At 45.1% G+C, this 68,829-nt stretch overlaps 4 protein-coding genes and 1 long non-coding RNA gene across 8 annotated transcripts; 4 read left to right on the top strand and 1 right to left on the bottom strand.

Moving 5' to 3' along the window:
* The first annotated feature begins 11,892 nt into the window (after positions 1-11,892).
* LOC146355982 (uncharacterized) lies at positions 11,893-22,814 on the top strand. The gene is made up of 6 exons (XM_084831333.1): positions 11,893-12,137; positions 14,391-15,153; positions 15,581-15,734; positions 17,029-17,126; positions 17,672-17,798; positions 20,003-22,814. Exons 2-6 carry the CDS (start codon positions 14,422-14,424, stop codon positions 21,379-21,381), a joined length of 2,490 nt encoding a protein of 829 aa, XP_084687459.1. The 5' UTR covers positions 11,893-12,137; positions 14,391-14,421; the 3' UTR covers positions 21,382-22,814.
* LOC146355980 (uncharacterized) lies at positions 15,063-53,282 on the top strand. The gene is made up of 6 exons (XM_084831473.1): positions 15,063-15,153; positions 43,612-44,374; positions 45,046-45,154; positions 46,153-46,250; positions 46,986-47,112; positions 50,092-53,282. The coding sequence occupies exons 2-6, from the start codon at positions 43,643-43,645 to the stop codon at positions 51,204-51,206; spliced, it is 2,181 nt and encodes a 726-aa protein (XP_084687599.1). The 5' UTR covers positions 15,063-15,153; positions 43,612-43,642; the 3' UTR covers positions 51,207-53,282.
* On the top strand, positions 24,017-43,568 carry LOC146355981 (uncharacterized). 3 transcript variants are annotated; one of them, XM_084831415.1, is made up of 6 exons: positions 24,017-24,278; positions 27,638-28,373; positions 29,560-29,680; positions 30,880-30,938; positions 31,723-31,849; positions 33,853-43,568. In XM_084831415.1, the coding sequence occupies exons 2-6, from the start codon at positions 27,660-27,662 to the stop codon at positions 35,106-35,108; spliced, it is 2,277 nt and encodes a 758-aa protein (XP_084687541.1). In that variant the 5' UTR covers positions 24,017-24,278; positions 27,638-27,659; the 3' UTR covers positions 35,109-43,568. The 3 variants fall into 3 exon arrangements, with proteins under 3 accessions (XP_084687541.1, XP_084687540.1, XP_084687539.1); XM_084831414.1 differs by having other exon boundaries at positions 24,043-24,376; XM_084831413.1 differs by having other exon boundaries at positions 24,043-24,454.
* A 1,120-nt stretch (positions 53,283-54,402) lies between the features above and the next one.
* On the bottom strand, positions 54,403-57,996 carry LOC146355979 (uncharacterized). The gene is made up of 2 exons (XR_014787308.1): positions 57,871-57,996; positions 54,403-55,785 (listed from the first exon to the last, which is right to left on the bottom strand). It is a non-coding gene; the product is annotated as an uncharacterized LOC146355979 (long non-coding RNA).
* Positions 57,343-68,511, top strand: LOC146355978 (uncharacterized). Of its 2 annotated transcripts, XM_084831500.1 has the most exons (6): positions 57,343-57,690; positions 60,012-60,774; positions 63,679-63,799; positions 64,903-64,985; positions 65,420-65,546; positions 67,363-68,511. In XM_084831500.1, exons 2-6 carry the CDS (start codon positions 60,043-60,045, stop codon positions 68,442-68,444), a joined length of 2,145 nt encoding a protein of 714 aa, XP_084687626.1. In that variant the 5' UTR covers positions 57,343-57,690; positions 60,012-60,042; the 3' UTR covers positions 68,445-68,511. The 2 variants fall into 2 exon arrangements, with proteins under 2 accessions (XP_084687626.1, XP_084687627.1); XM_084831501.1 differs by having other exon boundaries at positions 57,449-60,774.
* The last annotated feature ends 318 nt before the right edge of the window (positions 68,512-68,829 follow it).

Genomic DNA, 68,829 nt, shown 5'->3' with positions numbered 1-68,829 from the left:
GTGCAACCTTAACCAATACCAGTTGAAATCCCTCTATCCAGATTAGATTTCCCCAGGATTAAGCCCCCAGTTGTTTGCCCATTCATCCCAAAACTGCCTCCAAGCAGCTGTTCAAGAGTTCCACAGCTTCCCTGCAATCATTTCATGGAAAATAGAGGTAGAGCTGCATGTCATCTGGGTACTGGTGACACTGCAGCCCACAGATCCAATTTGAGAGTCTTACATTGCAATCCCATTTTACAAACGGGTCTCGCTCTCTTCAGCAGGATTCGCGCCTAGGTATATCCGCCTGGGGTTGCAGCCCAGCACTTCAGTCCTGTGCACATCTAATTGGAAGTAAGTTCCATTCAGGTCAATGGGACTTACTTCCAAGTAAGTTTGCATAGGATTGCAGCCTGAAATATAGTGTGGCAGAAGCTTCTGTGGATTACAGCCTGCTTCATCAGATGCATGAAGTTATAAGATAACGTATCTGGACATTTATATCCAGCCTCTTTCTGATAAATGCAAACCCAAGGCAGCTTACCCTGAGGAACCAAAACTTCTCTCCCTCCCCATCTTTCTAGAAATACGTTTGAACACAGGAAAAGATCAGCCTAAGTAACCAAATTTACGGCCTTCCAGGCTGACCTCCAGCTTCCCCTTCCCAGTAAGTCAGTTTATGCAAAAGAAGTCCAGCAGAGATCACCTGGAGGATGCATGACCAAGTCCTCCAAGGACAATGATTGGTCAGTTTGAATTGCCCCCCTGGGAACCGTTCAGTTCCCTAGAAGTTCTCTGGCCCTTTGAGATTTGTCTTTCCTTTGAGATTCTGTCTTTTCTTTGGAAAGATTTGTCTTTCCAAAACTCTTCCAAGAACTCTGGAGGCCCACGGGGACAACACCATGTAAGCTGCTCTGGTGAGTTACTCTTAAGATTCTAGTCTAGTGAGCTCATTTGAGGTTTCATTTTCATTTTTAGACCAACTTCTCTCTGCTTGGTTCTCTAATAAATATATGGGAGTTTATTTGATTCTCTGGTTTAGCCTGGACTCTGGCCTACCATGTGCTGAACTGCTTAGTAAACATGCTCACTTGGTTGTTAAAGAGTTCAAGGAAAGTTCTGAAAAGAGGCCCATCTTTCTCCCTATATAGAACAGCCATGAGCCTGACTTCCCCTATGGGTATATTAAAGGGGTATTAAAAAGATTCTGGAGGAACATCTACTTCTGGGGAACATAGTCAAAACCGTGTCTTGCAACCTGTCCTACCTTGCAGCATGGAGGTGATGACATACTGGTTTGTCACTTTTAAGATAAAAATGAGAGTGGGAAATCCCTAACACAAGAAAAAAAAGCTCTCTCACATCAACTCGAAGCACAGGTCCATCTAGATCGGCTTTTCTCACCATGATGCCCTCCAAATGTGTTGGATTACAACGCCCATCACCCCCAGCAGCACAGACATTTGGCAGGAACAAGGTTGATTAATAGATGGCCTTCAGTAATTTTTTAGTACATTCCCTCATCTGGAAAATGTATTAATACCATCCCACCTGGCAGAGTTCTTGAAAGATTATTGAAGCACTCAGAAGTAGGTCAAATGGAATCTGATATCTTACCATCTCTTCTATTACAAATTTGATTTTTGGCCAGTACCTTTTACCCACAGGACATCCTACACAGGTGAGAATTCTCTCTCGCACTTCTGACAGTAGGAGGGTAACTCTGAAAAAATCTTATCGCTTGAATAATCGTATTATTCAACCCATCATATTATTATCTTAAAGCAGTTTCCTTTCAGCATCTTGTTTGGAGTGAATGTGTGACTTCAGTTCCAAAGATTCTCCCAGATATCTACAGCATTATTGTTACCTATATTTTTACCCATTTCATCATGAATTCTTTCACTTATTCTGGCTCCATGTCAGATGCAGTGCCAGCACTTCAGGCAGTTCTGCTGCCAGTAGGTTGGGGACCCGCGAAGGCTTCACAGCCAGCTCCAGGAGCTTTGCTGCCAGTGGCTGAAGCCGGAGAGACACAGCAAGGAGCAGATCCTGGAGCTGCTGATCCTGGAGCAGTTCCTGGCCAGCCTGCCGCCCGACCTCCAGGGCTGGATCGGAGCAGAAGGGCCGGACACCTGCTCCCACGCTGTGGCCCTGGCGGAGGACTTCCTGATGAGCCAGCGAGAGGCCGAGGGAGGACAGTGGCCAAGGCCTGCTAGATCAAAACAGAATTCAGGAGAACAACTTAGCGGCAAACACACAGGGAAAAGGAAGCAGCGATAAACAAGGCTGAGCAAGGAATACTAAGAGAGTTCCTGACTAATGTCCTGTATGATGATTGGGAGGCAGGACTCCTGAGCCTTCAGCAGTTGAAAGGAAAAGGGAATTTCAGCAGAGTTCCCACAGATGAATTACAGGTTCTTTGTGCCAAAATTCCCTCTTGCCTAGAATGCTTAAAGGAACTCCCTCCCTAGGGAGATCAGATTGGTTCCCTCAGTTTTTAATTTTTGGTGGGCCATTAAATGCTTTTGTTCTGCTTGGCATTTCAATTATTGCTCTCTGTTTTTAAAGACAATTCATAAATAATGTTGTAAGTAAAATAAAAAATGTGCCCATCCTAAGCATGACGGGACAGGCTGCTTCCCCTAGTAAAATCCTCCTTCTGTCCATCACAGGCAGTGGAATCAAATCCCCAAACGTTGCCAATTCTTCACTTCTTCCTAAAGAATAGGAACCGGACCAAACTGGTGTGAAAGAGGCATGTGACAGTCTGGTGAGTCAAGTTTACACATATGCTTGAATGGATCCCCACACGGTTTGAGCTTCTGAGCATACCTAGAGCTTCACCACACCTGACCCTTTATCCTGCAAATTGTCAGGGCTTCTGCTTCCTGGTTCTTCCCGAGATCATGATTGGCTCTTCACACGGGCTGACACATACTGCTTGTCTCTGGTTGTTTTTCCTGATAAATTCTCAGGGAGATATAGGATTAATTTTACAGCCACTAGATGGCGGTGCTGATTTTAGCACCATTACTGACCTACACAGCAAGTGAAACACTTAAAAGTGCTTCCTGGAGAAAAGTCAGACTTTCTCCGTGCTTTTCAGTTGCGGGATAAATCTCATAAACTGCAGGAGGCGCTCTGGAAGTTGATGGCGTCGTTTAAAAGACTTGCAAACTTCCGTGAGTAACCAGTCTTGATCTCACAATATCAGCTCTGTGTGAAGAAGCCCTTAGCCCAGCGGTCCCAACCTTTTTGGTGCCAGGGACTGGTCTCGTGGAAGACAATTTTTCCACGGATTGGGGGGGTGGGGGGGTGTTTCCACTGGCAGATCTCCGGCCGCTGGGACGCAAATGGTGTCCACTATGCGGATGCCATTTGAGTCCCTATTCCTTGCAGTAATCGGCTACGTAAAGATTTACATAGCCTATTACTTGAAGAACAGGGATGCAAATGGTGTCTGCTACGCGGATGCCATTTGTGTCCCAGCAGCCAGAAGTCCGCCAGCGGCCAGAGCTGGCCAGCAGCCCTGCAGACTCGCCACGGAGCAGAGCCGGCCGGGGCTGGCAAGGATTCGGGGGGGGGGGCAGATTGCCCACTCCACTGTGGACCCCACGGACCCAAGGTGAGGGGGTTTCGCACACCCCTGCGGCCCAGTTGCTAACAGGCCACGGACCGGTACCAGTCCGCGGCCCAAGTGTTGGGGACCCCTGCCTTAGCCCCATGGGATGTTCTTATCTCAAAGCAGCTGGGAGGAGGTTTGAAGAGCAATAATCTCCCAAGTAAATATCAGATTGCAGCCAGAGGCAGAAACTGAATGTTGCAAGGAGCAAGCTCTTTTCTCAGGTATTCGAAAACAGTGTTTGTAGATGTTGGGATGGCACGGGGCAATTTTGTCCTTTTATTTGTTTTACTGAATATGTATCAGTAAATTCTGGAATTAATTGTTTTGGGTTTCTGTGTGTGAGATGTCTTGCCTTAATATTCTTTCTTCTGCAATGGCATTTGACAGGGAGGGGGTGTCTTTCTTTTTTCCTCCTTACAGGGACAAATGAAACTCGGTGAAAGTAGCCTGTGTTTGCGGATATCAGCCAGAGTTTGGCTCAGCCAGCCCAACAGCCCACCGTCTGACAAGTTCTGGAGGAGGATGGTGGGAATGTAGATTCTGTATGTAAGGAGCTCTTTTGCTCAAGTCCTATATAAGTAATAATTGATCTGATTTCTCGTTTTAGGAATCGAAAGGAGTTGATAGAAAGAGCAATTCTAAAGTGTGAATTGACAGGTCCCTTTACAAATTTCAAATACCTATATTGTGGGGGGAGGAACAAGTGATAAATGGTTTTATCAGTGGTATGGGGTGGAAAGCAGGTCAGCAGAGGCATACGAATAGGAGAATAGCCTTTTTGGATGAGACCAAGGGTCCATCTAGTCCAGCATTCTGTTCACACAGTGGCCAACCAGCTGCCCACGGGACACCCACCAGCAGGACATGAGTGCAGCAGCACCCTCCCGCCCATGTTCCCCAGCAACTTATGTCATTAGACATACTGCCTCTGATACTGGAAGTAGCATATGGCCATCAATGTGTCTAGTCCCCTTTTAAAGCCATCCAAATTGGTGGCCATCACTACATCTTTTGGTAGCAAATTCCATAGTTTGACTATGCATTATGGGATGAAGTCTTTCCTTTTATCTGTCCTGAATCTCCCATCAATCAGTTTCATGGGATGACCATGGGTTCTAGTATTACGTGAGAGGGAGAAAAATGTCTCCCTATCCACATTCTTCACACCATGCATAATTTTGTAGACCTCTATCATGTCTTCTCTTACTCTCCTTCCTTCCAAGCTAAACAATCCCAGCTGTTGTAACCTACCCTCATAGTGGAGTTGCTCCAGCCCCTTGATCATTTTAGTTGCCCTCTTCTGTACTTTTCTCAAGCTCTACAATATCTTTTTCAGGTGTGATGACCAGAACTGTACACAGTGTTCCAAGTGTGGTCACACTGTAGATTTGTATAAGGGCAGTATGATACTGGCAGTTTATTCTCAATTCCTTTCCTAATCATGCCTAACATGAGTTTGCCTTTTTTACACCAGCCACACAGTAGGGGCTTCTTCACATGGAGCCTTTATCCTGCTATTGAGATTGCTTACTCATGGAAGTTTGTGGGTCCTTTAGATGATGTTGTCAACCTCCAGAGTATCCCCTGTACTAAATTACCTTTATTCCATTTTTTAAAAGATTGGAGATAATGAGTTATCAAATTACAGCGCTTGAGTTCCACTTGAGTTCCCTCCATGAAAAGAGGAAAACTCGCAGTAAGAGGAGCTAGACTACAGCGCCATCTAGCAGCTGTATAATGAAGCATATCGAAGACTCAGATAAGGGGGGAAAGGGGGAGGGAAGGAAGCGTATGTAAAGGGAATTCATTGTGTTCCTGCATTTAAAATAGAAGCAGAGAGCCCTGTTTTAAATGCGGGATTTTAGGCTGGTGTGGAGATGCTCTAGGTTGACATTTTCATTGAGCTGTCTACCACAACCACAAGATCTCTTTCTTGGTCGGTCATCACTAGCTCAGATCCCATCAGGTTATACTTCAAGTTGGGATTTCTTTGCCCCAACATGCATCATTTCACACTTGCTTACATTGAATCGCATTTGCCATTTAGATGCCCATTCTCTCCATTTGGAGAAATCCTTTTGGAGGTCCTGACAATCCCTTTTTGTTTTAACCACCCTAAATAATTTGGTGTCATCAGCAAACTTGGCTAATTCACTGCTCATTCCAGAGTCCAGATCACTTATGAATTAGTTTAAAAGCACTAGTCCCAATACAGATTCCTGTGGGACCCCACTATTTACATCCTTCCATTGGGAGAATTTACTATTTATTCCTAATCTCTAGGCAGAGCCAACGGGTCGCTGGAGGTGGGTCCAAAGTTGTGCAGAGGAGCTTTCAAAACTATAAAGGTTGGCCATCCATCCAGGATGGCCAACCTTTATGATGATGATCCCCTTCATGGATCACTGCCTTGTTGTGGCGAAGGGGCTTGCGTAACTCAGTGAAGCCATAAGCTATGCCATGCAGGGCCACCCAAGATGGAAAGGTCATGGCAGAGAGTTCTGACAAAATGTGGTCCACTGGAGAAGGAAATGGCAACCCACTCCAGTATTCTTGCCAAGAAAACCCCATGGAACGTATCACAAGGCTAAAAGAAATGACGTCGGAAGATGAGCCCCTCAGGTCGGAAGGTGTCCAATATACTACTGGGGAAGAGCAGAGGGTATTTCCAAGTAGTGCCAGAAAGAGTGAAGGGGCTGGGCCAAAGCCGAAAGGACACTCAGCTGTGGATGTGTCTGGTAGTGAAAAGAAAATCCAATGCTGTAAAGAACAATATTGTTTAGGAACCTGGAATGTCAGATCAATGAATCAAGGTAAGCTGGAGGTGGTCAAACATGAGATGGCAAGATTGAACATCGACATCTTGGGAATCAGCGAACTAAAATGGACAAGCATGGGCGAACTTAATTCAGGTGACCATCATATCTAATACAGTGGGCAAGAATCCCTTAGAAGAAATGGAGTAGCACTCATAGTCAACAAAAAGGTGGGAAAAGCAGTACTGCGGTGTAATTTTAAAAACGATAGAATGATCTCAGTACGAATCCAAGGCAAACCATTCAACATCACAGTAATTCAAGTCTATGCCCCAACCACTGAGGCCAAAGAAGCTGAGGTTGATCGGTTCTATGAAGACCTACAACACCTTCTAGAACTAACACCAAAAAAAGATGTCCTCTTCATCATAGGGGATTGGAATGCTAAAGTAGGAAGTCAAGAAATCACCGGGATAACAGGCAAGCATGGCCTTGGTGTACAAAATGAAGCAGGACAAAGGCTAATAGAGTTTTGCCAAGAAAACATGCTGATCATAGCAAACACTCTTTTTCAACAGCACAAGAGGCGACTCTACACGTGGACATCACCAAATGGTCAATATCGAAATCAGATTGATTATGTCCTTTGCAGCCAAAGATGGAGAAGCTCCATACAGTCAGTAAAAACAAGACCTGGAGCTGATTGTGGCTCAGATCATGAGCTTCTTGTTGCAAAATTTCGGCTGAAATTGGGGAACGTAGGGAAAACCACTAAACCATTCAGGTATGACCTAAATCATATCCCTTATGAATATACAGTGGAGGTGAGGAATAGATTTAAGGGTTTAGACTGGATAGACGGAGTGCCTGAGGAACTATGGATGGAGGTCCGTAACATTGTTCAGGAGGCAGCAACTCAATCCATCCCAAAGAAAAAGAAATGCAACAAAGCCAAGTGGCTGTCTGATGAGGCTTTACAAGTAGCTGAGGAAAGAAGGGAAGCGAAAAGCAAGGGAGAAAGGGAAGATATATCCAACTGAATGCAGAGTTCCAGAGAATAGCAAGGAGAGACAAGAAGGCCTTCTTAAATGAACAATGCAAAGAAATCGAGGAAAACAACAGAATGGGCAAGCCTAGAGATCTCTTCAAGAAAATTGGAGATCTCAAGGGAACGTTTTGTGCAAAGACGGGCATGATAAAGGACAAAGAAGGCAGGGACCTAACAGAAGCAGATGAGATTAAGAAGAGGTGGAAAGAATACACAGAAGAACTATACAGGAAAGATCTTAATGTCCCTGATAGCCATGATAGAGCGGTCACTGAACTTGAGCCGGACATCCTCGAGAGTGAAGTCAACTGGGCCTTAGGAAGCATTACTAACAACAAAGCTAGCGGAGATGACAGTATTCCAGCTGAGCTATTGAAAATCCTAAAAGATGATGCTGTTAAAGTGCTGCACTCAATATGCCAACACATTTGGAACACTCAACAGTGGCCACAAGACTGGAAAAGGTCAGTTTACATTCCAATTCCAAAGAAGGGCAATGCCAAAGAGTGTTCAAACTACCGTACAATTGCGCTCATTTCACATGCCAGCAAGGTTATGCTCAAAATCCTACAAGCTAGGCTTCAGCAGTATGCGAACCGAGAACTACCAGAAGTACAAGCTGGGTTTCGAAGAGGCAGAGGAACTAGAGATCAAATCCCCAACATTCGCTGGATCATGGAGAAAGCAAGAGAATTCCAGAAAAATGTCTATTTCTGCTTCATTGACTACGCTACAGCCTTTGATTGTGTGGTTCACAACAAACTGTGGCATATTCTGAAAGAGATGGGAGTACCAGACCACCTTACCTGTCTCCTGAGAAACCTGTATGAGGGTCAAGAAGCAACAGTAAGAACCAGACATGGAACAACCGATTGGTTCAAAATTGGGAAAGGAGTACGACAAGGCTGCATATTGTCACCCTGCTTATTTATCTTATATGCAGAGTACATCATGAGAAACGCTGGGTTGGATGAATCACAGGTCGGAATTAAGATTGCCGGGAGAATTATCAACAACCTCAGATACGCAGATGATACCACCCTAATGGCAGAAAGCGAAGAGGATCTAAACAGCCTCTTGTTGAGGGTGAAAGAGGAGAGTGCAAAAGCTGGTTTGAAAGTCAACATTAAAAAAACGAAGATCATGGCATCTGGCCCCATCACTTCCTGGCATATGGAAGGGGAAGAAATGGAAGCAGTGACAGATTTTATTTTCTTGGGCTCCAAGATCACCGCAGACGGTGACTGTAGCCATGAAATTAAAAGACGCTTGCTCCTTGGGAGGAAAGCTATGGCAAACCTAGACAGCATAGTAAGAAGCAGAGACATTTGTTTATTTAGTTATTTATTATTAAATTTATTAATCGCCCATCTGGCAGGTCACCCAGCTGCTCTGGGCGATGTACAACATACAATAAAAACAGTTTAAAACAATAAAATTCTACAATAAAAACATTTTCTAAAATACCCTAACCCACCCCAAATGCCTGCCTGAACAGCCACGTTTTTAATGCATGACGGAAGCTCATTAAAGAGGGGGCATGACGGAGTTCCCTAGGGAGGGAGTTCCACAGAGTGGGGGCCACCACAGCAAAGGCCCTCTCCCTCGTCCCCACCAGTCTAGCTGTCCTGGCTGATGGGACAGAGAGAAGGCCATCCGAGGCTGATCTTGTTAAGCGGCCTGTCTGGTGCTGCTGGAGGCGCTCCTTAAGATAGGCTGGGCTGGAACCATATGGGGTTTTAAAGGTCAAAACCGACACCTTGAATTTGGCCCGGAAAACAACTGGTAACCAGTGCAACTCCTTCAGTACTGGAGTGATGTGATCTCGCCAGCGGCTACCTTTAATCAGGCGAGCCGCCGCGTTCTGTACCAGCTGCAGTTTCTGAACCGTCTTCAAGGGTAACCCCACGTAGAGCGCATTACAGTAGTCTAAACGAGAGGAGACCAGGGCATGTACTACCGATGGGAGCAGATGGTCGGGAAGGAAGGGGCGCAGCCGCCGTATCAGATGGAGTTGATACAGCGCTGTCCGGCTCACAGCTGACACCTGAGCCTCCATGGACAGCTGGGAGTCCAAAATGACCCCCAGGCTGCAGACCTGGTCTTTCAAGGGTAGCCATACCCCATTCAACACCAGGTCAACATCCCCCAGCCTCCTCTTGTCTCCCACCAAAAGTACCTCGGTCTTGTCAGGGTTCAGCTTCAGCCTATTCCTCCCCATCCAGCCACTCACCGTCTCCAGACATTTGGACAGGGATTCTACGGCCAACCTTGGTGAAGATTTAAACGAGAGGTAGAGCTGCGTGTCATCACATTGCCGACAGTGTGTCATCACATTGTCGGCATCACATTGCCGACAGAGATTCGTATAATCAAAGCTATGGTTTTCCCAGTAGTAACGTATGGCTGTGAGAGCTGGACTATAAGGAAGGCTGAGCGCCGAAGAATTGATGCTTTTGAACTGTGGTGCTGGAGAAGACTCTTATGAGTCCCCTGGACTGCAAGGAGGTCAAATCAGTCCATCCTAAAGGAAATCAACCCTGAGTGCTCATTAGAAGGACAGATACTGAAGCTGAAGCTCAAATATTTTGGCCACCTAATGCGAAGGGAAAACTCTCTGGAAAAGACCCTCCTGCTGGGAAAGACTGAAGGCAAAAGGAGAAGGGGACAGCAGAGGATGAGATGGCTAGATAGCATCATTGATGCAATGAATATGGACTTGAGCACGCTGTGGGAGAGAGCGCAGGACAGAAAGGCCTGGCGTGCAGTGGTCCATGGGGTCACAAAGAGTCGGACATGACTGAACGACTGAACAACAACAAATCCATCCAGGACAGGGATTTTTAAAGACATAACATTGCACAAATGCATTATAAGCCAGCCCATTATTTCTCCAACCTGCCAAAGCATTATAAGCCAGCCAGTGATTTCTCCAGAGTCACACAGGAACTATAAACCAGTCTGTTTTTTCCAGTCTCACAAATGAACTAAAAACCAGTTTGTGATTTTTCCAGTCTCACAAAACAATTATAAGGTAGACTCACAAATGAATTATATACCTCCCCCATCCATTGGTTTTGTGAAGCCCCTTTTAAAAGTTAGTTCTACAGGAGCCAAATTTATGTTGCTTGGAAGGGAGAGCAAAGATATGGGGCAACTCATAAGGGTGTTACATTTTCAGTCCTTCTCTTAATATACCTTATCATATGTTTTGCCTCTGGGAGCTGTCCTCCAAAACTCTAGAATCTCTTTCCTGAATGGTAACTGCCACTTCAAATGCCATCTGTGTTAACATGATATTTTGATTTTAAAAACTATGTATTATTATATACGTTGATATACAACATACACTGTTGCGAAAACAGATGAAATAACACATTTCCCTAATTCAGTAATTGAAAATATGATAATTAAATCTTCAAAATATCGTCATTTCAGTCCATCCATGTTTCATATTATTTCATCCTTTCCTCCAGTATTAGACATTTCATTCAGCATTTCCATTTTGGAGGGAGCAATCCTGTGGCCACTAGACACTGTCTAGGGGGCCATAGGATGTTTTGGTTTCTGGGAACTGAGATCAGAGCTAGGGCGCTCCCCCTGCCCAGAACCAGCGGGGTTCTCTCTGTCCTGGCTACGTGTCTGTGCTCAGAAACGGGGAGCAGAGATGGGGAAAACGGGTCAGTCCCAGGGGGGAGACCACGGAAGTGTTGTTACGCAGCTTCCTGTGCTCCGTGCAGTCTCCTTCCCTCCCCCCCCCCGAAGCCATGGCTAGATAGCCAAAATCGTCTGTCTAGCCAAAAATGCAGGGTGGCTGGAGGACGGAGGTGAGGATTGCCTCCATGCTATAGCCCCCCCACTTGCATTGGATGCTCAGCAGCCTCCAACTTTGGAGGCTGCTGACTATCTCCATAGGATTGCACCCTAAATACCTTTTATTCTGCAATTTCAGAATTGAACAAGATATGTCAACTTCCAGCAGCTAATAACACCTCAAAATGCATTAGGATTTATTACAACAGTGAGCTACACTGGATGGCTTTAAAAGGCGGTTAGAGAAATTCCTGGAGGAGAAGGCTATCAGTGGCTACGAGTCCTGATGGCTGTGTGCTACCCTTAGGATCAGAGACAGTATGCTGGGGAACGTGGGTGCTGTTGCGCTCGAATCCTGCTTGTGGGTTTCCCATGGGGAGCTGATTGGCCACTGTGTGAACTGCTGGACTAGATGGACCCTCGGTCTGATCCAGCAGGGCTCTTCTTAAGTGGCATTAGCTCACTTCATCAGATGCAGCTCATTCCCGCATTTGATCAAGGCTCTTCCGCCACATTAATTCTGGAAATCTGCATAGAGGGTTCTTTTGCATCCTTGGCATCCTTTCAGTTATAATTGGGGGGGGGGGAGCTGTAAGGATTGAGCCGTCCAGTAGGGGGCGGCCATGGGGCGCCTCGTCTCCTCCTCCAGCTCAGCCTTTAAACCACAGACGAAGGGAAGGAGGAGGAAGCCGAGAGGAAGAAAGGGGGGATCTGCCCGGGCAGAGAGGAGCTGCCGCTTCCCGCTGCCCCCCTCCCAGCCGGCCGCCCAGTCGCCCAGGGGGGGTGTCCCGAGGGCGTCGGGGGATCCTGTCGCACCGCCCCGGACTGAGCCCCGCGCAGCCACGCGAGCGGAGCGGAGCAAGAGCGCGCGCGCCCCCGGAGGGTCCCGCCGGCGTCCTCGTCGATTCCGGTACGATGATTCGGGAGCCCCAGCGAGCCGTGCTGCTGCTGTGGCAAGAAACGATGCGACTGCGCGGCCGTGGATGGTCCGAGGAAGCCCTTAAGGCTGCAGACCTGCACCCCTGCTTGCTTAGGAGTAAGACTTGCTCCGGAGTAGGCGCACACAGCTGTACACCCTGCTGTTCTGCCTCAGCCCCCACCAGCAGTGTGGGGGTAAGAACACCGGACTGGAGTGACAGGTTTGCCCCGCTGGTATCGCCCTCCGTCCGGATATGTGCAGCATGCAGCTATTAACAGTGGCCTGCACTGCAAGCTGACGATGAGCCCCGCTCCCTCTCAGCATAGGTCCTGCTCTTCGCTCGGTCCGTGATATGGGCGTGAGAGCGGCAGGGTACGCGCTCAGCCTCCCCTTCCCTCCTCTGCCGGATGGGGCGACTGGCCAGTCTAATTCCCCCACCCCAACCTCTGTGCAGGGAGCAGTTTCCGGATAACTTCGGCTCTTGGGCAGCGTAGAAATGGAATAAATAAATAACTTTTTGACAACCGCAAGAGACAAGACTAAACATACCACTCCGGAAGATGCGAGGCTCAAAGGCAGGGAATGTTTGTCTTTGTTTTTCCTTGTGAGGAGAGTGGAGGGGGGAATACAAGTCCCGGAGAGACAGCTGTGCAAGTTTATTACAGCAAACACTAGGGAAATGCTTGCTGCGCTTGAAAGACTGAAGAGTGTAATCCGTATTACTGTATTCGGGGGGGGGGGGCCTTACCCCTAGGTATATGTGCCTGAGGTTGCAGCCTAAAATGCAGCCCTATGCAAGTCTAATCAGAAGCAAGTTCCATTCAGTTCTAGGGGACTTACTTCCAAGTAAATATGCATAGGATTGCAGCCTAAGAGATTTATTATGGTAGAAGCTTTTGTGGATTAGGGCCTGCTTCATCAAATGCATGAAGTTTTACCTTCGCTTAGAAGATACTTATTTGGACATTTGTATGCTGCCTCTTTCTGATAGTATCAAACCACAGTCAGCCTACTGCGCTGAACCAAAGATTTTCTCCCTCCCCCCACCTTTCTAGAAATATCTTTGAACAAAGAACATGGCCAGCCTAGACACCCACATTTACATCTCTATACATTCCAGGCGACTCTCCAGTTTCACTTTCCCCTCCCATGTAAGTCATCTTATGCAAAAGAAAGACTGTGGAGATCATCTGGAGGATGTTTGACCAAGACCTCCCAAGCTACAGATTGGTCAGTCTGAATTTCCCTCCCTGGGAATTGCCCAGCCCTCTCTTACACCCCCACAAAACGTGCTTCTGGTGGTGGCAGTACCAAGAGAAAGGCCTCCCCAAAGAGCTTAAAACCTGGTCATGCTCATATGGGAGAAGACAACTAATAGGTGGCCTTTAGTAATCTTTCAGTATCATGCCCCCATATGCAAAATGGGTATATTAATACCATCCTTCCTGGAAGGGCTCTTGAAAGATTAATGAGATAACATACTTGAAGCACTCCGAACACTATATAATTCAACGATACCACCACCACCACACCACCACCCCGCAAAAGGAGATTTAAGACCAGAGTTAAGTCTTTCTCATTTTGGCTCAAGCTCCGCAATTCCAGAAAATTGGAAGCTAAGGCTTAACAGGCATTTCCCATGATCAGAAATGTGTGAAGTCACAAATTGTGCTTGCTCACAACTTAGCTTCCATATCCCCACACATCCCCTTGGTCTTTGTAGCCTACCAGTCCGTTGTGTGCTTGGTGAACTGATCCCTCAATGTAATTTAAAAGACAGAAAACTGGGTGTAAAGTAACCTCATATCTTACGATTTTTTCTATTAACTTTTTTTTATTTTTCTCCAGTAGCGTTAGCCACAGTACATCCCCACCATAGGCAATAATAATCTGCTATCTTTGATGTTTCTTGCACTTCCAACAGGTATTTGGGTAATTCTTGTTTATCTGATTTATTACTGCTAGAGTCAATACCATCTTGTCATAATCTTGTAGCAGTTCCGCCTCATTGTCCTTTGGTTCCAAAGATACTCCCGAATATCCATGGGATTATTTTAACTTATATTTCTACCTGTTTGAGCATGAAATTTTTGTTTGTTCTGGCTTTCTGTCCTATTTTTGAAATCGTTTATAAAGGTTGGATAGTATAATTTTTGCTGTTAAAAAAAACTCTGTTAGGTCTCTTAAATGTTGGTTATCTCTAAAATATTCCACTAAAAGTGATCTAATTTTAAAATACTCTAGATTTGAGAGGGTAGAGTCAGAAGAGAAAGCGATGAAGGAGGAAAAATCTGCCGGCCCAGAATTAGAAGAAGGACCAGAAGGAACAGGAAAAACCACCAATGCAATTCAGTCAGTATATACGACAGAGCAACCAGGATGGGGAGCATCACAAAATGACAAAGGGGAACCATCCAAGGGGGTGCAAGAGCGCTGGGAAGCCCAATGGCAGGACTTCCTGAAGACACTGCAGCCCCTTCACGCAGGATGGGGTAACCCAGTGATGGCGGAGACTGCTCCGTGGGATGATACCAAGGCTTTCCTGGCCTCCTTTGAGCAAGTGGCCAAAGCCTGCCAATGGCCTAGAGAAGAGTGGGCAGCCCGACTCCTGCCAGCACTGAGTGGGGAAGCAGAGGAGGCCTTTCGGAGCCTGGAAGCCAGGGATCAGGAGGACTATGGGAAAGTGAAGGCCGCCATCTTGCGCGGGGAAGCCCTGAGAATGGAGGCGCAGCGCCAGCACTTCAGGCAGTTCTGCTGCCAGGAGGCTGAAGACCCACGAAGGATTCACAGCCAGCTCCAGGAGCTTTGCCGCCAGTGGCTGAAGCCGGAGAGACACAGCAAGGAGCAGATCCTGGAGCTGCTGATCCTGGAGCAGTTCCTGGCCAGCCTGCCGCCGGAACTCCAGAGCTGGATCCGAGCAGAAGGGCCGGATACCTGTTCCCAGGCTGTGGCCCTGGCGGAGGACTTCCTGATGAGCCAACAAGAGGCTGAGACAGGACAGTGGCAGGTGAGGTTTTAATGTTTTATTCCCAGAGTGTCTGAGAAGATGGAGGATGTGGATAAGGTTGTTGGAAGCACCTGCAGTTATTCATCTTAATATGGATAGAATTAATAACACTTAGCAAAAGTTGAAACCTGGACCAGCTTAACTTGATGTGCTGAACGCCATTCCAAATAAGAGCATTTTTAAATGCTTCCTAAAAGGCGCTCTAACGCAGAATGTTCCACCCTTGTAGTACTGCCATACACAATACCTGTTTTTATACCGTTGTTATTATTCTATTGGTTTATATATTTTATTGCATACAGTTGTATTCTAATTTAGTGCTAAATGTTTTAAGCAAGCAAATACGATATTATAGTTAAGCTCAAATATTCCATATCTAGCCACAAATGCAGGAAGTGCCTCTTGCCAATAACAGTTACTCTTCCAGCCATGTCCCTCTGTTCTGAGTGGAATCATCCACCCTGTTTCAAGAGAGGAGTGCAAGGATTTCCTGGATACAGAGTCAGAGCCCTTGGACGCTGTAAAGGGGCATAGCTACAAAGAAGCCAAACAAAATAGTGATGCAGAGATCAATGTGCTGGGTAAGGATTCACTGAGTTATTAAGTGTTCTGCTCCTTTTGTGTCCGTGCAATGTTTTTGCTGAAGTAAGGCCAGCACCCTTCGACCTCTGTCAGTCTTGTGGAAAACAGGAATTTGGCAAACGCAGGGGATCAGAGTAACTGCAGCAGCTGAATTTCCCCCTTCAGTGCCACTATTGAAGGTACAGGATGCTTGGCCTCTTTTGGCATAGAATCATAGAATAGTAGGGTTGGAAGGGGCCTACAAGACCATTGAGTCCAACCCCCTGCTCAATGCATCTTTTGGAAATTGCCAAATCCTAGGTTTCCAGACTTTCTCATGGTCACTTTCAGCTTGATTGGGACATCCCAGAACAAGAGTCCAGCAGCTGTTCAGCAAGATTATTGAAATGAGCTGTGCAAGAGCAGAGCAGCTTGATCAAAACACAGCTCCTTAGAACAGCTCAGCCGTGCATGCATCACAGAAAGGAACCAGCAATGGACAAGGCTGAGGAAGGAATACTGAGAGCCCAACTGCACGTTATGCTAATTGCGAAGCATGTAGCTGAGACTTGTCTTACTTTTTATTCTCGTTTAAGCACGCACAGCTCGGACCACGGTGCTTCAGGAGAGAGGGGAGGAGTGTCGGGGGGGAAAGGTGGTGGTGGTGGTGGTGGTGGTGGTGGTGGTGGTAAAGCTTAATCTTCCCCTCCCTGAGTGCCATGGTCCCAAAATGAATAGAAGCCATGCACCCTTACATAAGAGTAAAAAGTAAGACAAACCTCTTGTGGGATTAGTGTAACGTGTGGTTTGGCCCTACGAAACAGTTCCTTGCTACCTTCCTGTGAGATGAGGAGGTGCAATGGGAAGCAGGACTCCTGGGCCTTCTGTAAGAACCTGAAAAGGGAATTTCAGCAGAGGTCTTCTTCTCCCATTGCAAAATCACAGGCTCTTTTTTCCAAAGTTTCTTCTTGTCTGCAGTGCTTAAGGGAACTCCTTCCCTATGGAGGCTTAATTAGCTCCTTCCTTGTTTAATTTTTTAAAGCTAAAACCTTTTTCTTCTGCCTGACTATAGCACTGCACCAACTAGTGGTGATGTAATAGAACATATAGAAAGGCCAAGAAAGAAAAACTCTGGAAAAAAACACATGTAAAGGAGCCGAGCGTAATGATTTCAACATGTAATTCTGCTCTCTGTTCTTGTTTTTTACAGATAATTCCTAAATAATGATATCAATAAAATAATAAATGTGGTCATCCTAAGCATGAAGGGAAGGGCTGCTTCCCCTTCTTAAATCCTTTTTCCATACTTTGCAGGCAGTGGAATAAAATTCACAAGTCATACTAATTCATCACTTTCTCCCGAAGAACTGGAAACGATTCAAAGTGGTGTGAAACAAAGTGGTGTGAAAGAGGTAGGTGACATTCTGGTGAGTCAGTTGGTTATGTGCAAAGTTTAGAGCAGATAGGAGTCAGGGTAACACATATGCTGACATGCCTGCCCACATGGTTCGAACATATGTTTGAGCAGACTTAGCTCTACAGTTCTTAAAGCAGCTGGCAGAAGGTTTAAGGGACACCGTGCTCCCAGGTATACACAGGATTGCAGCCAGAGGCCCAAACTAAACATTGCAAGCAGTGACATCTATTTTCAAATATGGAGGACTGCGAAACAATGAGTAGTATCCAATATTGGTCCTACTTAGAGTAGACCCATTGAAATGAATGGGACTTTAGTTAGTCATGACTAGCTAAAATCCCATTCATTTCAATGTGTCTACTCTAAGTAGGATTAACAATGGATACTACCCAATACTTGTTCTGGGTTTCTGTGTGCTTTAACATTATTTCTTCCGCAGCAAAATTTGAAGGGAATTTATTTATTAAATTTCCATATCTCCCAGAACAGGTTGCATATCACTCATGATTATAAAGCGGCTGTCTTTTTTCTTTCTTCCAGGAAGAAATGAAACACAACCAAAGTAGACTGTCTTTGCAGATAGTCAGCCCGGGTCTAACACAGCCAGCCCAACAGACCGTAGTCTGGCAAGTCCTGCAGGAGGATGGTGGGAACATAGATCTTTTGGGTAAGGAGCTCTTTTGCTCAAGCCCTGTAAATGCAGTAAAGGATAGAGGATCCAATTTGCCATGTTAAGAAATGAAAGGAGTTTGCTTTGAAATTATACACACACACACACACACACACACACACGAAAAGAAACAAGACATAAATGGGTTTTATTCTATTCACAATTACTTTAAAGGAAATATAGAGCCTTTCTACATGAGGCATTTATTGTGCGCTTGTGATTCCTCACTCACGGTAGTTTGTGAGTGCTTTACATGACGTCATCTTTGTCCAGGGCCTCTCCTGTTTTTAGCAACCATTATAATGTTTTTTTCTAAGGAGGAAAGTCTAGTATTTCTGTGAATGGCAGCATGAAACCCTGGTGTATTTGCGGAATTCCGCTGTACCACAGTGCTGCCTAGTGGTTGTGTAATGGAACAAATAGAAAGGCAGAGAAAGAAAAACTCCAGAAAAAAACACATGTAAAGGAGCCGATCTTAATCTCACAAAGAATCTGGAAGCAGAGGCCTTGGTAAAGCAGCAGATTAAAAATGTCATGTAGAAAAGCCCATAGATCAAATGCTAGGAAGACATGGGAAAGTGGAGACAAAGTACTGAGTGGCATAGTGACCACCAACCCTTACCTCCTTTCCCAAATAGCTTTGCCTCGCCTTTCTTTCCCTTGGCTCCTGCCCCCTCCCTTTCTTTGTTTCTTCAACTTCTGGACTAGACTACAGGTCCATCTAGTCCAACCTTCCGCTCCCTGCAGAGAGATCAACAAGTAGGACTTAAATTCAATAGCCCTCTCTCATGGCTACCCAGGAAATGGTATTCAGGGTCATACTGGCTCTGAATATGGCATTTCCAAAGCCATTGATAGATGTGCCCTCTATAAACTGAATCAGTCTCACTGCAAAGCCAGCTAAACTACTTGTCATCGCCATGTCTATTGTATGCTGTGTGAAGGACTTCCTTTGGTCTGTTTTGATTCTGTTGCTAATCAGTTTTATTGAGGTTAGTATTACATAGCCCTTTTGAGCTGGGTGACCAGAACTGTACATAGTACTCCAGATCCAGCTGCAGCATAGGTTTGTGTTGTTGTTATTATTAATCTTAAAAATTTCTAGGCAGAGCCTTCTCAGGGTGTCTTGTATCAAAAAGGTTAAAAGTGTATTCCAGAATGAAATACGTTACAGTATAAAAACAGCAGTAAGAACATTTCAAAAGCCAGCACCACCACATATATATTTACAGTGCAATCCAATGCGTTGAGCTGGGCTCCCAGATAAGTGGGTATGGGATTGCAGCCTTGGAAACTGCCCTCTGTATTGAACAAGATATGCCAAGTTCCAATAGCTAATAACACCCCAAGACCTATTAGGATTTATTACAATACTGGGCCACATCCAACATTATGCAGGCAGACTTCTGCTCATGCAGTGGGAAATTCGCTTCCTCTTTTCCCCTCACCAGCCCCCACATGCCTGGAAATCTTCTCCAGAGGGTCTCCCAAACCTGTGGAGCAGATTTGGGGAATGTACAGGTGGTTGCAGGAGGGAAGGGGAATTCAGTCTGCCTGTGGTTTCCATTTCGATGTTGGAAGGATATTTTTTCCTGGATTTCTCATATTTCTACCTCTTACAGAAGTTAATATTTTAAATTAATTTATCAAAAAAGTGCCTGATGCTTGCTTGGTATTAGATAATGTAGAAAGCACAACCCCAGATCAAAGGAGAGGGATGACATGATCATAGAGACAGAAAGAAACATGAATGTAACAGAGAGATAAATGTCTTAGAAGGAAAAGCCAGATAAAAGAATGTTACAGGCATCTTGGATACACGGTTAGATACAACCCACCTTTTGTTGGATTTTTCATTTTTTTTGTATGCCTCACTTCTGCGGAGCGGGTACTTTGCAGAGGGTGGCACTGGGTTTTTTTAAATTAAAAAAAATTCTAGTCCTCATTAACAATATTTAAAATTAATTTCAGCTACAATAATTTATCTAAGAAGTGCCTGATCTTGTGCTTGGAATTCTATAATGTATAATCTACAGCCCAAGATAAAGGAGAGAGTTGACATGATCATAGAGATAGAAAGAAATATGGATGTAACGAAGAGAAAAATGCCTTAGAAGGAAAAGTCAGAGAAAAGACTGTTACAGGCATTTTGAAAAGATGTCACCAGAGCATGGGCACCATTCCTCTTTCTGTCTCTGCAGGTGACGAGAAGGGAACTCAGGTCAAGACGGAGAACTCTCAGTGCGAAGGAAATGAGCCAGAGGACACCCCCAGGCCAGCCCCACAGATAAGTCAAGCGAATATACTGGAGACAGCGGAGGTGCACGAGGGAGGATGTGAGTCCAAAGAGGAACAGGGGATGCAGCCAGTGGAGAGAGAGAATGAATGCCATGCACTCACAGAAGGTCTTCCAGCTGAGATTAGTCAGCCTTCCAAAGTACAAACAAGGGATAACTTGCCGATGTTCTCAAAGTATGGTAGAAGATATCGCTATACATCAGAACTTGTTATGATGATACACACCGAGGAAGACCACATTGAATGTCCAATATCAGAGGAAACAGTCCAGCAAAACTTATGCTTTGATCAATATCAAACAATGATAACAGGAGAAAGTACATCGGAAGTATCTGAGAATTGCAAAGGGGGTAATTTAAGGAGATATCAGAGGAACCACACAGAAGAGAAACCTAATAACTCTACTGAGTTTGGGAAGAGCTTTAGTTATACAAAGTCACTAAAGAGAAATCAAGGTATTCAAAGCGAAGGGAGACCATACGAATGTTCCCATTGTGGCAAATGCTTCAGCCAGAGAGAATATTTGATGAATCATCAGCAACTTCATACTGGAGAGAAAAGGCATGAATGTCCCCAATGTGGGATACTCTTCACTTTTAGAAATGCATTAGTGAGACACCAGAAAATTCATACTGCAGTGAAAGCAGAAAAAGCCTCACAGTCTGGGAAATGTTTCAGTCAGGGTGGATATTTGAAAATTAATAAGGGAATTCATGCTGAACAGAAAGCATACAATTGTTCTCAGTGTGGGAAATGTTTCAGGGACAGAGAAAACTTGAAGAGACATCAGAGAATTCATACTGGAGAGAAACCATACAAATGTTCCCAGTGTGGGAAAAGTTTCCGTCGGAGTGAACATTTGAAGAATCATCAGAGTGTTCATACTGGAGAGAAACCATACAAATGTTCTCAGTGTGGGAAATGCTTCAGCTACAGAAACTATCTGAAGATCCATCAGAGGATTCATACTGGAGAGAAACCATACAAATGCCCTGAGTGTGGGAGAAGTTTCACTCGGAATGAAACTTTGAAGACCCATCAGAGAATTCATACTGGGGAGAAACCATACGAATGTTCTCAGTGTGGGAAATACTTCCGCAACCGAGTCTATTTGAAGAACCATCAAAGAATTCATACTGGGGAGAAATCATATGAATGTTCTCAGTGTGGGAAATACTTCCGTGACAGAGTCTATTTGAAGATCCATCAGACAATTCATACTGGAGAGAAGCCACACAAATGCCCTGAGTGTGGGAAAGCTTCAGAGACAGAGAATCATTGAAGAGAGTTCAAACTGACCATATGAAATCCTTGGTTTGAGAAAAGCTTCAGTCAGAGAGTGTGCTTGAATGATCATCACAGTATCCATGCAGGAAAGGAACCATTCAGTTGCCTAGAATTTGGAAAAGACTTGTTCTTGAATATCAAAAAACTTGCAGCGGACAGCAACCTTATGAATGCCCTGAATGCGAGAAATGTTTCATTCTGAAAGATGCAATGATTAAACTTCAAAGAGAATCCGAATGACTGTCCAGTGGGAGGGGGGTAGGTGGTTTCCACCCCAAAACATACCTAAATTGCAGAAAGTGCAGATAAGAATGAAATGGGTTGGGAGAAGCTTCCACCAGAGAGATCATTTGTTTGGACAAATTTGTTTGGAGTAGCCAGCGTTATGAATGAATTGATACTTTCTCTGTCTGCGTATTTATCATACATAACTCTCTCAATCTTAGTTTTCCCCATCTGCATTGTAGATGTAATAATTCTCAGCCTTACACCCCTCCATATGATTATTACAGGGATCATTGTGTGGCAAGTTTAATTCTCCCCTCCTCCTGCAGGAAGCATTTAGAGATAATATTTTAAAATGTGTTAATGAAATCTTTCCATCATAAGAAGACTCAAGTTTGAAAGAACACGGATGTCTGCCTCTGCTTCTACTTTGTGGGTAGTCTGAGGGGTTACAATGCTGTTACATTTCTGCAACACTGAAGTTCTTGATTTCAGCCCTGCCTCCTCAGCTGGCAAGTAGAAGTCGGCCAGGTGAAAAGGTGATTATTTGAAAAAAGCATTGGCAAATCTATAGTCAGCGGTATTATTTCTTTAAATTTCTGACAGAATGTCATTTAGAGAGCAATCCTATGGCCACTAGACACTGCCTAGACAGCCATAGGATTTTTCAGTTTCTGGAAACCAAGGTCGTCCGACCTGTTCCCAGAAAGTGTACTCCCCGCTCCCTCGTAGCCAGCGCAGTTCTTTCCGTGCCGCCACCATTTCAGTGCTCGTAAATGGAGCATGGAGAGGTTGAAAAGAGGGCAGGGAAGGGAGGAGACCATGGAAGCTGCTTTAGACAGCTCCCTATCGGATCTCCAGGCCCCTTCGCTCCCCAAAGCTGTGGCTAGATGTGTGAAAGCATGCGTTCTGCCACAGATGCCGTGCTCCATCTGCCCCACATAGAATAGTCCGTAGCCTCCACGTCCGTAGCCTCCAATAGGATTTTGCCCTTAGTCCCATAACAAGAACCACAGTAGGATATACGGTAGGAACTTCAAGGAGTTCAGCAATTTCATACACGCTCTACAAATCATCACGGCTAATCTGTTTCTGCTGTCTGTCTACTTTAAATTTGCTTCTCATCTGCTTTTAAGTTTCATGGCTTAGCTACAGATATTTGTTCTGGATTAGTTAAAGCCTCATTACAAAGCTCTTAATTGATTTTGGAAGCATTAGTAATTGTGTCTTGTGTTAGTGAAAGAATTGTCCATATGTGTGTGCTTCCCTAATTCTTCCTCCTGTTTCTCTGAGGAAGAGGCTGGGATTCCTTCTCATCTCTAACAGTTGGCCAGGCCCTTGGGCGCATGGGGCAGAGCCCTGCCTGCATGTCCCATCCCAGCTCCCAAATCCCCGAGCCCAGCAGGGCTGCAAAAATGCAATAAAAAAGTTTTTAAAAGAAGTTTTTACAGCAGTGCACGTGCCACAGCAGACCCCCTCATCACCAGTCAATCGTTCAATCGGTCTGCCCATTGAATTGCACGTGTTCAGGTTTGCTCATTGAACATATGCAAAGGAACAGAGCTCTGAGCATGCTCACTCCATCTCTTCATCACCTGAGGCACCAGGCAGAACATCTAAGACTCCTGCCCTGGATACCATATTTGGGCATGCTCACCCTCCTAGCAACCAGGGGGGCAATGAATCCTGGCTGCTCCCATCTGAGATAGGAGATAGCAGTAAGGATGCTGGGCAGTGGGACTCACCTGTCCTGGGTTGCTCTTCCCAGTACGGTCAGATCTGACCCAGGCCACCCTGCATCTGCACTGTTATCTCCGATCTTAGATTGGAGATAAAGGTGGGAGATGCAGGGCAGCTGGACTTGGACCATCAGTACCACACCCCCTGCTGTTATCTTTGGTCTCAGCTCTGAAATCTCGGCAGTATCTCATAACACAAGAAAAACCATGCCAGATCAAACCAACGGTCTATCTAGACCGGCATTCTTTTCACACAGTGGTCAACCAGCTGTGGACTGGGAACCCACAAGCAGGATATGAGTGCAACAACACCCTCCCGCCCATGTTCCCCAGCAACTGGTTTACATAGGCATACTGCCTCTGATACTGGAGGTAGCACATAGCCATCCGGACTAGTAGCCACTGATAGCCGCCGCCTTGGATCTTAGGGTACTGGACAGGCACCTTAAAGATTCAACATACTTATTGTGGCTGTAGCTTCATGAGATGCATCTGATTCATGCATTGGAGGAAGGCTCTTTTGCCACAGTAAATCTAAATTTGCAGAAAAGATTCTTTAACATCCTTTTTGGTTGTGATGCGAGCGGGGCGGGGGGGGGGGGCTGTAGTAGCGACTGAGTCGGCCAGCAGAGGGCGGCCATGTGGAGCCCCGTCTGCATCTGCAGCTCAGCCTTAAACCACCGACGAAAACCAGGAAGAGGAAGGAGCTGAGAGAGAAAGGTGGGGATCTGCCCTGGCAGAGAGTAGTGGCAGCTTCTTTCCAACCAGCCGCCCAGCCCAGCAGGGAAGTTATCCGGAGGGCGTCCAGGGATTCCTGTTGGGCCTGCCCCCCTCCCCGCACTGAGTCCCAGGCAGCTGCCCAACCGGAGCTGAGCAGAGAAAGCGCGCGCGCCAGCCAAGGGCCCCACCGGCTTCCTCGTCGATTCCGGTATGATGATTCGGGAGCGAGCTGTGTTCTTGCGGGAAGACCATCAAGACCACGTGGCTGGGACAGGGCTGTAATCCACCACACACGCTTACTTGGGTGTAAGCCTTACTTCTGAGTAGACCTACATAGGATTGCACTGTGCGTTACTCTCCCTTAGTCCCACCTGCGATACGGGGGTAAGAACGCCGGACTAGGGTTATTGGGTTGTCTCAAGAGAGCCTCCGCGCTCTCCCCGCATCCTGCTCTGTGCAATATTTGGCGATTAATATTGGCCTGCATTACAGCCTCCCTATTGTATCCCTCTGCCTCGCTCTCAGCATTGGATCCCATCTCCCATTCAGCGTGTAATGTGGGGATAGCAAGAGTGGACCGCCCCGTGGGACCATCTAAGCCTCTCTCACTTTCTCCTGCCCCCATTTGCAACGCGAGCTAATAATACCGGGCAGCCCTACGCGCGCGCGCACAGCCCACCGCAGCGCCGCGGGGAGAATTTTCAGGGCAATTTTTTTGGACAACTTCAAAGCAACAAAACAAACACAGCGCTCAAGAAAACTGATGCTCAAAGAGTAGGGACGTTTGCTTTTACTTTGCAGCAGGGAGGGAGGGAGGGAGGGAGGGATGGTGGGAATTCAACTCCAGAGAGGTATCCGTGAAAGCTTTATTGCAACAAACTCGAGAGAAAGTCTCGTGAGCATTCAGTGGAGGTTACTCAAGAGTAGGTGTGCCTGGGGTTGCAGTCTAACAGCACAGTCCTGTGCATGTCTGCTCAGGAGTAAGTTCCATGGGGACATACTAAAACAAATGACCATAGGAGGATCCTGAATGCCCATAGGGAAGCATAGGCTCCACTTGCCTATAGGGAAGCATAGGCTACCTGCCCATAGGGGGATCCTGAATCTCATCTACGGGGTTTCTTATCTTCTTGCAAATGCTTATATTTCAGGGCCTAAGGAACTCCCAGCTACTAAGAGTGCCAACAAGCTGACTCTCTTCCACTACCACCAATTATTTTAGAATACTTTAAAACCTCCTAGGAGCTTCGTATAAGAGGCTTAGGTGTGAGATGGGCACCAACACTAGAGACAAATGAACTATTAACTGGTTTATTAAAGGGATATTCTGTACATATGTGAAGATTTACTTTGGGATTTTCAAAAGACTTACTGACAGTTCTTAAGGACTCAAGACACACTGTTGCTGATAACAAACCATTTAGGGCACAATCCTATGCATGTTTAGTCAGAAAAAAAGTCCTACAACTCCCAGCATTCCCCAGGAAGCCATGGGGAATGCTGGGAGTTGTAGGACATCTTTCTATCCAAACATGCATAGGATTGCGACCTTAATGACTTTTTTCTTTAACCTCAGCCCAAATTCTCTTTTACCCCAGCCAAATACACTCTCTACCAGGGCCAGCTCTTGGGTTCAGTCTTTCTCTGACATCAAAGCTTCTCCTGTTGTACTACTCACTGCTTAGACAGTTTATCTGGTTTTTAGTGCCTGCTTGTGTAACCTCCTTCTGGCAAGATCTTAGGGCAGCCTCCTGGCATAACACAGCCACCTGCTCCTTACTCCAAATCTTCACCAGCCACGTATGGTTATTACACAGTAAAGAAATAGCTTATTATTCAGGTTGGCTCTTTCTCTCCCTCCACCCCCTGCCATTGTGAACTTGTCATGAAGCAGCTACTACTATACAGGCCTTTGACAGTAACAAAACTAGGCCTCAGGCCTACACAGATACATTATAGCCTCACAGAAGCCTCACAAAGCACCCAAACATTACTGAACAGCAACTGGTATTTACATGGCATTTCTTCACATTGTCTTTTAAGCATTCTAATCAGACTCTTTAGCTCAGGGAGAAGCTCCCCTCGAGGGAATAGCCGAGGTGTGTGTGTGTGGGGGGGCTCTAACAGTAACTTTTCTCCCACCAAATAAGTATCTTCACCTCCTGCTCATCCCACAGGAGTGCGAAAAGACCAATGAAGAAGGAAGAAATTGGGTTTTTTTCCTCACCTTCTTTCTAACAAGAGAACTGGAATTAACTTTTAACTTTTAGAAGGGTCATCTCTAGATGTTTAAGTCCGTCCACCTCCCATTTTTTATTTTAAGAATATCATAATATGCTTTAACTGCTTTTGGTGCAGATGTACTCCCGGGCTCAAACAAGAAGAAATAATATTTCACATTGGGATAAATTATCTTGGTTTGGCCGTAATGAATAAATTGCAAATTTTATCCATCCAGTTTTTTAGACAGCAATCCTGCGTTTTCCAGTGTGGTGCCCCTGGGCACCTCTCTTAGCACCCACCAGACTCCCTGCCCTTCCTGAATTTAATTTTATTTTTTAAGATGTTTTTATTACATTATTCTTTTAAACTGGGAGGCAGGTGTGCTGCAAAGCAAAGTGTTGCCCTCCAGTGACATCTTTATTTGAGTTCAAAATAATTAAATTATTTTTAATTAACTTTTGTTATAAAATTTCAACAACACCATGAAAAGAAAAAATGTAATTACATGTATTTGAATATATTAATTTCAGTACATGCATATGAAATGTATTTTGACGTTGTTGAGGTTTATGTAAAATTCTTAGCTGTACAATATTTTTAATCCACCCAACAACTAATGTTTTCTGTGGATCTTGGGCAGGTCATTTTATTGTAGTCTCACCAGGTTGTCTTCTGGGAAATTAGTGTTTTATGATGGGCCAAGCCCGACATGGTAGCCATTTTATGAAAGGGACACCCCCCCCCATGATAACCAGTTTGTGAGAGTACCCACAACATTCTCAACATTCTGAATGTGCTCACTGACCCAAAAAGTTTGGGAACCTGTGGACAGAGTCCCAGGGACCATAGCATTGTTCAGAAAAAAACCTCTCCAAAGCCATAGACAGAGCTATGAGGTGTTTTTTTTTTTTTTTTTTAATGACGGAGACCCCCCTCCTGTCTCCCAGTCACTGTAGAAACCTTTGCATGGTTGGTACTCTCATAGAGGGTAAAAACTGGGCAATCTGGAGGTGTTCCTGTGGAAACATCCTAGTGGAAAACTCATCCTAGTCACTGTGGAAACCTCTGCTGTGCTTTCCTCCATGAGGTGTGAACTCAAACTGTGTAAGGGTGAAAACTGGGCAATTCATAGGATGATTTTTACCTATATTTTTCACCCATTTGATCATGAATTCTGTCGCTTGTTCGGCTCTTTGTTATACTTTAAAAATAGTTTATAAAGGTTGGATAGTAAATTTCTGCTGTTCCAATTATTTTCTAAAACTCCATTAGATCTCCTAAATCTTGGTTATCTCTAAGATATTCTGCCAGAGGTGATCTAATTTAATAATATTCTAACCCTAGATTTGAGGGGCTGGAGAAAGCGATGAAGGAGGAAAAGCCTGCAGGCCCAGATCTAGAAGAAGGACCAGTCAGGACAGGAAAAGCCACCAGTTCAGTTTACGCTCCAGGACGGGGAATGTTGCAAGCAGACAAAGGGAAACAATCCAGGGGGATGCCACAGCACTGGGAAGCTCAATGGCAGGAGTTCCTGAAGACACTGCAGCCCATTCACACAGGAGGGGGAAAGCCAGTGATGTCAGAGATGGCCCCTTGGGAAGATACTAAGGCCTTCCTGGCCTCCTTTGAGCAAGTGGCCAAAGCCTGCCGGTGGCCTAGAGGAGAGTGGGCGGCCCGGCTCCTGCCTGCACTGAGTGGGGAAGCAGAACAGGCCTTTCGAAGCCTGGAAGCCAGAGATCAGGAGGACTATGGGAAAGTGAAGGCCACCATCTTGCGAGGGGAAGCCCTGAGAATGGAGGCGCAGCGCCAGCACTTCAGGCACTTCTGCTGCCAGGAGGTTGGGGACCCGCGAAGGCTTCACAGCCAGCTCCAGGAGCTTTGCTGCCAGTGGCTGAAGCCGGAGAGACACAGCAAGGAGCAGATCCTGGAGCTGCTGATCCTGGAGCAGTTCCTGGCCAGCCTGCCGCCAGAACTGCAGAGCTGGATCCGAGCAGGAGGCCCAGACACCTGTTCCCAGGCTGTGGCTCTGGTGGAGGACTTCCTGATGAGCCAGCAAGAGACTGAGCCAGAGACGTGGCAGGTGAGGTTTTAATGTTATCCAATCAGAGTGTTCCCGGAGTTCTCTAAGACGTTGCAGGATATGAATGATGATGTTGGAACTATCTTCATTCATTTGGATAGAATTAATAACATATATGAATATGGAATTCGCTACCACAAGATGTATTGATTGCCACCAATTTGAATGGCTTTAAAAAGGGGTTAGACAAATTCATGGAGGACAAGGCTATCAATGGCTGGTAGTCCTAATGGCTATATGCTACCACCAGGATCAGAGGCAGTATGCCTGTGTACACCAGTTGCCAGGGAACATGTGCAGGAAAGTGCAGTTGCACTCCTGTCCTGCTTGTGGGTTTCCCATGGGCAGCTGGTTGGCCTCTGTGTGAACAGAATGTTGGACTAGATGGACCCTTGGCCTGATTCAGCATAGCCCTTTTCTTATTTTCTTATGAGCAGCTTAGGGCGCAATGCTATGGCCACTTAACAGCAGCGAGATGGCTATAGGATTTTTCAGTGTTCGGGAACCGACCTCAGAGCCAGTGCTCCAAGGTCAGTTCCCAGAAAACCATCTCCATGCTGCCTCGTAGGTGGTGCGGTTCGTCCCCAGCCCTGCGCTCGGAAGAGCAGCGCAGAGCAGGGAAAGGGGGCCATTCCCAGCGGTGGGGAGGGGTAGAAATGGCAGAAGTGCCATCACGATGCTTCCCATGCGCCGTCCGGCCTCCCCCCCTCCCCGCTCCAAGCCTCTCTGGCTAGACAGCAGAAATCGGACATTAGCTGCAACTGCAGGGTGGCCAGAGTGCGGAGAAGATCCCCTCTGTGTTCCACCCAACCTGCATTTGATGGTCAGTCGCCTCCAAGTTCAGAGGTGGCCAACTATCCCCACAGGATTGCGCCCTCCACCTTATCTGCGGAACTCCATTCCACATAAAAGCATTGCATCCTTGTGGCACTGTCACACACAATATGTCTAGTCTACTTTCTTTCTGTCTAGACTCTCAGCTCCTGTATGTTTTTGTCTCATTGTCTGTGAAAGCTGGTGGTTTCTTGGCTGGAATCTTATGCACACATTTTACAGTAACCTCGATTGAACACAGTGGGATACATACTTCTGAGTAAATGTTCGCAGGAACTGGTAATGCATGTGGCGGATACTCTTCCAGCCGTGTCCCTCTGTCTTCTGAGCGGGATCATCCTGCCTGTTTCAGGGGCCACTGAAGGAGGAGTGTGTGGATTCCCTGGAGGCAGAGGGAGAGCCTTTGGATGCGGCAAAAGGGCAGATCTACAAAGAAGCCAAGCAAAACGGTTATATGGATATCAATCTGCAGGGTAAGTATCAATGGCTACTAGTCCTGATGGCTATATGCCATCTTCAGTATCAGAGGTAGTGTCCCCATACCAGTTGCTGGGGAACATGGGCGGGAGGGCGCTGTTGCACTTTTGTCCTGCGTGTGGGTTTCCCATGGGCAGCTGGTTGGCCACTGTGTGAACAGAATACTGGACAAGATGGACGTTGGCCAGATCCAGCACGTCTCTTCTTATGTTCTTATGATTCACCGAGTAATTCAGTGTTCCTGTTCCTGTATCGGTCTTCTGGAAGAGGGTATGTTGGCAAATGCAGGGGAGCAGCTGCACCTGCTGAGTTTCCCTCTTCTTTGCAACTCTTGCATGTACAGGATGCTTGCCCCCATTTTGCATTTGTGCAAAAGTGCCAGATGTCGTGATCTTTGCCACGACGAATCTTGCTACAGGATATAGCTTCTCAGTACCATGACACACATGTAAGCTTTCTATTCTGATCGGAAGCTACCCAGTTTCTTCTCTCTCCTTCTAATGATGAAACATTTACATCCTGCCTTTTTTTTATCTCGCAAGGAATTCAGGGTGGCTCAGGTAGTCCTCCTCCTCTCCTTATTATCCTCACAACAACCCTGTGAGGTAGGTTAGGCCGAGAGTCAACGACTGGCCCAAAGTCATCCAGTGAGCTTCACGGCTGAGTGGGGACTAGAACCGGGATCTCACGAGTCCCCAGTCCAACACTCTAACCACTACCCCACACTGACTATTGCACTTGTGTCCTGCTTGTTGGCTTCTCAGGGGAGTTTGGCACAGTGCCAGCCCCAGGTTTCTGAGGGCCCTTGGGCAAGGCACTCTCCATGGGCCCCCTCCCTCAGTGAGTCCACCTTCTCACCGCCCTTGTCAAGCTGCTCTTCCTCCTCCTGGCGCCCATTTGCTGGCTTGGCAGGCAGAGAGCCTGGCCCACAGTCACCCAGTGAGCTTCATGGCCAAGTGGGGACTAGAACCCAGATCTCTGGAGTCCCAGTCTAACAGTCTAACCACTTCACCACACTGGATATTTGTTTGTTTATTCAAATATTTGCTTTTTATGCTACTGTTTAATATATTTTAATTTGTATGTCACCTTAGGACCCCTTTTTTGTGCTGAAAGGCAACTATCTTGGGAATAATTTTATAAATAAAATAAATGATAGTCACCCTTTCTAAAACCTCCCTTCTGTCCTTCGCAGACTGTGGAAGTTCATTGCTTCTTCCTGAACAGAAAGTGGTCCAAACTGGTATGCAAGAGGTATGTGACATTCTGATGAGTCTGTTTGTGATGTGCAAGCTTGGGAACTTACAGGAGTCAGGGTAACGCACTGGGTATTGGCTGCCCACATGGTGGGTGCCTTTAAATCAGGAGTGTTGAAACTTTTTCAGCCCAAGGGGTGGAGAGACTCTTGAGGGTTGCATTCCAGTGGCTGGCAAGGCTGAAGGTAAAGGGGTCAGACCAAATACCAAAAATACCAGCATAGTTTAGCTCAGAGCGCTTCCTGCCAGTAACTAAGCCTTAGTTGTGGCATTTCAACCATTGAGAATGGGAACAAAACTGCACAAAAGCCGTGAAGCCAGCAAATGATTGATGGCTGGGGAGAAAGGGGGTGGGGTGGGGGCAGGGGAAGGGGCATGGCGATCTAGAGAACCCCAGAAGGCTGGATTGGGACCCCGTGGGCCAGGGGTTCAACACCCTTCTTTAAATGCAGACCCATCTACATGGGATGTAATCACCTTGGAGTAGCTTGGAGAAAGTTCAAGGGCACCATGCTCCCAAGTGAAAATGGGATGGTAGTCAGAGGCCCAACCTGAATGTTGCAAGCAGGGACTTGTGTTTTCAAATCCGGGATGCTGTAAAGTAGCATTTGTAAATGTTGGGGTGGTGGGGCAATGTTTTTCTTTTATTTGTTTCCCTGGATATTTATCAGTGATGACTGTAAAATTAATTGTTCTGGATGTTAGGGTGAGTGCATGTTTTGCTTGCTTGCTTCTGCAATCAAATCTAACAGGGAGGTGGTGACTTTTTTTCCTTTCTGCAGGAACTGATGGATCCCAAGGAAACTAGCCTGTCTTTGCACATACTCCGGCCAAGTTTGTCCCAGCCAGGCCAACAGACTATAGTCTGGCAAGTCCAGCAGGAGGATGGTGGGAACCTAGATCCTTTGGGTAAGGAGCTCGTTTTCTCAATTCCTGAAAACCCAGTAAACATTGGCCATTTGTACGATTGAGAAGAGGAGATAAATAGAAAGAGGGGTCATCTTTCAGTATAGAAATATGACATATATGGTTTTTCTTCCATCGCTAGTTATTTTGAATGAAATATATACCAAATGCCAGAAAGACAGAATGAAAAGTGGCAATATGGATCATAGCTCTGTGGTATAGGCTGGATTCACACAACACACTAGCCCACACTCAGTGGTTGTGTGCGGGTTGGGTTTTTTGTTTTGTTTTTTTGAGTGCGGGTTGTTGTTGAGCCATGGGTTGTTTGTTCAAGGTGGTTAACAAGCCACATTGCATGGTTAACAAGCCATCCTGTAGAAAATGTCCTGGGTTCAGACAGCACACTAACCCAGAGTTCTAAAACAACTCACAGTTCAAAAACAATCCATACTCAACCCCTGAGCATGGGTTAGTGTGTTGTGTGAACAGCCCTATTGTGAAGACCACTACTTAACCTCTTTTCCTAGGAAGTTTTGCCACATGTTTCTTTCCTTTGGCTGCTTCCCCCTCTGTGTCTCACTAGCTTCAGCCTCATGCCCCTGTCCAGCCTCATGCCCTTGTCCACTGCTGGGTCTGTCAAGCATGGTAGAATTTGCCCCTTTCTGTAGCATGAAGGATGTTTATTGTTCAGCTTGCAGATTAGCCCAAGATAAGTGTGGAAATAGTGATAATGACTGCTGATACCACAAAGTTCATATCATTGTATTATATAAAGGTTGATATACAACATACAGCTTTACAAAAACACATTAAATAACATAATTCAATAATTCAGTAATGGGCAATGTAACCATTAAGAGGGCAGTCATGTGCCCCCTAGGCAGAGTCCAGGGGGAACATAGGATTGTTCAGTTTCTGGGAACTGAGGTTGGAAACAGGGCTCCGACCTTGGAGCCCAGAAACTGCCCTCCCCCTCGGAGCCAGCAGAGTTATGGCTCTGTCTCTGTGCTCAGAAATAGAGCGCAGAGACAGGGGAAAGGGGGCAGTCCTGGGAGCGGGAAGGGAGGAGACCAGGGAGGCTGCGTTACACAGCTTCCTATGCTCACCCCAGCCTCTTTCCCTCCCACTTGGAAGCGTCACGGCTAGATGGGTGAAATCGCCCATCTAGCGACAATGCAGGGCGGCCAGAGCACGGAAGTGAGGATCACCTCTGTGCTCCAGCTGCCCTGCATTGGATACTCGGTAGCCTCCAACTTCGGAAGCTGTCTACTATCTCCATAGGATTGCAGCCTACATTTTCACATTATCACCTCAGCCCATCCATATTTAATATTATTACTTCATTTTTGCCTCCAGTATTGGAATGTATTATTAAACATTCCAGTGTTTAAATATCTTTTATTCTGTCTTCTCTAAATTGAACAAGATATACCAACTGCCACCAGCTAATAACACCCCAGCATTTGTTTGGAATTATTGCAACACTGGGCTACATCCAATGTTATGCACCAGGACAGGAGTTTCCCTTCCCTCCTCTCCCCTCCAGAGCACATTGGGGGGGGAGGGCTATAGAAAGGGGGTAATTCAGTCTCCTAGGGGTGTCCATCATGCTGGAGGAAGGACATGATAGGATGCAACCCACCATTGCTGAATTGTTCATCTTTCTTTAATGCCTCACTTCTGTGGAGCAGTGTTTTAGTTTGTAGATGGTGGCACTGGGGTTTTTGAAAAGAAAATACATTTTCTAGTCCACATTAGCAATTAATGTTTAAAGTTAATTTGAATTACATTAATTTAAAAAGTGGCTCATCTTGTGCTTGGAGTTCTATAATTTAAAAACTATAGCCTCAGAGATAGAATGAGAGGGTTGACATGAACACGGAGACAGAAAGAAACACTGAGCAGAGAGGGGGAAAGCTCTGAAAAAAAATCCAAGAAAACAGCTACAGGCATCTGGAAAATAGGTCACCAGAGGATGTACAGAATTCCTTTTTCTGTCTCTGCAGGTGGTGAGAAGGGAAATCAGGTGAAGATGGAGAATTCTCAGCGTGGAGGAAATGAGTTAGAGGACGCACGCAGAACAGCCACACAGATAAGCCAAGCAAATGCGCTGGAGACAGCTGGGATGCACGAGGAAGGATGCGAGCCTGAAGAGGGACAGGGGAAGCAGCCAGTGAAGAGAGAGAATGAATGTCATGTGCTCACAGAAGATCTTACAGCTGTGATTATCCAGACTTCTGAAGTACACACAAGGGATAACATGCCCATGTTCTCCAAGTATGGTAGAAAGTATCGCTACAGATCAGAACTTGATATGATACATACCAGGGAGGATTACGATGAATATCCTGAGTCAGAGGAAAATATTCAGCAAAATTCATGCTTTGATCAGTATCAGAGAATGATAACAGAAGAGAATAAATCTGAATTCTCTGAACATGGGAAAGGGGGTAATTTGAACAATTATCAGAGTAACCACACAGAAGAGAAACCTAATAATTCTACTGAGTGTTGGAAAAACTTTAGTTATACAAAGTTACTAAATAGCAATCTAGGAATTCAAAGTGAAGGGAGATCATATGAATGTCCTGAGTGTAGGAAATGCTTCAGTCAGAGAGAACATTTGATGAACCATCAGCAACTTCATACTGGAGAGAAAAGGCATGAATGTCCTCAGTGTGGTAAACTCTTCACTTTGAAACAAGCACTAGTGAGACACCAGGAGGTTCATACTGGAGAGAAACCATACAAGTGCTCTCAGTGTGGGAAATGCTTCAGTGACAGAGGCGTGCTGAAGGTACATCAGAGAATTCATACTGGGGAGAAGCCATACAAATGTTCTCAGTGTGGGAAATGCTTCAGGAAGAGCGGAAACTTGATGTGCCATCAGAGAATTCATACTGGGGAGAAACCATACAAGTGCCCTCAGTGTGGGAAATGCTTCCGAGAGAGAGCAAAGTTGAAGATCCATCAAAGAATTCATACTGGAGAGAAACCGTACAAATGTTCCCAGTGTGGGAAAAGTTTCAGTCGAAGTGAAAATTTGAAGAACCATCAGAGAATTCATACTGGAGAAAAACCATACACGTGTTCTCAGTGTGGGAAATGTTTCAATCAAGGAGGACATTTGAAAAAGCATCAGAGAATCCATACTGGAGAGAAACCATACAGATGTTCTCAGTGTGGGAAATACTTCTGTCATAGAGGAGATTTGAGGAAACATGAGAGGATTCATGCTGACCGTATGAAAGTTGTTGTGTGAAGAAAAACATCAGTCACCGATTATCAGAGAATTGTTGTCGTAGAATCCATGCAGGAGAGAAACCATTCAAATGCCTAAAGTGTGGGAGAGATGTCTCTTGGACAGATTGGTTCATCAGGCATGAGTATTCACGGGATAGACACTTTAAGAAAGCATGGAATAAGTTTTGTTCTGAAAGATGCAATGATTATGCTTCAGGGAGAATCCCAAAGAATATCCCATGGGGAGATGGGGTGGGGTGGGGAAATTTTCCACCAAAACCCATACCTAAATGCAGGTAAGAAAATGAGTTAAGAGACTCTTCCAACAGAGAGATGATTGGTTGGACATCAGAGTAGCCAAAGAAAGAACCGTTATGAAGGAATTGTTGAGGTGAGAGTTAAGTAATGCATTTCCCACAAGGAGGAAGAATACATACAGGTTGGATGAACACCCTGGGAGTGATACTAATAATGGGGTAATTAACTTTTTCTGCAAATCTCTATAAAAGGAGCAAAACAGCAATAGAGTGTTTCATTGCCATCTTCACATGGACATACATGGTTTTCCAGTGATGGCAGTACACTCAATCATGCACTCCAAAAAGCTATTCTCTATTTGGGAATTGCTCGAACTTGCAAAGATGCTGCTATGTTTGGGGGAAATGGAAAACAGTCATGCCAAGGGCTTAATTTTCTTAAAGCAGACAAATTATTCTATTGTTCATTGTCATTAAAACTGCCTCAATAAATCTCTTGCTTTACTACAAACCAAGAGTTAGTAACTGTTGTGGCGGAAGGCCAAAAGAGCACAGCCTGCGGTTGTTGGCTTTTAACCAGCTGCTCTGATGAGAATCAAGCTGAACTAAAGGAAGCAACCCTGAGGGGGCTAAATTCAATGGTAGCCAATAGTTAAATGTCCTGATCCAAGCTTGCGCAAAAGCAGAATCATAGAATAGTAGGGTTGGAAGGGGCCTACAAGGCCATTGAGTCCAACCCCCTGCTCAGTGCAGGAATCCAAGTCAGAGCATCCCTGACAAATGGCTGTCCAGCCTCATCTTGAAGGCCTCCAGTGTGGGAGAAGCAAAACAAGCTTCCAGTCCGAAGGAGGCATTTGGAGATTGGCATCAGTCCAGACTTGAATCCTATAAAATAATTGCGCTAATTGCCTTAAAAACGTCCAAGTACTGGAAGTATATAACTATGACCTTTTGTGGAAAAGAAATGCATTAACATTTTAATGCTTTGAAAATTGATCTCCACATCTTATTTCTGTTGACCTATCCATGTTCTTGATGTTTGTAAAACCACACCCAAGTACTTTAAAACTTGTAACTTGTTCAATTTGCTGTTTATCCAGATCCCATTTATGAGGTCTGTGTTGTTTAGAGAACAACACAGACCCACTCGGTGTTTGTTTGTTTTTTACAGTGTTCAGAAAATGCCGTCATCAGTCTTCTTAAACCCACTTTACACTGGGATAGAAATACAGCATCATTTGCATATAGTAGAACAGAAATAGCTCTGGTAGCCAATTTAGGGGGCGTGATAAACTGAAGATGTTAAATGCTTAACAATATCATTAACATACAAGTTGAACCAAACTGGAGCTAAAATAAAGCCTTGCTTAACACTTCTTGTGGATGGCACAGAATCTGTAAGATGTCTGTCTGTGGTACCCAGCACCTTCAGCCAAGTATTATTATATAGAGTTTTAGGGCTATGCATGCTTAGGATTGCTGGCTGGGGCATGCTGGGAGTTGTAGCACTTTTCTCGGTCTAAACATGCACAGGATTGTGCCCTTAATTAGTAAAATGTCTTTTATCTATAATTGAAGAGGCAAATTTTTCCCAGAGTCTCACATGAGGGATTAAGTGAAATGCTGCCATCAGGTCAATGGATGCCACATATGGAACACCTGGTTTCGAGGGGGTGGGGATATTTATCATTTAAATGGGTAAGAACAAAACAGTGATCTACAGTAGATCTGCCTTGACTGAACCCTGCTTGTTCATCTGCCACAATACCTACCTCTTCTATCCAATCAGTTAGTTTATTATACAGATGCTTTGCATAAAGTTTGCTAATTACACATAGCAGACTAATTAAGCGATAATTTGATGGGTCAGATTTAGAGCCTTTTTAAAATATGGGGACAATGACCGGGTTCGCACGATCACGACAGTGCATCGTGGCTTATTTAAAGCACGATGGGTTGCAATGTGTACTGATGGCCATTTTGAATATTCAGCCCCCAGTGGGGGGGTAACCATGGTTTGCTGTGTCATTTGAACCTGGGCAGCAGGGTTTGTTGGAGGGGGAAACAACCCTCCAATAACTCATGGACTGTCGTAGGGTAATTTGAGGGTCGTTTCACTCTCCAACAGCCCCTGCCGCCTTGGTTTGGATAACACGGCAAGCCATGGCAAGACCCCACAGGAGTCGAATATTCAAAATGGGCACTGGCGCATGCCACAACTCGCTGTGGTTTAAATAAGCCATGGTGGGCTGTGGTGATTGTGCGAACCCAGTCATTAAGTCAATAATAAAAATTAGACTCCCAGCAAAGAAATCCACCAGCTAATGTTAGATTTTTAAAAGTTCTGGAGGTAAAAAAAATCCATACCTCATGCTTTATTGTTCTGTAGCTGAGAGGTTAGATTCTTTACCTTAGTTTCTGAGACTGATGGCCATTCAGGTAAATTTTCTAGAATAACTAATGTTTGCTTAACCTCAATGTTGAGATCAAAAAACAGTGACTGATAGTGCTGCATCCATTCATCTGGGCCAATAACACACCTTGGAGCAGGGCAAGCATTCTCTAATAAGCCTGTTGTGCACCAAAAAAGGCAGGTATCCCCATCAAGAGAGGCTTTTATTGAACTTTGCCAGGCATTTTTTTTACTGCTTGTTGTTTTTTCTCCTTAATCAGAGATATTCATCTATAGGCAATATACACATTTCGTAAAGTTCCTGAGTTGGTGTTTCTATATTTGAATTTTGGCTTGTTTGCATTCACTGTCAAACCAACCAGCTGTTACCGCAGTTCTCCTTGAACCAATGTTCTTCACTTTAGTTCTTAAATGAACTTGCAAACTATCAGTCAAAGTCTGAAATAAATTTATAGCCCCAGTAGCTGATTTGGCTGAGAGAATAGCATTGTGAACAGCCGTGAAATCATCAGTCTGCAAAAGGTGAGCCAAAAATGAACACTTAATTCTCTTAGGGTGCAATCCTATCGAGACAATCGCCAGCCTCCAAAGTTGTAGGCTGGCAACTATCCAATGCAGGTCAGCCGGAGCGCAGAGGGGATCCTATCCTCCGCCCTCCGCCTAGCCGGTGGTTCCTATGGGGTCTCCAGGCGGGAACAGGCCTAGAGACCCCATAGGAAGCAGTCTAAAGGGACTTCTACAGTCTCCTCCCCGCCCCTCAGAACGCCCCCTTTTTGCCCTCTCCGCACCCTGTTTTACAAACACGGAGACGCAGCCCCTGCAGTTCTCTCCCTGCAGGCTGTGAGGGGGATGGGGAGGGGAGCGCGGTTTCCTGGCTCTGCGCTTGGAGCGCTGTCTACAAGCTCAGAGCCAGTACGCTGAAAAATCCTATGGCCCTCTAGACAGTGTCTAGTGGACACAGAATTGCTCTCTTACCAGCAGTCAAAACAAACCTAAAGTATTTTGTACCAGCTGGAGTTTCTGGCTCCAAATGCAGCCCCATGTAGAGCACATTACAACAGTCCAGTCTGCATGTAACTAGGGCATGCATGACTGAGGCCAGGCCCATTTTCCCTAGATAGGGTGCCGGCTGATGTACCAACCAAAGGTGGTAAAAGGCAGTCCTGGCTGCCACCGCCACCTGTGCTTCCACAGACAGCAACGAGTCCCAAAGAACCCCCAAGCTGCGGACTTGGTTCTTCAGGGAGGGTGCCACCCCATCCAATACCAGTTGAATCCCTCTATGCAGATCAGCAGGCTTCCCCACCCAAACTAAATGTAAATTGTCTGTCCTAAGCTTCAGCTTGTCTGGCCTCATCCATCCCAAAGCCGCCTCCAAGCACCTACTCAGGAGTTCCACAGCCTCCCCAGGATTAGGTAGTGGAAAACAACTGTGTGTCATCTGCACGTTGGTGACACTGCAGCCCAAACCTCTGGTTTGAAAGACTTCCAGCGCAATCCTATGTTACAAATACATCTCACTGTATTCAGTGGGGCTCACTCCTAGGTATACGTGCCTGCAGTTGCGGCTTAACAGTGCAGCCCTATGCATGTTTAATTAGGAAGTTCCATTCATTTCAATTGGGTTTTTTTTATGGGTTGTAATCTGCCCAGAGAACATTAGCTATTAGAAATGTACTAAATAAATAAGGGCACAATCCTATCTAGATAGACGGCCGCCTCCGAACTTGGAGTCAACTGCCTAGCCAAAGCAGGGCAGGAGAAGCACAGAGGGGATCGTTCCCTCTGTGCTCCTCCTGCCATGCTTTTTTGCCTAGACAGCTGATTGCAGCTGTCTAGCCGTGGGAGCATGGAGCGGGGAAGGAGGCTGCTGTACGGCACATTGGATGTGTTGTACGGGCAGCTACGATCTCCCCACCCTGGAACGCCCCCAGCCACGCCCCTTTCTGGCCCCTCCACACTCCTCTTGCGAGCTCGGAGGACAGGGCTGTTCCGCAGTGCCTCCGTGGCAGCATGGAATTGGGGGGAGGTCAGTTTTCTGGGAACCGACCTCGGAACGTGGGCTCCAAGGTCGGTTCCCGGAAAACAGCATATCCTATGGCCGTCTAGTCGCTGTCTAGAGGCCATAGGATTCCTCCCTCCATAAATAATTTACTTCCAACTAAGTATGCACAGGATTACAGCCTAGCATATTTTTTGTGGCCAAAGCTTTCATGGACTACTTAAACTGGAATTTGCTACCACAGGACGTAGCGATGGCCACAAATTTGGATGGCTTTAAAGGAGGATTGGACAAATTCCTGGAGGAGAAGGCTATCAATGGCTACTAGTCCTGATGGCCATGTGCTACCTCCACTATCAAGAGGCAGTATGCCTGTGTGCACCAGTTGCTGGGGAACATGGGTGGGAGGGTGCTGTTGCACTCATGTCCTGCTTGTGGGTTTCCTGTGGGCAGCTGGTTGGCCACTGTGTGAGCAGAATGCTGGATTAGATGGACCCTTCATCTGATGCAGCATGGCTCTTCTTATGTTCTTAGATGCATGAAGTGTTATCTTCAGTTAGAAGGTATTTGGACATTTATATCTAGCCTCTTTTTGATAAAAACAAACTCAGAACAGCTTAGTCTGAGTAACCAAAACGTCGCTCCGAGTTTGAGCAAAGAACAAGGTCAGCCTAGGCACCCAAATTTACGTCTGGCTGCCACCAGCCTGACTCACCAGCTTCCCCTCCCCCATCAGTCAGCTTATGCAAAGGAAGTCCAGCAGAGATCACCTGGAGGATGCATGACCAAGTCCTCCAAGGACATTGATTGGTCAGTTTGAATTGCCCTCCTGGGAACCGCCCAGCCCCTGAAAGTACTTTGGCCCTTTGAGATTTGTCTTTCTGCTGGTGGGCAAAGTGTCCAGGCCAAAACTCTTCCAAACTCTGGATGCCCAAGGGGACAACCCCATGTAAGCTGCTCTGGTGAGTTACTTTTAAGATTCTAATCAGTAAGCCATAGTGAGCTACTTTGATGTTCCATTTTTCTTTTTAAAAGAAACTGTTTCTCTACCTCTTTCTGCTTGGCTGCTTAATAAATATATTAGATTGGAAACTGGAGTTTCATTCTCCAGTCTGTCCTGGACCCTGGTGTACCTGTGCACTAAACTGCTTGGTAAACATGCTCACCAGGTTCTTGAGGAGTTTAAAGGAAGTTCTGAAAAAGGGGCCAGTCCCTCTCCCTGTATACAATAGGCACGAGCCTGTCTTCTCCTGTAGGCAGGACAAGGGATATTCAAAAGACACCAGGAGCGTGTGGTGGGATATTTTACTTTTATACAGCCCGAAGCTCTCTGGGTGGTTCACAACAGACAAAAGGGTGTCTTGCAGCCTGTCCTACCTCACAGGGTGGTGGTGAAGACATACCAATTTGCCATACTTCAGATAAAAATTAAAAATAAACCATAACTTAGGAACAGGAAGCTGCCTTATACCAACCATTGATGTGTCTGGCTCAGCCTTCCCCAATGTGGTGCCTCTGGATGTGTTGGATTATAACTCCCAAGGAGAGGCACCATGACCACTGAAAGGCACAATGGGTAATATCCAATGTTAGTTCTATCTAGAGTAGACCTATTGAAATGAACAGGACTTGGGGTAGTCATGAGTAACATATGTCCCATTCATTTCAATGGGCCTACTGTAGGTAGGACTAACACAGGATACTACCCACTGTTGATCTAGCTTGATATTGCCCTGCTACACTGAATGGCAGCAGCTCTCCACGGTTCCAAACGAGGTTTCCCCCCAGCCCTACCTGTGGATCTTGGGGACCAAACCTGTACCCTTCTGCATTTAAAGCCTGGGCGCTACCCGTGACCTACCGCCCTTCCCGTCAATCTCCTTTCCCCACCCCAAAATCTGAACTGGCATAGCTGGAGGCTGCTTTTTATTCTAAGGGTGGAGAATTCCAACTCCCATCATCCCTAAGCATTGGCCATGGTGGGTGGGGTTGATGGAAGTTGAAGTCTAAAACATCTGGAAGGCTACAGGTTCCCCACCCCTCTTCTGTTCAATTCTGGCATGCCTCCTGTGCCCTGAACAACTGCATGACAGGCAAAAATTCAAGAGGTGTATTGTTTCCCATATTAAAGGGGCAAACAACCCCTGTTAATTTTTTCCTGTCATTTAGATATGGAAGCACAGGGCCACTCTGCCACTTTTTAATGGGCCATCCAGTGATGAATTATTATGAAGAAGGAAGCATATTTTCACTGATGTTAACCTAGTGGCTAAGAGACCAATAGGTGAATCAGGAACCCTATAGTTTAAATTTCATTTATTATTGTATTTATTTATTTATATTCCACCATTCTGCCAAACATGGTGTTCAAGGCTGCTAGCAATAAAAACCAGATTATTTTTTAAATTAAAACTGTATATAAAAACAAATTAAATATACAATTTAAAAGACAACAATAAAAGAGATAACTGGCACCAACCAATTTAAACAAACAAACAAAAAACTTCAGCAAAAGATCAGCTTAAATGCCAAAAGTCTGCCTAAATAAAAATATATTTGCCTGCCAGCGGAAGGAGAACAGAGAGTGGGCTCATAGAATCTCATAAAATCATAGGGTTGGAAGGGGCCTATAAGACCATCGAGTCCAACCCCTGCTCAGTGCAGGAAGCCTGATTCCCAGGCAGAATCCCATCCAAGTACTAACCAGGGCTGACCCTGCTTAACTTATGAGATCAGGTGCATCCAGCACCTAGCCTTCTTTGGCACTGAGTTCCAGAGCCTGGGAGCAGCCACTTCGAAGGCCCTCTCTTGTGTCTCCACCAAATGTGCTTCTTATGATGGCGGTACCGAGAAAAGGGTCCCCCCTGAAGATCTTAAAACCTATGCAGGCTGCTATGGGAGAAAACTTATTAGATGGCCTTTCGGTAATCTTTCAGCATCACTCCCTCATGCGCAAAATGGGTATATTAATACCATCCTACCTGCAAAGGTTCTTGAAAGATTAGTGAGGTAACATATTTGAACTGAAAAGCACTCTGAACACTATATAAATTCAGTTATCAAAACCCCTGCTGTTTTAAGTCCAGAATTAAGGCTTTCTCATGTTGCCTGAAGCTCCACAATTCCAGGGAATTGAAAGGTAAGGCTGATGCCTTAACAGATATGCCCCGTGGTCAATAAACTTGCACAAAATCACAAATTGTGCTTGCTTACAACTTACCTTCCATGCGCCCACACTTCCCCTTGATTTTTCAGGCCTAAATCTAGATGGGGAGGATGGAGTGTCTAGGATGACTAAACTTACTGCACTAGACATGTAACCTGTCAGACCTATGTGTGCTTGGTAAACTGATCTCTCGGTGTAATTTAAAAGCAAGAAAACCGGATGTAATGTAAACTAGTATCTTACAATCTTTTCTATTAAAATTTTGATTTTTCTCCAGTAGCTTTTAGCCATAGGACATTCCTACCATAGGCAATAATAACCTGCTGTCTTTGATGTTTCTTGTACTTCCACCAGGTAGATGGGAAATTTTTGTTTATCATTTATTATTGCTAGAGTCCATACGATAACGTCATGATCTTGTAGCAGTTCCGTCTCACTGTTCTTTGCTTCCAAAGATTCTGCTGAACATCCATAGGATTATTTTAACATTTAGTTCTGCCTGTTTGATCATGAAACATTTCACTTATTCTGGCTTTGTGTCATATTTTTAAATAGTTTATAAAGGTTGGTTAGTATATTTTTGCTGTTTTTCCATAAAAACATACAATCCTGTTAGGTCTCTTAGATGTTGGTTATCTCAAAGATATTCCACTAAAAGTGATCTAATTTGAAAATACTCTCTAGATTTGAGAGGGTAGAGTCAGAAGAGAAAGTGATGAAGGAGGAAAATTCTGCAGGCCCAGAACTAGAAGAAGGACCAGTCAGAGCAGGAAAAGCCACCACTGCAATTCAGCCAGTCTATATGAGAGAGAGACCAGGATGGGGAGTTTTGCAAGAGGGCGAAGGAGAACCATCCTGGGGGATGCAAGAGAGCTGGGAAGCCCAATGGCAGGAGTTCCTGAAGACACTGCAGCCCATTCATGCAGGAGGGGGAAAGCCGCTGATGTTGGAGACTGCTCCGTGGGACGATACCAAGGCTTTTCTGGCCTCCTTTGAGCAAGTGGCCACAGCCTGCCAATGGCCTAGAGGAGAGTGGGCAGCCCAACTCCTGCCAGCACTGAGTGGGGAAGCAGAACAGGCCTTTCGAAGCTTGGAAGCCAGAGATCAGGAGGACTATGGGAAAGTGAAGGCCGCCATCTTGCGCGGGGAAGCCCTGAGAATGGAGGCGCAGCGCCAGCACTTCAGGCAGTTCTGCTGCCAGGAGGTTGGGGACCCCCGAAGGCTTCACAGCCAGCTCCAGGAGCTTTGCTGCCAGTGGCTGAAGCCGGAGAGACACAGCAAGGAGCAGATCCTGGAGCTGCTGATCCTGGAGCAGTTCCTGGCCAGCCTGCCGCCGGAACTGCAGAGCTGGATCCGAGCAGGAGGGCCGGACAGCTGTTCCCAGGCTGTGGCCCTGGCGGAGGACTTCCTGATGAGCCAGCGAGAGGCTGAGACAGGACAGTGGCAGGTGAGGTTTTAGCATTTAATTGCCAGAGTCCTCAAAAAGGACACAGGATATGAATTAGGTTGCAGAAAACACCTGCAATTATTCTGTTAAAAGAATGATAGAACAGAGAACATATAGCAAAGGCTTCTGGACCAGCTTAACTTGATGTGCTGAACACCATTCCAAATAAGAGCATTTGTAATGCTTCCAAAAGATGCTCCAAATGTCTAAAGTTCCACCCTTGTCATTTTGCCACATACAATACCTATCTTTGCACCTTTATTGTTGTTGTTGCTGTTGTTATTATTCATGGGAGGGGCCATGGCTCAGTGGTACAGCCCCTGCTTTGCATGCAGACGGTCTCAGGTTTGATCCCTGACATCTCCAGGTAGGGCAGGAAAAATTCCTGCCTGAAATCCTGGAGATCCGCTGCCAGTCAGTGTCAACAATACTGGGCCAGATGGACCAAGGGCAGCTTCCTGGGTTCCTATTATGATTATTCCATTGATCAATATATTTTATTAAATGTAGCTATATTTTGACTTAGTACAACATATCTGAGGGAGTAGATTCAAACAGTTAAGCTCTTATAATCCATTTAACCAAAAGAGCAAAAAGCGTTTCTTGCCCACAGCAGTTTATCCTCTAGCCACATTCCTCTGTTCTGAGTGGGAACATCCTCCCTTTTTCAGGGACCCCTGAAGGGGGAGCGTTGGGGCTCCCTGGATGCAGAGGAGGACCCCCTGAAAGCTGCAAAGGGAGAAGCCAAACAAAACAGTGATGTGGAGATCGGAGTACTAGGTAAGGATTCGCGGAGCTTATGTGTTCTGCTTCTTTTGTGTCTGTGGGATGTATAGGGCGACCAGACAAAAAAAAATACGGCCATTGTTCTTGTACTCGTATCAGTTTTGTAGAAGAGGGAATTTTGGCAAATGCAGTTTTTTTCACGCAGGGGATCAGAGCAGCTGCACCAGATGAAGTTCCCTCTTCAGTGCCGGTATTGAACGTACAGGATGTTTGGCCCCTTATTAAAACTTCCCAGAATTGCCAAAGCCCAGTTTTTCAGACTTTCTCATGGTCAATGTCATCTTCTTAGAACAATATTCTAGCAGCGCCTCAGCAAGATTGTTGGTAGGTGAAAGCACAGCTCCTTAGAACAACTCTGCCGCACATACACTGTGAAAAGGAACCAGCCATGAACAAGACTAAACAAAACTGGGCAAGGAACTCCAAGGAAGAGTTCCTGGAGGTTAGGTTGTAACTCTGCTCTCTGTTTTGAAGGATGACTCATAAATACATTTAGGGCGCAATCCTATGCAGATAGGCAGCCATCTCCAAACTCGGAAGTGACCGCCTATCCAAAGCAGGGCAGGAGAAGCACGGAGGGGATCGTTCCCTCCGTGCTCCTCCTGCCATGCTTTTTCGGCTAGACAGCTGATTGCTGTCTAGCCGCGGGAGGGCAGAGCGCGGGAGGAGGCTGCCGTATGACACATTGGATGTGTCGTACAGGCATTTCCACCCTCCCCACCCCCAGAACGCCCCCCGCCTGAACACCCCATTTTGGCTGCTCCACACTCCTCTTGCAAATGCGGAGCACAGGGCTTTTCCGTGCTGCCTGTGAGGCAGCCCAGAAGTGTGCGAAGGCCGGTTCCTGGAAAACCAGATGTCCTATGGCCGTTTAGCCACTGACTAGGGGCCGTGGGATTGCTCCCTTATAAATAAAATAATAAATGTGGTCATCCTAACCATAAAGGCATGGATTGGTTTCCTTTCTAAAATCCTCCTTCCATCCTTTGCAGGTGGTGGAATTAAATCCCCAAGTTATGCCAATTCTTCACTTCCTTCTGAAGAACAGGAAATGGACCAAACTGGGGTTAAAGAGGTGTGTGACATTCTGGTGAGTCTTTTTGTTATGTGCAAGGTTGGGGGGTATAGAGGAGTATGGCTACCAGGAAGAGGGCCTTTTCTGCTGTGGCACCATGGCTGGGGAATGAGTTCCCTAGAGAGGTTTTCCTGGTGCCTGCGTTGTACTTCTTTCAGCGCCAGTTGAAGACCTTTTTATTTTCCCAGCATTTTAGCATCCTAGTCTTTTAGCTCTGCTGTTTTAAATCTGTATTTTAAATCTCTGCATTGCCGCTAGGTTTTATTCTGGTTGCAGTTTTATATTGTAGTTTTAAGCTTTTATATTTTATATTGTTTTATGTTGTACCTTGTGGTTTTAATTTTCTTGAACCACCCAGAGAGCTTCGGCTATGGGCAGTATAGACAGGAAATAAACAAACAAACAAATAAATAAAATAATGGCGATACATGTGCCCGAATGTACTGGGAAAAAGTTTAAAGGACATCATGCCCCTCAAATATCCATAGGATCGCAGCCAGAGGCAGAAAGCAAAGGCTTGTTTTCTCAAACATGAGGGAATGCAAATCAATATTTGTAATGCAAATCAATATTTGTAAATGTTGGGGAGGAGTAATTTTCTCCTTTTATTTATTTAACTGAATACTTTTCAGTGGACTCATGGCTGTAAAATTAATTGTTCTCAGTTTCAAGGTGAGTGTTGCTGTGATGTTTTGCCTTAATGCTCAAAATTTAATGGGGATTGGGTGGCGGGCTCGTTTCCTCTTGCAGGGACTGACCGGTCCCAAGAAAACCAGCCTGTCTTTGCAGATGGTCCAGCAGAGTCTGACCCAGCCGAGCCATCAGGCCATAGTCTGGCAAGTCCTGCAGGAGGATGGTGGAAATGTAGATTCTTTGGGTAAGGAGCTCCTTTGCTCAAATCCAGGAAATTCAGTAAAGATGAGCTGAATTAATTTGCCCGTTGTATATTGTAAGAAGTTTATAGACGGAAAGAGGGGTCCTCTTTGAACATCTAAAATATGTACATATATATTTTAAAAAGAAACAAGACATTAATAGGTTTTATTCCATTCCCAGATACTGTGATTGAAATGTAGACCAAATTCTGGGAATATGGATTGTAGCTCTTACCTTTTTTCCAAAGTAGCTTTGCTTTACCTTTCTTTCTCTTGGCTTCACCCTCTCCCCGTTTCATCACCCCCTTACCCTTATCCACTGCCAGGATTGTCAAGTATGGCAAACTAAAGTACGTGTATTGCTAGCCAGGCACATAGGTCTGCGATGAAGGCGGAAAGAGGTGTAATGGCTGCTGATGTTACAAAGTTCCTGATGACTCCCTAAAGCAGTGATGCTCCCCTTTACGGTTCTTAAGAATATGAGGAGACACCCACGGGATCAGACCGCAGGTTGATCTAGTGCAGCATCCTGCCTCCTGCAGTGGCCAACCAGGCATCCATAAGTAGGGCTTAAAAGCAATGGCCTCTCTCCTACCGTGGATCTGCAACAAATGGTATTCAGCATCATACTGCCTCTGAACATGGCATTTCCATGAAGCCTTCATAACCCAAAGCCAGTGAGGGATGTTTACACGTGCTTCCAGCATTTAAATAAGCACAGCTTCGAAAAGAAGAGACACATATCCCAGACAGTCTGTTGCAGTTCTGTCCCTACTTCCCCCAACCTCAGGAGGTGTCTCTTCAGAAAACACAAACCCCTAAAAGTCACCCCTTCTGCTTCAGCCAGGCCTGACACGCAGCACAGATCTTTGGTTCTTTCAAGAACAAACACTTTTTCTGTTAAGAGTAACTGCTTCTCTCTCTGTCTGATCTTTTACTCTCAGTCTTCTGCTGTCTCAGGTGCTTATTCTTGGCTTCTTTCACTGCTTTCTTCTTTGTCTCATGAAAGTTTTCTTCAGCTTCCTTCTCTGTCAGCCATGACTCCCTCACTCCAGCTCTTCTGTGTCTCTCCATCCCTCCACGTCAACTGCCAACCTTCTTTTTCTCTTACCTGAGCAACCTGTTCCCTCCCACACTCCCTGCTGTATCTAGCTTACCATTTCAGCTTCTTCTACACATGATTAGTAACTGCCACATCAAATCCCATCAGTGTGGATATGTAATAGTGACTTTAAAAAGCATATCATACTATATAGAAAGGTGATATGCAACATACATCTTTACAAAAGCACATCAAATAACACATTTCAATCATTCTGTAATTGAAAATGTTATCAATAAATCTTCCAAGTATCACCATTTCAGTCTATCCATAATCAACATTATTACTTCATCTTTTCTTGTTAGATTAAGCATTTCCAATTGTAAAACATATTTTATTCTGCCATTTTTGGATTGAACATGATTTGTCAACTTCCAGCAGTTAATAATACCCCAAGATTTATTAGGATTAGGATAACATCCAATGTTATGCAAGTGGACCGCTAATCACACAGTGGGAGATTCCCTTCCCCTCTTATCCCTGGCAAACCTCCCCCCCCCACCGCATGCCTGGAACTCTGCTCTGGAGGGTCTCCCAAACCTGTAGAGCAGATTTGGGGGGCATGCAGGAGGCTGCACAGGGGAAGGGGAATTCAGTCTGCCAGTGGTATCTGTTCTGCTTGTCTAAGGACATCATTGGATACAACCCACTTTTTCTGTATTTCTCATATTTCTATTTCTCACATGCCTCACAATTCTGCAGAAGGGTTTCTGGTTTGCAGAAAGTGGCAATACGTTCCTTCATTTAAAAAATAAAAAATAAATTTTCTAGCCATTATTCGCAATTAATATTTTAAATTAATTTACCTATTTTAAATTAATTTCAGTTATATTAATTTATGTAAGAAGTGCCTCCTCATCTTGTGCCTGGAGTTCCATAATTTAAAAACTGCAGCCCCAGATAAAAAGAGAGGGTTGACATGCTCAGAGGGCATTTCTACATGAGGCTTTTATCCTGCACCTTTACTGAGGCTTCTGCGTCCAGATTCTGTGCGGGATTAAGACCGGCTCTTTTACACATGCTTTTTTCCGGTGGGTTTCTTTCTCTGCCTTTTTATATGTTTCAGTATACAACCACTAGATGGTGCTGTGGTATAGAATCATAGAATTATAGAATAGTGGGGTTGGAAGGGGCCTACAAGACCATCGAGCCCAACACCCTGCTCAGTGCGGGACTCCAAGTCAGAGCATCCCTGACAGATGGCTGTCCAGCCTCATCTTGAATGCCTCCAGTGTGGGAGAGCCCACCACCTCCCTGGGTCATTGGTTCCATTGTCGTATTGCTCTAACAGTCAGGAAGTTTTTCCTGATGTTCAGCCGGAATCTGGCTTCCTGTACCTTGAGCCCATTATTCCATGTCCTGTACTCTGGGATGATCAAGAAGAGATCCTTGCCTTCCTCTCTGGGACAACCTTTCAAGTACTTGAAGAGTGCTATCCTATCTCCCCTCAGTCTTCTCTTCTCAAGGCTAAACATGCCCAGTTCTTTCAGTCTCTCTTCATAGGGCTTTGTTTCCAGTCCCCTGATCATCTTTGTTGCCCTCCTCTGAACCCTCTCCAGTTTGTCTGCATCCTTCTTATAATTGCGCAGTCACAGGAGACTCTCATTCCACCATTTGTAAATAACACCAGACTTTCCTCATTAGGGAAAAAAACTATGATGATGGAGGATGACACCATCTTCTAAAGGACCCACAAACTACCATGAGTAAACAATCACAATAAAAGCCTCCTGTAGAAAGGCTCATAGAGACAGAAATTAAACACAGATCTAGTAGAGACAGAGTACCTTAGAAAGAACAGTCAGGAAAATGGAGGCTGAAAGCATCTTGTAAACAGGCCACCAGACCATGGGCAATGTTTGTTTTTCTATCTCTGCAGCTGACAAGAAGGGATGTCAAGTCAAAATGGAGAATTCTCCATGTGGAGGAAATGAACCAGAGGACACACCCAGGAGAGCCCTGCAGATAAGCCAAGCGAATGTGCTGGGGACAGCCGAGATGCAGGAAGAAGGGTGCAAGTCCAAAGAGGGACAAGGGATGCAGCTGATAGAGAGAGTGAAGGAATGCAATGAGCTCACAGAAGATTTTACAACTGCAGTTAGCCAGCCTTCCAAAGTACGCACAAGGGATAAAATGCCCTTGTTCTCCAAGTACGGTAGAAGGTATTGCTACAGATTACACCTCGATATGCTACATTCCAGGGAGGATCACAAAGAATATCCCATGTCAGAGGGAAATCGTCAACAAAATTCATGCTTTGATCGATATCAGAGAATGATAACAGGAGAGAGTAAATCTGAATTCTTTGAGAATGGCAAAGGGGGTAATTTGAACAGACACCAGAGTAACCACACAGAAGAGCAACCTAATGATTCTCCTGAGTGTGGAAAGATCCTGAGTTATACAAAGTCACTGAAGAGAAATCAAGGTATTCAAAGTGAAAGGAGACCATATGAATATTCTCATTGTGGCGAAAGCTTCAGTCAGAGAGAACATTTGATGAATCAACAGCAACTTCATACCGAAGAGATAAGGCATGAATGTCCCAAGTCTGGGAAAATCTTCACTTTTGGACAAGCAGTAGTGAGACACCAGGTAATTCATACTTCCATGGAAACAGAAAAATATTCCCAGTGTGGGAAAAGTCTGACTGAGAGTGAACATTTGAAGAAACATCAGAGTATTCATACTGGAGAGAAACCATATTGTATTCAGTGTGGGAAATGCTTCCGTGACAGGCACAAGCTGAAGAGACATCAAAGAATTCATACTGGAGAGAAACCATACAAATGTTCCCAGTGTGGGAAAAATTTCATTCGGAGTGAACATTTGAAGAGCCATCAGAGAATTCATACTGGAGAGAAACCATACAAATGTTCTCAGTGTGGGAGGTGTTTCACTGATAAACAAAGTATGAAGAGACATCAGAGAATCCATACCAATCAAACAAAAGTCCTCGCGGTGACAAAACTTTCTGTCAGAGAGTGCACTTGATCATCAGAGATTCCATGCAGGAGAGGAACCATTTAGGGCACAATCCTATGGAGGTAGTTGGCAGCCTCTGAAATCAGAGGCTGCTGACTAGCCAATGCAGGACGGCCGTAGCATAGAGGCAATCCTCGCCTCCATGCTCTCGCCACTCATTTTTGGCTAGATTGGCAATTTTGCCTGTCTAGCTGCAGCATTTCAGAGCGGGAAGAAGGGAGGCTGTGCAGCTTCCCCAATCCCGCTCCTGGGATGGCTCCCTTTTCCCATCTCTGCACTCCCTCCAATGGCTAGATAAAGAAGAAACCTCTCTTGGACAGATAGTTTTATGAGACATCTGAGAACTAATTTTTGTGAACCACCCAGAAAGCTTCAGGTATTGGCGGTATAGAAATGAAATAAATAAATAAACTCGGAGGTGACAGAGGCTTTTTGAATGCCCTGAGTGCAGGAAGCATTTTGTTCTGAAAGATGCAATGGTTAAGCTTCAGAGATAATCCCAATGAATATTGTATGATGGGGGGGGTCCACCAAAATACATTCTTAAATACAGATAAGAGAGTGGTGATAGAAATGAAATTGGTAAGAGAATCTTCCATCAGGGATATGAATTGATTGGACATCAGAGTAGGCAAACAAAAGAGAGTACTTATAAGTGAATTGACTATGTGAGAGTGTCACCACAAGCAACTCTCTCAGGCTCAGCTCTCCCCATCTCCAGTGAAGGAAAATTTGTGTTATCCTCACACCCCTCCCATCTTTATTATGGAGATAACTGTACGGAAACTTTATTTCTTCCCTCATAGTCCAGGAACCATTTACAGATACTTCAAACTAATAAAATACTTCCATTATAAAAATACACTAATTTGAAAGCACATGCATGTTGTGCATGCTTCTATGTTTTGGGTAGGGTGAGGGGTTAGAATGATGCAAAATCTCAGTAACCATGAAGTTCTTGATTTCAACACCGCCTGCTATGTGCATTGTTGTCATTACCACCCTAAGGAGAGAGATGGCCAAGGTTTGAAAAACAGCAAGGAAATCTGGTTTGCAGAGAAAAGGAGTCTGCACCTGTTGCTTTATTTCTATGGTTCCTGTTCAAATGCCACCATAAAGTATTACCAGTGTACATAGAATGTTGCAGATAACAACAGGAGAAGGGGGAAAAACTGAGGCTTTCTGTCTCTGGGAGCTTACTGTATTTCTTGTGAGAAGGGGGAAAGCTAACAAGTGGGGGCTGGATCTGCAGAAACCAGCATGGGCATTTCTAGGTACCTAAACTATTCCCTATAGACATAATTTAGCATATTCTAATTTATATGAGATGGTGTTGTGGGGAGGAGAAGTTTAGTTTTGTTAGGCACTGGGGAACATTTTGGGACAAGTTGGGTCTGTACGAAAGGGATAGGCTCCACTTGAACCAGAACAGAACGAGAGTGCTGGTGCTTAATATTAAAAAGGTGGCAGACCAATTTTAAAACTGATTCCTGGGGGAAAGCTGACAGGAGAAGTGAGGCCTACCATTTGTGTACCGGACCCGTGTCCTTCCTGGCTTTTAAAAGCGGCCAAGGGAGGACCGGATCAGTGGGTAAGGGTAGTGGTGAATGCCTCTTTACAGCAAGGTGTGGTGCCATCTTGCCTAAAAGAAGCAGTTGTAAGACCTCTGTTAAACAAAACCTTCCCCAGACCCCACAGTACTGGATATTTTCCACCTGATCCCCAGTATTCATGGTTAGCCGAAAGATATTACATGCCCCCTGAAGAATCAGGCTTGCAGTTGGGGTGTACTCCTGGACTCGGCCTGAACCTGGATACTCGGGTCTTGGTGCTGACCAGAGGCTCCTTCACACTGAGCTTTTATCCTGCAATTGAGATTGCTCCTTCACGGAAGTTTGCGGGCTCTTTACATGACGCCGTGATCATTCCTGTACTAAATGCCTTTTGTTCCGTTTTCAAATAGATCTCAGATCATGAGCTATCCAATTACCCTGTGGTGTTCCTCTTGTTTCCTCCGTGAAAAGAGTAAAAGCGGCAAGAAGAGGAGCGAGATCAATGGAAGAGAATGGAAAACTCAGATATGGGGAGAAGGCAGGGGGGAAGGGGAGCGGGGAAATGAAGCACGTGAAAAAGGAAGCCATTGTGATCCTGCATTTAAAACGGAAGCAGAAAGCCCCGTATTAAATGCAGGATTTCAGGCTGGTGTAGAGATGCCCCAGGAGTACATTTGCACAGCAGAGGCTCATGTGCCAACTGCATACTCATTCCTAGAGATGGCTGATCTGGCCACGGTCACGCATGCCTTCGCTTCATCCTGTCTGGCCTACTGTAATGAACTCTCTGTGGGACGGCCTTTGAAAATTGTTCAGAAATTTCAGCTGGTCCTGAGTGCTGCGAGCACATGATTCTCTTGTTACAACAGCTTCACTGGCTATTAAGTCAGTTTCTAGGGAGGGGGTTGGACTGTTAGATGACAACAGAGTTAAAAGAGGATAAGGAGACTGCAGAGAAGCTGAATGAATCATTTGTTTCCGTCTTCGCTGCAGAAGAGTTGGGCAGATGTTTGTGCCTGATATTTTCAGGAAGGGAGTCTGAGGAATTGAGGCAAATGGTTGTAACAAATCCTAGACCTTATTTTTAAAAAACATTTCAAGTGAATTTTACATTAATAACAAAATGATGTAACATCCAGTCACACCAAACATAATAATCAAACATGGGATACACCTGATAAACACAATCAACATCAATCCAAATGAATTAGGTGACACAGTAGACTGATTGTAATTGTATATATACAAAGTTTGAGGAAAATATTTCAAGACATTTTTTTCCAAAGTCTTATTCTAACAGGTCTCTCCAGCAGCAAGTTCCATGAGTTGATAGAGCTGCAGTAATGTCTTTATTGCTATTAGCATAATTAATAAATATCTCCCAGATAAAAATTATCAATGCTGCTCAGAGCCATGCTGCTTGACCTGTTACATTCGCTTTTCCATCAATGCAACAGACCTTAGCGTATTTTTTCATACAGTAAGGGATGCTGATTGTTGTTGTTTTTCCCCTATATAGATGCTATTATCATTCTACAGTCACCCACATGAAAGTAAGAGGTTCCTTATGTGCAAGGTTTTTATTTTTTCCATCAAAAATGGCTAATAGAGCTAATTGAGGGGAGGGGGGGGGTCAGTTTTTTGCTGAGTAATCGTTTCAGCCTCTTTGAAGACATTACTCCAGTACTGGTTGACCGAGGGGCCAAGCCAGCACATATGAAAGTAGGTGCCAATTTCATCACAACCTCTCCAATGCTTCAGGGATGTTGAACTTCTGATACGACTTCATTGCTTCGCCCCTTGGATAGCTCCTTTAGAGTTCTGACTGGTTTGACTGAAACCCGGAGCGGATTCACCGCCCCACACATTGGAGCCACCAGCCTGCATTGCTCTCCTCTAGTTATGGGAGAGGGAAGGCACCATCCACAGTAAGGTTGGGGCTGGACACTTTCCTGATAGCGTTTCCACTCTTGTCTTCCTCAACGATGCTAAGTCCTTTCAATAGCACCCAAATGCAAGCGCAGTACTGACTCTTCTGAAGAGGCTCTGCAGAATGCCAGATTCCAGTGTGGTAGAGCAGCCATTTTGGGGGCAGCACTAATTCAGTCACGCTACTGAAGTGCAAAATGGTGGGTGGAGACAAGCAGGCGCCACTGGGGAGATCTCTCCCACCTACAGGCCTGCTTCCCTTGTCTGCTTTGGTGGCTGATATCGAGTCCCTTCACCAGGTGGCTTTCAGTTGGATAAACAGGTGCTGAAGGGGGATTTGGAAGACTGTAATTAATCTGCCCAGGAGTGAAGCATAAAACTAAGATCTGTCACAGGTGGCAATGAAACTGCTTCCTCCTTTTCATCCAGCCCTAAAGTCTCATGTCCTTGCTCCATAGTGGAAGTTCAAGGCAAAATATATATGAATCTGAGAAATCCAGTATCTCCTTGGATCTCAGAGCCATATCTTCCCATCCAGCATTCTGGGTACTTCTCCAGGAGGGATGCTCAGGCATTTAAATCATATTATTCACTTTAACAGTAATGAGAATTCTCAGGGTATTATTGGAGGCTCCCCAGCACAGGAATTTACTGGCTTCTGTACATCTCACAGAAGCATACAGTCATGTTCTCCATCTCTACAGATATCTCAGATGTGCTTATATTCAAGGCATTTTTATTTATTTATTTATTTATTTATTTCATTTCTATACCGCCCAATAGCTGAAGCTCTCTGGGCGGTTCACAAAAATTAAAACCAAACAACACACAATAAAACAATTTAAAATATATAGAACATTAAAACCACAATATAACAATACAACCACAATAAAACCTAGCAGCAGTGCAGGAGTTTAAAATACAGATTTAAAACAACAAAGATAAAAATTTAGAAAGCTAAAATGCTAAAATGCCTGGGAAAATAAAAAGGTCTTCACCTGGCGCCAAAAGGAATACAACGTAGGTATTTGCCATTCCAAATTTCTTCTCCTCTGAGGTTTTGTTTTGTTTTCCAAGCTGATGATCTCTCTAGAACTCACCAGCACCTGCAGGGGATTCACAATAAACCATATTTACCTAACCATTTCATTTGGTATTAATTTCCTTTGTAATAATTACATTTCTATACCACCCAGTAGCCAAAGTTCTCTAGGCAGTTCATAACATGATGAAACAATATAAAACCTTCTACAAACAAAAATGGAAAATGGTTTGAAACAGTTAAAATCAATTTACAATAAAACCACCAGGACCCTATAAAAAAACCCTATAAACTATATTTAAAAGCCCCATCATAATCCATCAAATGCCTGGAATTAGCAGAGTGATAGGCGGCAGTATTGCAACTGAAACTCTCCCCATGACTTGAGTTCGATCCCAGCGGAAGCTGGGTCCCAGGTAGCTGGCTCAGGTCGACCCAGCCTTCCATCCTTCCAAGGTCGGTAAAATGAGTACCCAGCTTGCTGGGGGAAAGGTAGTCACGCCTGGGGAAAGCAATGGCAAACCACCCTGCTATAGTCTGCCATGAAAATGCCAGCGTAAGCAGGCGTCCCTCTAGGGGTCAGTAATGACTCAGTGCTTGCTCAGGAGGAACCTTTCCTTAACTTGGTGCTGAAAAGTCTTAACCTGGTGTCAGGTGGACCTCACTGGGGGAAGCATTCCAGAATTGTGGGGCCAACACTGAGAAGGTCCTTTCCCACGCTTCAGATGTTCATCATAATGAAATGAAATGAATGAAATTTCAGACTAACAGGACATTTCAACATTTGGGCGGGAATGATGATGATATATAAGCATACATAGGCTTTCAGCTATGCAGCCCTGATCCTATGAGTGTTTTTTCAGAAGTCGGTCCCACTAGATAAAATCAAGGTTTGTTGTTGTTCAGTCGTGTGCGACTCTTCGTGACCCCATGGACCATAGCACGCCAGGCCTTCCTGTCCTGCGCTCTCTCCCGGAGCGTGCTCAAGTTCATATTCATTGCATCGGTGATGCTATCTAGCCATCTCATCCTCTGCCGTCCCCTTCTCCTTTTGCCTTCCGTCTTTCCCAGCATCAGGGTCTTTTCCAGGGAGTTTTCTCTTCGCATTAGGTGGCCAAAATATTTGAGCTTCACCTTCAGTATGTGTCCTTCCAATGAGCAGTCAGGGTTGATTTCCTTTCGGATGGACTGATTTGACCTCCTTGCAGTCCAGGGGACTCCTAAGAGTCTTCTCCAGCACCACAGTTCCCAAGTAAATCTGCATAGGACTTTGGCATGCCTACAGCCCTTGATCCTATACCTTCGGGGGCCTTAAAGAGCTATTGTGTTGTTCGGGCAGGCATCTGGGGTGGGTTAGGGTATTTTTAGAAATGTGATGTTTTTAATGTAGTATTTTATTGTTTTAAATTGTTCTTGTTGTACATCGCCCAGAGTGGCTGGGTGACCAGCCAGATGGGCGATTAATAAATGTAATAAATAAATAAAAATTTAATACATAAATAAAATTATTGTGGCATTAGCCCAGTTCCTTAGATGCTGATTCATGTATTTGAACAAACCTCTTCTGCTACAGTAGATCTGTCAGGGCGCATAAAGGAATCTTTTCCACCCTTAGGGAAGATCTGTAACGATTGAGCCGCCCAGCAGAGGGCAGACCTGTGAAGCGCCGTCTGCTTCTGCAGCTCAGCTTTCAGCCCACAGAGGAAGAGGAGGAGGAGGCGGCGGCGGCGGCGGCGGCGGCGGCCCGGGGAGAAACAGCAGGGGTCGCTGTGGCAGAGAGCAGCTGCAGCCGCCCGCTGTCCCCGCTCCAGCCAGCCGCCCGGTCCAGCAGGGAGGGCGTCCGGGGATTCCAGGCGGACCTTCCCCCGTCCCCGGCCTGAGCCCCGCGCAGCCGCCCGAACGGAGCTGAATAACCGAGAGAGAAAAATCCAGCCGGTCAAGGGTCACACCGGCCTGCTCGTCGCTTCCGGTATGGTTTCGGCGCTCCATCGAGCTCTGTTGTTGCTGGGGCAAAAGCGCTACATAGCTGCGTGCTAAATGGGTGGCGCAGGGCCGCCCTTTAGGTTACGATCTTACATGCACACTTGCTTGGGAGTAAGACTTCTCTGTAGACATAAATAGGAATAAGTTACTCCGCCTCAGTACCTACCTGCAATATGGAGGTAATAACACCGGGTAAGGGTTATTGGGTTGTTTCAAGTAGCCTCAGCACTCTCCATCCGCCTTCCCTTGTGCAGTACGAGCCCATTATTAGTGGCCTAAATGGCAAGCTTGTTATAAGCCTCTCTCTCTCTCTCTCTCTGTATCGGATCCCATTCCCTGTTCGGTCTGTAATTTGGTGATCATAGTAAGAGTGGTCTATATTCCCCCCATTTGCAATTTACTTATTTGTGATATATATATATTCCACTTACTATAATAAAATCCCTAAGCAGTTCACACAGATGTATTAAAATCACATTTAAAATGCAATCTTAAAAACACAGCATTAAAAACAGTTCCAGTTACAATAAAAGCAGTACAAGGAGCAATAAGATGGAGCAGCATGATTAATTTAATTACAGCCCAGGGAAAACCTGGGTGAACAAGTATGTTTTCGGGAGGCGTTTTTAAAGATGCCACATCTAGTCCAGCATTCTGTTCACAGAGTGGCCAACCAGCTCTCGACCAGGAACTCACAAGCAGGGTATGAGCACAGCAGCACCCTCTCACCCATGTTCCCCAGCAACTGGTGTACATAGGCTCACTGCCTCTGGTATTGGTACTGGACACACATACTCCGAGGTATGTGTGTCTGGGGATTGCAGCCTAGCAGTGCAGTTCTATGCATGTCTGCTCAGAAGGAAGTTCGATTCAGTAAGTGTGTGTAGGATGGATGGGGAGGGGACAGATCTGTCATACATGATGTCATCAAGATTCTTGGTTTTCCATCACAAAGCTCCTTTCATACAGGGATTTTTTCTGCACAGATATCAACGTATTTTTGTGCACATTTTTCATATGTACGCATTTTTGTACGCATGCAGCTATTGTCTAAAGAATGCTTTATGTATCTTAGAATTGTATTTAGTCGTATACGCACATTCAGTCATGCTCATTTTTTCTTTCTTTCATGGAACCCACTGTAACCCTGGAAATGTACAGATTTCCAGCTGCAAATAGTGCCTGTTTCCCCCTTTAGTTTCAAGAGGTGTGAATCAGGAAAATCCATACAAAAGAAAAGCGCAGTAGAGCAGATGTCTGACCCATCCTTAATAGGAGTGCAGCCTAAGAGATTAAGGGCACAATTCCATGCATGTTTAGACAGAAAAAAATCCTACAACTCTCAGCATTCCCCCAGCCAGCCATGCTGGCTGGGGCATGCTGGGAATTGCAGGACATTTTTCTGTCTAAACATGCATAGGATTGTGCCCTTATTGTTGCAGAAGCCTTCACTGACAAGGGCCTGCATCATCAGATGCATGCAGGGTCATTTTTATATAGAATATATTTGGACTAAATAATCCTGAAAGTTAAGAAATCCCTTCCATCTTTTCTGGTTCTATGAAATGACTTTATTTTTACAATATTCAGTAAATAGTTCCTGCTGACTTCAAAGCTATTCCCTTATATAATTTATTAGTAATATAGTGTCTTAGTTTGACCATAGCAGCAAAACCCCATGTTTTACCCAGCCAGTCTTTTAGTGCAGGTAAGTCTTCAGACTTCCATTTTTATTTTTATTTTATTTTGCAGATAATAACTGCCACAATAGACACGAAGCCTCCCAGTTCCTTGTATACTTGGTGAACTGACTTCGCAGGGTAATTTAAAAGAAAGGAAACCAGGCCTTGTATCTTACAATCTTTTCTATTAAAATGATTTTTTTTGTCCAGTATCTTTTAGTCGCTGCACATTCCCACCATAGGTGGAGATACCGTCCTATCTTTTTTTCCAACTTCCAACAGGTAGACTGGTAATTTTTATCTGATTTACTATTGCTGAAGTCAGGTGCCATCTTGGCATGAACTCAATTCCCTCTTACCATTATGTTCATTGAGCATTCGTCACTTTGGTTCCAAAATTTTTCCAAATATCCATAGGACTCTTTTCACCTATATTTTCCATCCATTTGATCGTGAAATTTTTCCCTTCTTCTGGCCCCATGCCATATGTTAAAAGGAGTTTATAATGCTTGGACAGTACATTTCTGGTGTTTTTCAAAATTATTTTTTCAAACTCTGTTACGTTTCTTAATTTCAGTTATCTCTTCTACTAAAAATGATCTAATTGAAAATACTCTAACTCTAGATTTGATTGGGTAGAGTCAGGAGAGAAAGTTATGAAGGAGGAAACATCCACAGGCCCAGAATTAGAAGAAGGACCAGTCACAGCAGGAAAAGCCACCAGTGCAGTTCAGCCAGAATATATATCAGAGCGGCCAGGATGGCGAGTGTCACAAGATGGCAAAGGGAAACTCTCCAAGGGGATGCAAGAGCGCTGGGAAGCCCAATGGCAGGAGTTCCTGAAGACACTGCAGCCCATTCAGACAGGAGGACAAAACACAGTGATGTCAAAGATGGCCCCATGGGAAGATACCAAGGCCTTTCTGGCCTCCTTTGAGCAAGTGGCCAAAGCCTGCCAGTGGCCTACAGGAGAGTGGGCAACTCAGCTCCTGCCAGCACTGAGTGGGGAAGCAGAGCAGGCTTTTCGAAGCCTGGAAGCCAGAGATCAGGAGGACTATGGGAAAGTGAAGGCCGCCATCTTGCGCGGGGAAGCCCTGAGAATGGAGGCGCAGCGCCAGCACTTCAGGCACTTCTGCTGCCAGGAGGTTGGGGACCCCCGAAGGCTTCACAGCCAGCTCCAGGAGCTTTGCCGCCAGTGGCTGAAGCCGGAGAGACACAGCAAGGAGCAGATCCTGGAGCTGCTCATCCTGGAGCAGTTCCTGGCCAGCCTGCCGCCGGAGATCCAGAGCTGGATCCAGGCAGGAGGGCCGGACACCTGTTCCCAGGCCGTGGCCCTGGCGGAGGACTTCCTGATGAGCCAGCGAGAGGCTGAGACAGGACAGTGGCAGGTGAGGTTTTGGTTTTTAATTTCCAGAAACTGTAATGAGACACAGAATGTGGATTTGGATGCTGGAACTATTTGCAGTTATTCAGTTAAACAGTGATAGAATTTATACACATGGCAGAGCTGAAACTCTCTGAACTGTCAGTTGAACTCCATCTACTGACTGCTATACCAAATAAGAGCATGTCAACCATATAGCATTGCCACACAGAATGATTGTTTTCAGTGTGGCAATACTACACCGTTGTAGTATTCAGTTTTCAGAGTGTCAAATCCTTTACAGTACTTTTCCACCATATCCTCACCATACCTCTGCAAGGTAGCTTCAGGCTACCACACTTAATTTTTGGTAGGGCAATTGTGCCTTTAAGACAGGGGTGGTGAACTTTTTGCAATCCGTGGGCCATATTCCAATTTAGGAAAAGTCTTGGGGGCATATTCCAACAGGGGCAAGGCCTTTTCTGTGGTGGCCCCCACTCTGTGGAATTCCCTCCCTAGTGACCTCCGCCATGCTCCCTCTTTGATGAGCTTCCACTGGGCTTTGAAAACCTGGGTGTTCAGGCAGGCGTTTGGGATGGGTTAGGGTTTTTTTTAGAGCAATGTTGTTTTGTTTAGTTGATCATGTAAATTGGCTGTATTTTGTGTTGTTATTTGTACTGTATGCCGGGTAGCTGGCCAGATGGGCAGCTAATAAATCTAATAAATAAATAAGTGCAAAGTGGGTGGGGAGAAGTTCAAAGGCCATCTAGTGTGATGGCTGTCATCTCTCTTCTTTTGTGAGTATGAAGTAAGAAATGTCTTAATTTCATGACACGTTGCCTGAACTTCTGCTAATGGATCTTTTAGACGTCACAGATGTATGTGCCCAGCATGTAACTACAACTCAGGGTCACCCAAGTAAAACCCCAAGCTGCAGATTTCAGAGAGCACTGCTGTAAGCACTCTTATGCATCTCTACTTCCAAATATGCAGGAAGGAATTATGCACAAGTCAGCAGTGGCAATAATGTAAAAACTCACACCCTCTTTGCACTTGAAATGAGCATTCCCAAAATATTGCTTGTCATCAGTACTCCAAAAGAGCAATATTTAAGAACATAAGAAGAGCCATGGTGGATCAGACTAATGGACTGTCTAGTCCAGCATTCTGTTCATGCAGTAGCCAACTTATGGGAAAGCCACAAGTATGACATGAGTCTAATAGCACCCTCCTAGTCATTTTCCCCAGCAACTGGTGTATATAGGCATACTGCCTCTGATACTTGAGGTAGCATATAGCCATCAGGACTAGTAGCCATTGATATCCTTCTCCTTCAAGAATTTGTCCAATTCCCTTTTAAAGCCATCCATGTTGGTGGCCATCACTTCATCTCATGGAAGTGAGTTCCATAGTTTAACTCTGTGCTGTGTGAAGAAGTACTTCCTTTTATCTGTCCTGAATCTCCCACCAATGTTAAGGAACTATTCCAAATTACTGAAAACTAACTACTTAAAAGTCAGCGTTTACTTATGCATTGATAAGAGACCCAGACAGCTGATGCAGCTCCAAGATTGCAGTGCCAGAGATTACAGAAAGCCCAAATGAAAATTGGCACTGGCCAGAGCTTCAGTGCTAGGGGAAAGCTGCCTTTCTAAGAACATAAGAAGAGCCCTGCTGGATCAAACCAAGGGTCCATCTAGTCCAGCATTCTGTTCACACCCTGGCCATCCAGCTGTCCAAGGGAAACCCACAAGTAGGACAGGAGTGCAATAGCGCCCTCCCACCCATGTTCCCCAGCAACTGGTATACATACACACAGTGCCTCTGATACTGGAGGTAGCATATAGCCATCAGGGCTAGTAGCCATTCTCCTCGAGGAATTTGTCTAACCCCCTTTGAAAGCCATCCAAATTGGTAGCCATCACTACATCTTGTGGTAGCAAATTCAAAGTTTAACTGTGTGCTGAGTGAAGAAGTCCTTCCTTGTATCTGTCCTGAATCTCCCACCAATCAGTTTCATGGGATGATGAGGGAGGGAGAAAAATGTCTCCCTATCCACTTTCACTACACCATGCATAATTATGTTCACCTCTGTTGTGTCTCCCTTCACTCACCTTTTCTCTAAGCTCAACAGTCCCAGTTGTTGTAACCTTTTCTCGTAGGGGGGTTGCTCCAGCCCCTTGATCATTTTAGTTGCCATTTCCTGTACTTTTTCCAACCCTACTATATCCTTTTTTAGGTGTGGTGACCAGAACTGTACAGTGTATTCCAAGTATGGCCTAACCATAGATTTGTATAAGGGCAGTATGATCCTTTTTATTCATAGAATCATAGAATAGTAGGGTTGGAAGGGGCCTACAAGACCATTGCATCCAACCCCCTGCTCAATGCTGTAAAATTATTCCTTTCCTAATTATGTCTAACATGGAATTTGCCTTTTTTACAGCGGCCACACACTGGGATGACATTTTCATTGAGCTGTCCACCACAACCCCAAGATCTCTTTCTTGGTTAGTCACCCCTAGCTCAGATCCCATCAGCTTATATGTGATGTTGGGCTAGTGCTGATCAGGGAAATCTGGCCACAGCCGGGATGTGGTCCACGGTGTGGAGGGCTCCATCCCTGTTTGAACTGCTTAACGAAGTGTTGAAAATTGATAGGTGTAGCTTTTTCCAGCTTGTACATCCAATGATGGCAAAAACACAGCACCTCTTGGAATTCTGGCAGCTAGTCCTAGGAGCTGTGATGGAAGGAGAGTGGGCTTGGAAGTCCTACACGCTATTCATAGTTATGTAGCTTAATCTCAAAATAGCGTCCTGAGAACCAGGAGCTCCTGAGATGGATGAGCAGAAAGTGTCCCTTGCTCATAGCAGTTACTCTTCCAGCAAATTCCCTCTGCTCTGAGTGGGATCATCCTCTCTGTTTCAGAGGCCATTGAAGGAGGAGTGTGTGGATTCCCTCAGTGCAAAGGAAGAGCCCTTCAAACACGCGAAGGGACAGATCTACAAAGAAGCCAAGCAAAATTGCCCAGCAGAGATCAATGTGTTCGGTAAGGATTCACTGAGCTGATACAGGGAAGCGTTCCTCCTTTGCGTTTGTGGGATGCTTATGCTAACCCGATTAAATAGTAAGGCCAACTTCCTGTACTTGCACCAGTCTTATGGAAGAGGGGATTTGGGCAAATGCAGCTTCTCATGCAGGGGATCAGAGCAGCTGCACCAGCTGACTTTCCCTCTTCAGTGCCACTACTGAAGGTAGAGGATGCTTGGCTTCCTTTTGCTTGGCCAGTCATCTCTGCCACCAAGAATCATTCTATAATACATCGCTTCGCAATAGTATGACCCATATCTAAGCATCCCACTTTGATCAGAAGCTACACAGTTTTTTCAGATGTTCCCTTGATCAATTTCATCTTTTTCAATTTCATAGTTTTCTCAAACATTATTTTAGCAGCTCCTCAGCAAGGTCATTGAAAGAATTCTTGAAATAAGTATGCAAGATCCAAGCCGCTGCATCAAACCAGAACAGCATAGAGGAACTCAGTCGGTCTGCACATACTGAGGGTCCTTCATCTCCATCATGAAATGCAGAGATGGGGAACCTGCGGCCCTCCAGGTCTTGTTGGACTACAGTTCACATGATCACTGAGCATTGGCCATATTGGCTGGGGCTGATGGGTGTTGTAGTCCAACAACAACTGGAAGGCTATAGATTTCACAGCCAGGGTGGAAAGGAGGCAGCTTTGAACAATGATGAGCAAGGAATACTACGGGAGCGTGCCTGGTTATTTTCCTGTGTAAGGAGGAGAAGCAATGGATGCCAATGCTGCTCAGCCGTGACCCAAAGGAGGTTTGGTTGGCTCCTTGTTTAGTTTTAGGTGAGCTGTTCTGGTTGGCGTTTGAATGATTTTAAATGTAACTCTGCTCTCTGTTTTTGGAGAGTACTTTGCTTCTGTTTATAATGGGTTTATTTTGATCATTGTTTCCTGCGATATTATAGGCTTTAATTTGCATGTCACCTTGGAGGCCCCATTTGAGGCTGAAAACAATGCATAAATAATTTTAGAAATAAGATAAACCACAAATGTGGTCATCCTAGGGATGAAGGGATGGACTTGTTCCCCTCCAAAAACCCTCCTTCTGTCTTTCTTAGGCAGTGGAAAGAAATGCCACAGTGTTGCAAGTCCATTGCTTCCTCCTGAAGGACAGGAAATGGTCCAGACTGGTGTGAAAGAGGTACGTGATGTTCTGGTGAGTCTGTTACGTGCAGGGTTGGGGGTATATAAGGGTCTGGGTAAGACATAAGCTCCAGTAGCTGGCCAAATTGTTGGTTCCTTTTACTGCAGACCCAGCTCCATGGGACATGCTGGGAGAATGTTTAAATGGCAACATCCAATGCTCCCGAGTGTACATTGGATTGCAGCCAGAGGCCCACACTGAACGTTGCAAACAGGGTCCTGTGTTCTCAGATATGGGGCACTGCAAAACAGTATTTGTAAATATGGGGTGGTGGGGCAATTTTCTCCTTTTATCTGTTTCACTGAATATTTATGTCGGTGGATTGATGATTGTAAATTAATTGCTTGGGGCCAATGTGTAATATTTTGCAGTCTTTCTTCTGCAACAAAATCTGAAGGGGAGTTGGTGGCTGTCTTTTTTCCTGTTTGCAGGAACCGATGGATCTCAAGGAAACTAGCTTATCTCTGCAGTTGGTCAAGCGGAGTTTGACTGAGCCAGGTCAACGGACCATAGTCTGGCAAGTCCTGCAGGAGAATTATGGGAATATAGATTCTTTGGGTAAGGAGCTCTTTAACTCAAGTCCAGAAAACCCAGTAAACATCACCCAATCTGATTTCCATTTGTAGAATTGGAAAGACTTGAGGGATAGAAAAAGGGGTCCTCTTCCAAATCCTGATTTTTTATTTTTTTATTCAATTCCCAGTTATTTTAAATGAAATATAGACCAAATGCTGTGGAAATGTATGGAAAAGTGGTGATATGGGCTGAGTGGAATAGTGAACTCCAGCCCTCACCTCCTTTCCAAGATAACTTTGCCTCAACGTTCTTTCCCTTGACTCCCATCTCCTTCCTCTCTCCATTCCTTCAACCCCATCCCCTTGTCCATTGCTGCTGCTGGGACTGTTAAAACATGGTAGACTTTGCCTCTTTTTGTAGTCCGAAGTATGTTCATTGGCAGACATGCAATTAGATCGGAGATGTGCTTTGGAATAGATATACTGGCATGGATGTCACAAAATTCCTGATGACTCCATAAAGAATCCCCTATCAGATTCATAAGAACATAAGAGGATGCCCACAGGATGAGACCGAAGTCCGTCTAGTTTAGCATCCTGTTTCCTGCAGTGGCTAACTAGATACCCAGAAACAGGGCTTAAAAACACTACTCCTCTCCTGTTGTGGCTCCCAGCAAATGGTATTCAGTGTCATGCTGCCTCTGAACATTGCATTTCCATCAAGCCTTCATGACTCAAAGCCATTGATAGATGTATCGTCTATGAATTGATGTAATCCCCATGTTAAACCATCTATGCTACTAGTCATCAACATGTCACATGGCAGTGAGTTCCCTCGATATTTTGTGCATTCTGTGAAGTACTTCCCATGATCTGTTTTGATTCTAATATTAATCAATTTTATGGGATGATTAGAAGTCCTAATATGTGGAAAGGAGAAATAGTTCGTTCAATCCACTTCATTCACACCGTGCATGGTTTTATAAACCCATGTCATGTTCCTTGTCCGCAGACAAGTTAAAAGATAATTCCAAAACAAAATACAAAAAAATACAAAAATAACAGTTAAAGCATTTCAAAACCCAGCACCAGCTGGGGTAAGTGGCTTTCAAGCCCATTTTAAAAGCGAGTTCTGAAGAGGCCAATTTGGGAAGCAGGGCCAAAAATATGGTGTTATGATACTGCCATTTTTATATACAGTCCATTTCTTAACATTCCTTATCAAAGGATTTGCCTCTGTGAACTGTCTATCAAAAACCCAGTATCTCCTTCCTGATTCATAGGTGTCGCATCAAATCCCATCTGTGTATATGTAAAATTACGATTTTAAAAACCTTATTACAGAAAAGCTGATATACAGCTTTACAAAAACACATCAAATAATGCATTGCAAAACCCAGAGAAGAGTTACCCTTCCTCTCTGGAGCAGATTTGTGGAATGTGGGAGCGGAAAGAGGGAACGAAGTCCGCCAGCGGTGTCTCTTATACTACGGAAGGACACCATCGCACACAATCCACTTTTTCCTGTGTTTCTTGATTTTGCTGTGTGCCTCACAATTGTTTGGAGGAGAAGCTTGCAGAAAGTGGCACTGGTTTCTTTCATTTAAAAAATAGCCCTTATTCAGAAATACTATTTTAAACTAATTAATCTAAGAAATGCCTGATGTTGTGCCTGGTTTTTAGATAATTTAAGAACCACAGCTCCAGATAAAAGGGGAGGGTTGACATGATCATAGAGCTAGAAACAAACATGGATGTATCACAGAGAGAAATGCCTTAGAAGGAAAAACCAGGCAGAAGGAGGTTACAGGCATGAGGTCACCAGAGCATGGGCAAAATTCCTCTTTCTGTCTCTGCAGATGACGAGAAGGGAAGTCAGGTCAAAATAGAGAATTCTCAATATGGAGGAAATGAGCCAGAGGACACACCCAGGACAGCCCCAAGCCAAGCGAATGTGCTGGAGACAGCTGAGATGCAGGAGGGAGGATACAGGTCCCAAGAGGAACAGTGGAAGCAGCCAGTGAAGAGAGAGAAGGAATGTAATGAGCTCGCAGAAGGTCTTGCAACTGTGATTAGCCAGTCTTCTGAAGTATACAGAAGCGAGAACATGCCCATGTTCTCCAAGTATGGTAGAAGGTATCGCTACAGATCAGAACTTGATATGACAGATACCAGGGAGGAGTATGATGAATGTCCTATGTCAGAGGAATCATTGCAGCAAAATTCATACTCTGATAAACAGAGAACCATCACAGAAGAAAAAAAATATGAATGTTCTGAGAGTCAGAACATCTTCACTTTTGGACAAGCATTAGTGAGTCACCAGGGAATTTATACTGGAGAGAAACCATACAAATGTTCTCTGTGTGGTAAAAGCTTCAGGCAGAGTTCAACTTTGATGAGTCATCAGAGAATTCATACTGGAGAGAAACCATACAAATGTTCTGAGTGTGGGAGATGCTTCAGGGAGAGCGGAAAGTTGAAGATCCATCAGAGAATTCATACTGGAGAGAAGCCGCACAAATGTTTTCAGTGTGGGAAAAGCTTCAGGAAGAGTGAAAATTTGAAGAAACATCAGAGAATTCATACTGGAGAGAAGCCACACACATGTTCTCAGTGTGGTAAAAACTTCAGGCAGAGTGAAAATTTGAAGAAACATCAGAGAATTCATACTGGAGAGAAACCATACAAATGTTCTCAGTGTGGAAAATGGTTCAGTCGGAGTGAAAATTTGAAGATCCATCAGAGAATCCACACTGGAGAGAAACCATACAAGTGTTCTCAGTGTGGGAAATGCTTCCGTCGAAGTGAAAATTTGAAGGAACATCAGAGAATCCATACTGGAGAGAAGCCATATAAATGTTCTCAGTGTGGGAGATGCTTCAGGCACAGTGCAACCTTGATGACTCATCAGAGAATTCATACTAAAAAGAAACAATAAAAAATATTCTGAGTGTGGGAAATGCTTCAGCCAGGGAGATTTGAAGGAACATCAGAGAATTCATACTGACTGTATGAAAGTGTTTGGTACGAGAAAAACTTCAGTTAGAGGGAGCATGAAGGAACATGAGAGAATCTATGCAGGGGAGTAATCATTCAAATTCCTTGAGTTGGGGAGAACCTTCCCTCAGACAGATTGGTTCAACAGATGTGGAGGGGCTCACAGAGGACAGAGACATTATTAATGCCATGAGTGCAGGAACTGTTTCAGTCAGGAAAGTGCAATGGTTAACCTTCAGAGAGAATCATAATAAATATCCCTGGTGGCGGGGGTTCCCCCCGCAAAAAAACTATCATAAAGTAGTAGGGTTGGAAGGGGCCTACAA

This window comes from Heloderma suspectum, chromosome 2 (genome assembly GCF_057233095.1).
Source record: "Heloderma suspectum isolate Gila_16-S chromosome 2, 16-S_ref, whole genome shotgun sequence".
Classification (NCBI taxonomy): domain Eukaryota; kingdom Metazoa; phylum Chordata; class Lepidosauria; order Squamata; family Helodermatidae; genus Heloderma; species Heloderma suspectum.
Note: the sequence above shows the minus strand (reverse complement) of the source record. Positions and strands in the feature narration are given on the sequence as shown.

Bases quoted from the DNA above. Each gene is read 5' to 3' on its own strand.
- LOC146355981 (XM_084831415.1), top strand. From the start codon at position 27,660: ATGAAGGAGGAAAAGCCTGCAGGCCCAGATCTAGAAGAAGGACCAGTC. The intron at 28,374-29,559 runs GTGAGGTTTTAA...TGCCTGTTTCAG, and splicing joins CTGAGCCAGAGACGTGGCAG to GGGCCACTGAAGGAGGAGTG. The intron at 30,939-31,722 runs GTATGTGACATT...TCCTTTCTGCAG, and splicing joins TCCAAACTGGTATGCAAGAG to GAACTGATGGATCCCAAGGA.
- LOC146355980 (XM_084831473.1), top strand. From the start codon at position 43,643: ATGAAGGAGGAAAATTCTGCAGGCCCAGAACTAGAAGAAGGACCAGTC. The intron at 45,155-46,152 runs GTAAGGATTCGC...CATCCTTTGCAG, and splicing joins TGTGGAGATCGGAGTACTAG to GTGGTGGAATTAAATCCCCA. The intron at 47,113-50,091 runs GTAAGGAGCTCC...CTATCTCTGCAG, and splicing joins TGGAAATGTAGATTCTTTGG to CTGACAAGAAGGGATGTCAA.
- LOC146355978 (XM_084831500.1), top strand. From the start codon at position 60,043: ATGAAGGAGGAAACATCCACAGGCCCAGAATTAGAAGAAGGACCAGTC. The intron at 64,986-65,419 runs GTACGTGATGTT...TCCTGTTTGCAG, and splicing joins TCCAGACTGGTGTGAAAGAG to GAACCGATGGATCTCAAGGA. The intron at 65,547-67,362 runs GTAAGGAGCTCT...CTGTCTCTGCAG, and splicing joins TGGGAATATAGATTCTTTGG to ATGACGAGAAGGGAAGTCAG.
- LOC146355982 (XM_084831333.1), top strand. From the start codon at position 14,422: ATGAAGGAGGAAAAATCTGCCGGCCCAGAATTAGAAGAAGGACCAGAA. The intron at 15,735-17,028 runs GTAAGGATTCAC...CATACTTTGCAG, and splicing joins TGCAGAGATCAATGTGCTGG to GCAGTGGAATAAAATTCACA. The intron at 17,799-20,002 runs GTAAGGAGCTCT...CTGTCTCTGCAG, and splicing joins TGGGAACATAGATCTTTTGG to GTGACGAGAAGGGAACTCAG.